The 64,150-nt window shown below is 39.1% G+C and overlaps 3 protein-coding genes across 7 annotated transcripts; 2 read left to right on the forward strand and 1 right to left on the reverse strand.

The window, feature by feature from the left end:
• The first annotated feature begins 8,096 nt into the window (after nucleotides 1-8,096).
• Nucleotides 8,097-21,205, forward strand: LOC118782036 (neuropilin and tolloid-like protein 2). 2 transcript variants are annotated; one of them, XM_036535252.1, is made up of 9 exons: nucleotides 8,097-8,429; nucleotides 12,683-12,739; nucleotides 13,226-13,363; nucleotides 14,842-15,090; nucleotides 15,472-15,519; nucleotides 15,712-15,839; nucleotides 16,864-17,092; nucleotides 19,932-20,045; nucleotides 20,416-21,205. In XM_036535252.1, exons 1-9 carry the CDS (start codon nucleotides 8,420-8,422, stop codon nucleotides 21,033-21,035), a joined length of 1,593 nt encoding a protein of 530 aa, XP_036391145.1. In that variant the 5' UTR covers nucleotides 8,097-8,419; the 3' UTR covers nucleotides 21,036-21,205. The 2 variants fall into 2 exon arrangements, with proteins under 2 accessions (XP_036391145.1, XP_036391146.1); XM_036535253.1 differs by having other exon boundaries at nucleotides 20,437-21,205.
• Nucleotides 21,206-29,881: 8,676 nt separating this feature from the next.
• LOC118782258 (dnaJ homolog subfamily A member 2-like) lies at nucleotides 29,882-42,064 on the forward strand. 4 transcript variants are annotated; one of them, XM_036535565.1, is made up of 10 exons: nucleotides 29,882-30,005; nucleotides 30,446-30,546; nucleotides 31,971-32,030; nucleotides 33,706-33,932; nucleotides 34,342-34,422; nucleotides 35,244-35,377; nucleotides 35,532-35,728; nucleotides 39,029-39,173; nucleotides 39,292-39,419; nucleotides 40,041-42,064. In XM_036535565.1, exons 2-10 carry the CDS (start codon nucleotides 30,469-30,471, stop codon nucleotides 40,227-40,229), a joined length of 1,239 nt encoding a protein of 412 aa, XP_036391458.1. In that variant the 5' UTR covers nucleotides 29,882-30,005; nucleotides 30,446-30,468; the 3' UTR covers nucleotides 40,230-42,064. The 4 variants fall into 4 exon arrangements, with proteins under 4 accessions (XP_036391458.1, XP_036391457.1, XP_036391459.1 ...); XM_036535564.1 differs by having other exon boundaries at nucleotides 29,882-29,990; XM_036535566.1 differs by lacking the exon at nucleotides 29,882-30,005 and adding an exon at nucleotides 30,133-30,151.
• Nucleotides 42,065-45,935: 3,871 nt separating this feature from the next.
• On the reverse strand, nucleotides 45,936-55,161 carry LOC118781957 (alanine aminotransferase 2-like). The gene is made up of 11 exons (XM_036535125.1): nucleotides 54,535-55,161; nucleotides 51,949-52,038; nucleotides 49,894-50,002; nucleotides 49,354-49,487; nucleotides 48,883-49,126; nucleotides 48,634-48,713; nucleotides 48,156-48,292; nucleotides 47,793-47,967; nucleotides 47,138-47,293; nucleotides 46,627-46,739; nucleotides 45,936-46,345 (listed from the first exon to the last, which is right to left on the reverse strand). Exons 1-11 carry the CDS (start codon nucleotides 54,853-54,855, stop codon nucleotides 46,234-46,236), a joined length of 1,671 nt encoding a protein of 556 aa, XP_036391018.1. The 5' UTR covers nucleotides 54,856-55,161; the 3' UTR covers nucleotides 45,936-46,233.
• Nucleotides 55,162-64,150: the final 8,989 nt, after the last annotated feature.

Genomic DNA, 64,150 nt, shown 5'->3' on the forward strand with positions numbered 1-64,150 from the left:
AGTACAGTCTGTGAATGTTTACCCAGTGGTTGCCTTTAATACTAATATTCATCAATATGTCTAACCAGTTCATTCACTGTGATTTACAAATTAATACATAAGCTTTCTCTTCATGTTTTTTATTTATTTATTTATTTTACCTTTCTTAAGCCGTTGTCTTCTAAATTAATATTTAATATCTGTTTCTTCTTCCAGAGCTGATAAAATGTATCCCAATGCACTTCAATGAAGTAAATTTTAAAATCGTTTTTAAATAAATATTTCACCAGTTGAACTCTCTAGGAAGAAAGCGCTGCTTCTTTTTAGATTGTGTTTCCATTTTAGGGTTGTTGCTTGTTGTTGTCTCCCATGTGTTTTGCTTTTGTTCTATTTTTATTTTTTTCTATATCTGTAGAACAAGTTACTGAATGCCATCCAGAAACATTTTTGATGGAAAGAGAAAATAAGTGTGCTTGCTCAATTTTTGTGAAATGGTTTGCCCTTTGCAAATGGTTCAGTTTATACTCATCAATCAATTATACTCTGAGTCAGTATCAATTATATTTATCCACTAAAGCTTGAAAGCTGGGACAATGCACCATAATTGACTTCAAAAAACCTTTCTAAATATCATTGGAGTTACAAAATTTGTATATATGCAGGATCTGTCTTCAGAAATGCAGTAACTGTATTAAGCAGGACTAATGGTGAATGGTGTATTTAAGATTGTGAAGGACATCAGAAGTATAAGTGAATAATAAATGACATTTGATTGGTCAAAGGAAGTTCTGTGACAGATATTTTGTAATAATGTTACCATCTCTGGGGTCCCTCACACCATGCTTCACCCATCTCTGGGGTCCCTCACACCGGGGTCAACCTAACCTGGGGGTCCCTCATATGGCTCACACAATGGGCACACCTCCGATGGCCTCATGGCAAGCCATCCCACTGCTGACACCATTTGTAGTTAAGGGTGAGAGCCGTCACCCCACACAGCCTCAAACCCGGGTCTACAGGGTACCAAACTGCAGCGTTGACCGCGACACCAAAGAGCCAGGCTCTTTGGCATGGCAGTCAGAGCGCATACTCAGCCGTAGTGACTCTATCACAGTCTCATTCCCTTTTTCCAGCTGGAGTGCCAACCTCTACTTGACCCCCAGTAACATTTTACTGCTCACAGCTATTGCGCTATTTGGTGTGTGCCGTCATCCTTGTCATCTAAGAGGGCTTAGCTGTTCTAGAGTCCCTGGGTTTTTACTCAACCTAGTAAGTGTAATCTAGCTTCACCCTTTCGTGGTATCAGTTCAGATAACAAGATTCATGGTGTCATTTATTAACTGTAGTTTTAAAGAGTAACTCTGATGCCTTTTAAAGGTGCTTTTGCTTGAGTTATTCTGCACGTCCTTCTAATCACAAACAGTATGTGATAGACACAGTCCATAACAATTAGTCTGGGCCATTCCACTAAAACTGTGCCCACAACCTTTTAGCTTTTAAGGTTTAATGAATGAGACATCTTATGATATGAATCCTATGAATTAGGAATTATTAGATTGAAAACCAAAGGGTAAGAGAGACAAGATGACTCTCAGGTGATTGTCAACTCACTTACAGTAATACCAGACATTATTAATAAAAGATGTTCCTGTCTTTTATTGTCCTTTCATTAAGAGAGTTGTGCACTGAGTCTCATAAAGTGTTATATCTTCTCTGCCGTTTCTGTTAGTATTTCATGTTCCAGCTACCAATAAAGGGTAGAATTGAATAATTGAAATTGTATTTCAAAAATTGTGTTTAGTTTAATAGGCATTCCACCTATGACTTGCTTTGCTCTGCCTCATCGTTTGGCATTTTTGGAACCACTGACAAACAGGTGATATCTAAATTGTTCATGTACAATTTTTATTTTCATTTCAATTGCTTTATTTTGTTCTTCCATAACATTAAACATTCTGTGTCTTACATTTGTGGGAAAGCTTCCTGTGGCCTCGTGGGGTTTCTCCATTCTCCCCATGCTCACAAAGGCAATTCCTCCACTAAAAGAGAACGGCAGCACTGGCGTTGTCTCAAAGCCATCTGCCATTGGTACCTGATTATGCACACAGGAAGGCATAATTGCAGTCTGTTAGGGGAGATCATTTTGGGCAGAGAATTTATTGGAGTCGACACTGCATTAAAACAACATGTTGGCACCATATCTGAGGACTCCCAGTTCCTAATTATAGTTTTGAAAAAACATCACTCTCTGTCTTGTCTTGATTAGAATTTGATTGAATAATTATTCTCCTGATAGACACGTATGGGTAATGAATTAGCATTGTTCATCTTACCGGTTGCATAATTTGGCCAAATTTCCTCTAATTTTTTCTTTCACTCTCACACCCCAGTGCGTCGTCAATACACAAACTTGCTTTTGCTGCTTTTTCAAAGCATCTGCCCCTATTTCTCTCCCTAGTTTTCTACACCACAACACCCAGTAATTGAAGAGGCTGTAAAGAGATAGGAGGAAGTAAGGTTTCATGCAAGCAAAACAGCATTTGAGAAAAGGCCTCCAAATCTATACCATCACCCTAGAATTTATTTTCCCATTTGCTTTGACACATGCAGTTGACTTGGATGTATGGTTGGTTTGTAATGTGTTACATGGTGGTCTGCAGGTCTTTAGTTAGTATTCCCTATTCATATTTAGGCATTTTCATAAGCTACATATGGCAATATTGGTAGTAGTCTGTGTAAGTGCACTTGGCAAGGCAATATAAAAAAACAAAACAATATAAATTGTTTTTTTTTTTGTTGTTTTTGATTTTTTGGCAGTGACCAAGCAATGTTAGGTCAGAACTTAGATGAGTCATTACAATTCATTTGGTGGCAAAGATCAAGGCAGCTTTTGAATTGCTGTAGTGCTGAGTGGCTGAGTTGAGTGCTGCATCCCTGCCAGAATAAGCCTCATGTTACACTACCAGTCATGTCTTCAGAAACAGAATTTTCTAATAAGTTTGGAAGCTTCCTGCAGGCCCTCATGAGAACATGGGTTGTGTAGAGATCTCAAGTCATACAGTACAAAAAACAAAATTATACTACATTACATTACATCATTTACGGATGCTCTTACCCAGAACAACTTCCAAATAAGTGCATCACAAGAGTGGTTATTGAGAAGTATTACAAGAGGTCAGTAAGATACTGAGTTAAGTGCTAAACTAGTGTAGAGTGTTTTTTTATACAGATATGATAAATAGAGATACAGTAGATAGAGAGGAAGGTAGACCAGAGATACAGCTTGAAAACTGCACTACACTACAGCTGTACTCACATCTTTGAAGTCATGAACTGTGTAGGGGAATGAAGTTTGGTCACAGGCTAGGTCAAGGTAAAGGAATGACCAATGGTCGAAGGGTTTAATACAGCAAACAGTGGTATGGACAGTGGCTGGCCTACTGCATAGTAGGGAACAAGCTGCACAATGGCAGGAGCAGTGTAGATAGTGTTGTTGATCCTAATAGGGGTATAATTTTTGAAACTGAGTGGGCAGTTTCACCCGTAACTAGGTTCAGGCTAATTTGCTGTCACAGTGGGGTGTCGGTCAGGACACATGAGTCAGGTTCCGGGTTCAGGATTTTATTGAGAATTTTGGGTTGTGTGGATGTGTGTGTGTTGTTTGGGTGTGTGTGAGTGTGTTGTTTGAGAGTGTGTGGTTTCCTGCAAGGAATAAGCAGGAAGAATAAATCAGGACTGATGGTTATGCAATAAGAACATATACACATAACAGATAAACATGATCTTAACTAACATGCACACATAATATACATTGGATAAGAATGCATATCACCCTTCTCTCTCTACAGACAATTGAAATGCGACCAGTTGAACTCAGGCATACTACTTACTTTGGTACAGACGCACACAACAACAACACAATGCTTGGTCCCCAGGTGCTTGGTCTCCCCAGTTCTTCACTCTGCGTGTGCTACTGAGGCAGGGGAGGTCACCACTACTTTTATATTGTCCCGTATCCTTGACCCCATTGAGGCTCTGATTGGTGGCTGAAGGATACGGACAGGTCAGAGGGCAAATGGTGACCTGGAGGCCCTCCTTGGGGGTGGCCTGTGCCTCGGGTTACCTGCGGGGGTCCTGCTGATAAGGGGAGCAGCAGGACTGGTTTGGGCAGGTTTCAAACTAGGTTGTAATCAAGTGCCTGTGATAGGTGGGGGTGGTGCACAAACAAGACAAAGACACAGACAAGACAGAAACATGTGGCCCTTTTCTACAATTTTTATTTATTCATTTTTTAACCCTTTGAAATTCATTCATTGGTATGGAAGCCCTGCGATCCTGGAATGAAATTACATAGAAGTTGGAAGAGGTTTGGTGTCTGAAGTGTAGTCCAGAGGATTTTCACTGTGGCCTCAAACATGTTCCTCATGAAGATATTTGCTCACCAGACACAAATAAATCTCACATGGATCAAACCTTCCACACTGACAGTTTTTCACTACAGCTCCAAATATGCTCCATACTGGCAGCGCTTTGAGAGAAGAGTAAAACAGCACAGACCTGTCAGGTTCATCTTCTTCTGCCGTTTTTCTCCTATTAGCTTTTTATGTGCCATTGCCAGGTTAAAAATAAAAAACAGGGCTAAAAATAAATCCATGTAACCTCTATAGTCCCATTGAAAGCTTATTCTTAAGGATTATACAATGGGAAGCACTTCTCATAGTGAGAAACTCAGGCAACACACAGAGCTTTTCAGTCCTGAATGTTAGGGGATAATCACAATGTACACATTCAGCAGTTGATCAGCACAGGCCAGAATGTTTAATCATACATACCTGTCATTATGCCCCCCCCCCCCCCCTTCTCTCTGAGCAGAGACAATGAACATCTTATATATCACCACAGTCCGTCAGACCAGACATGCTGGTTAAACAGATGTGTGAGGATTTTGACATGCGATTGACTTTTTTTTCCCTCTTCCCTGGTAACACTTCTGAAAATACTGGCAAAGACCCTATCTGTCTGTCTGTCTGTCTGACATCACATGTTCTGTTATGTATGAAACAGCCATTTATCCAGCATCACATTCAAACTGTTTTATCAGCACAATTTCTTTCAGAGTACACCTCATGGTGGAGCTTTAATAAATAGAAAAATTTGGCTCCACTGGGCTGTGCATTTGAATCCAGGAGATAACATGATCATGATCATGATCCACAGTCTTATTTCTTACTCTACTACACATATCTTGGGATTTTAAGTGGAAATGGAAGCTGGAACTGAGTCAAATCTTTCATTACTCTCCTCCCTCTTAACAGGAACATACATAAAGCCCAAAACACTGCCATCAGTGGGACTTTATTACATGTGTAATAATATGCAAGTGAATCATGACCCCTGACCTCCTCTGGCCCAAGTTGATTATGACCATTACTGTTTTTTACTGCAGAAAGCAGATGACTGGGAGAAGAGACACGAAGGACACGGCTTCCATTTTGATGTCATGTGACAGGCTGTGAGATTGGAGGAAAGCCAGGAAATTCAAAGTGGAGATGTCTTCAAAGGGGCATCGTGGGAAATAATGTGTTACATTTCAGTCAACTGGAATGTTTTATTTATTTTGATTTGTTATTTTACTTAATGTGATGATGATGCATTTGTAAGTCCTCACAAAATATTGAATGCAAATGAGAGCTTATGGGTGACTTATTTATTTTTCTTTAATTAAGTTAGGATTAATAACAAGGTGGCTGTTCACTTTTTGCACTTGTGTGTCAAGGGCAGCAAACTGGATAATAAAACATGCTCAAAACTGTCAGAACTAACAGTGGAACGTCTTGAGTCCTCAATTTGTGTTCATGAGTATCCAGGCAGTGTATGAATGTGAACATGTTGACTTTCTGTAAACAGTAGTTTCTCTTGTTTAATGTGAGCAGGGAACATGATCTTTTACTGATACCTGCATACACATCACTTGCATGACTTCCTCAGATATTTGTCCTTCTCTTCTCCTCAGGTAGTCACCCATTCCGATGTTGACATTGGAGCCAGTCACTTTGAAGCTGGTATTGTCTATGTTAGTGATACCCTGATTCAATAACTGAAAGTATTGATACTAGAAAAGATGTTGCTGCTTATCTATCCCATTATTCCATACCAAGATTAACTTGAGAAAATCTGGTTTGCAGATGTGTTCTTTAACCTGTTAAAGTATTTTGTATCATTGCATCCTAAAATAAATGTTGAGAATTTCTGCTTTGTATGTATCTATTTCTAACATATTTTTTAGACTGGTAGCTAAATGTAAAGCTGGGTTTAATGCATTAATTTTGTTTTAAAGTTTCAAAGTGAATACTGTATATGTAGTAGTATTTAACAATGTAAAGTTTTTTTCTTCATCATTTTAATTTCTTTACTTTTTTCTTTGAAAGGATGAAAAAGGAAGTGGGTTGACATAATCGGTTTACCATGTATTGCAGGACACATTAATTGGTAGAAATCCATTAAACTGAATACTATAAATATCCAACATTTGAAAGTCATTCAACCAAATAAGTCAATTTGGTCACATTGTACATTACATGCAGCTATGTAAAGTATACATAAAGCCTCTGTAAGCATGGTATAACAATTGCATTAAACATTTATAATACTGTACATTGAGAATGTTACAGTCAGTGACATACCATCTCATGTCATAACATTTTGTGTTGAAATGAATGTCACATTCAACAAAGGGTGTCACATGACATATACTGTATGCAATAGCAGGGCAGTGTAGGCATCCTGCTTTTATGTGACATGGTGCAGAGGAAAGACATCCATAAGATGTGTTATGTATCATGCACAATGGATCATGAATGCTTAATGTAGCCATTATGCTATTCTTATGCAGGCTTTATGTAGGCTTTATTATAGTAGCATTAAATGTCCTGATGTTTTTGTCGTATATCCCATTTTCCTGTATATTTGTAGCTAAATGTAAATGTTGACTTGTGGCTACATGGTACGAGTGTGGGAGTTGTTTCAAAGGGCCAAAATTAAATGTCAGCTGCTGTGCCTCAATTTGATTGAGGGAATCAAATTCATTCTAATACATTAAAGTAAGTAGCCTACTTAATTTTTAGCTCTTGCTGACTTTTTCCATATCCCTACAGAAGAATACTGTGGGACAGTGGATACTGCGTCTTCCTCTAGCCAGCATAATTCACCCAAACTGTATCACTGATTTTGTGATTTATACGTTTTGTTTATTTGTTTGTTTCTTTGCTTGTTTTTCACTTATGAATGGCAGTTTGTTAGTTTTGCAATTAAATGAATGCATTTTGTTTGAGGGAACAGATGTTGGCGGGAGAGCATTGTGTGTAAACTATTTGCTCTGATTTTTGTTGGAATGGAAGTTGAATGAAAGGACAGCTCTCAAAACTTGTTCTGGTGATCGTATGTATTGAATATATCAAGACGCAGTATTGTTGGAAAGTGATGGCTTCAACTGTCGTCAATAGCAGATTATAAAATGTAATTTCAATCATAGTGTATGATAGACATCTCTAAAGAACTATATCTGTGGCTTCCTATTACTCTAAGAGGATCATTTCTGAGAATAATTGTCATTTGTACTTAATTTGCATATATACCTCATGGTTCAGAGTAATAATGTGATAACCGCAAGCAATTTTTATTTAAAATGTGTGTGTGTGTGTGTGTGTGTGTTATGGCAGCCAGGAACGTGTTAAAGGGGATAGACACCTGTATTTTGTATCTTTCTAGTTGCATTCCGAAACGTACAACTTCGATGCATAAAACTGATTAAAAAAAAAAAAAAATCAGATGACAGACCTTTTGTTGGGTATTCCAGTGTACTCATAATGACGATTCAGATGTTGCATGCGATTTACACTTATCTTGGGTGCGCAAAGAGGAGCAAATTCTCGCTTTTACATGTTTCGCTTTCGCTCTCATAACCAGCATCCAGTGCTTTAGAGAGTGAACTTGCCGAAGGAATTGTTCACTCAGTGAAAAGGGTGCATGCGTACAAGCTGCTCATTCAAGCAAACAGTGCCTGGAGCTTAAATGAGCCTCGTTTAGATCCGGCGGTTCAGTTCAGCCTGAGAGCCTCCTGTACACTCGTCAAATGTATGCTCCCATACCTTGCTGGATTATATGACTTCTGTCATGAATTCATACATTATATTTGGAATTATATCACATCTTTTTAATGGGATTAAAGTCAGGGTATAACATATTTTTGGAGGGGCTCTTGGTATCTGCAAGGGAAATTCCGAGTCGGTTTTATTCCATATAAACGATGGAATTAAAGCGATTGAAGAAAGTTGACATTTTTTAAGAGCGATTGTTTGCTTTGGATTCACAGCATGGAAAGATAAAAATAGTCCTACAGCTGAAGAAGGCGAACATAATTGGGAATATACAGGGAGAGGAAATGCACGGCGGTGAGTTTAATTCACAGAACTCATTTTGCCTTGCAGTCGAAAGGTGTTTGCATTTATGTGTGGCTGATATAAACTACTGTTTTGTACAACCATATGTGTTTTATGTTGCTTACATTGTGATATAATACCAACGAGCGGGGAAAAGTATAATATGTATTGTTAGTAGCCTACTTAAAGGGGTGTTTTTCTGTGCACAGTTATTCTCAACTGCGCCTCTTGCACCAAGTTCTTCACTCATTTTCACTACACCAAGCCCAGAATGAGATCGCCATCTGCAGGAGGAATTATGGAGTTAAGCTGTGGGGTGCAATTTAAAGATAAATAATTACACAGACATTGAACAAATAGGATCTTAAGGTAAACTCAACAGGTAAATCTTTGTTCACAAGGGTAGTCACAATTATTATCGTAAATGATTTTTCACTCCTGATATCATGGACATAAATTTTGTTGTATACTTATTTTAACAGACTGGGCATTTGATAATGGACGCAAGGTGATTTGAGAAGAAAAAAGTCTACGCTTAAACATGAAACTGTCATCAAAAGTAGTATACAGTTTAATGCAAATTAATTGAAAATATATCTTTGGTATGACTCAATGGCTCTGTTGTTCGAAAGGGACGTTTGCAGCCTACATAATTTCGATAATAACAAAGAAACGAAATAATGGAAACGGAACTATATAGTCAAATCAAATACAATATTAGCATCGCATTGGCCATTTAACCAATGCATTGAGTATATAAATGAGACTGTATGAGCCGTTTTGTGTCTTTTAGAGCGTTAGGTGTAGATGCTATTGGCTAGTTTAATCACTTTTCCATATTCATATAATCCCTGAATTTGGTTTACCATGATTCATTTTTCAAATATGAGTGCAAAGCCCTTACTCTTAAAATCACGCATTCAAAATCGCTGCTAAACACCTATATGGAATTTAACAGGAACAGCGACTGGTGCTGAAAGACTCCCGCCACTCGCCCTGCACCTGAGACACAAGCTGCAGTTGTGAGTTATGCTCTATTCTTGAGTTTTCAGTCCTCGAAGTACTTTTTCTCGGCATTCCATCTACGCGGGACGTTTTGAAGGTTACAAAACTTGAATGATTGTTATTATTATCATCATCATCATCATCATCATCTTCATTATTATTATTATTATTATTATTATTATTATTAATTTGAATGCATTTCCCTCTTTTCCTTGTTGACTGGTATTACCCACCAAAAGTATATGTCGAGGAGCATAAATGACTGTGGCCAATAAATACTGTAAATCGTATCAACTATACGGCAGATGGTTGTTGTATACCAAAAATTAACACTGTCTGAATGTTTTGGCTGAGTTGAGGCAATGCGTTTCAGGCTACGACGGTTAGCAACCTTAAAAAGTCCTGAAAGCTGCTGATACAATACTTTTAAACACATTTGCATGTATGTGGTAAGCGCAACACCATGACAATCCTAACCTTTTTCAAAGGGAGTACCGTCTGTATGAGGCTAGGAAGGAATTAGTGTTATAGGAAAAAGTCGCTGCAACATACATTCGAATGCACTAAATAGGCCTACTGCTCATTAGTGTCGGTTCACGAAAACATTTGCTTGCATCTTCACTCAAAAGCTTCCTTAAAGATGACGGTGTAAATGTTATTTTTACGATGTTGTTTTCACTATGTAAACGTTTGAACGTTAAACACAGTCTGAAACACTGAACTGTTGGATTGTGTCTTATCTTGTGTTGTCAGGGGTGTAATGACGCTTACTATGCGTGAGTAAAACCCCGACCTTTATGGTTACAAGTACAGTTCCAGTAAGCTTCACTGCTCCTTTATAATTCACGAAATACTAAAATAACCGTGTTACGTTCTCTCAATGCATATAATTGATTTCGGCATTATTTGCTATTCTAAAATACAATTCTTTAAACTGATTCTGTCTTTTGAGGAGAAATATTCATATTCAATGGAGAAATATTTCTATGATAGAAAAAAGAAAAAGTTTTTGAAGTGTTTTTTACAGTACGATTGACAATAAAGTAAATCTTTTAAACACAATGGTTCATTAAACTATATATCTGGACATTTATACAGCTGCAACTGGAGTTAGTAATGTTACGGCATTTAATTATCACACATATCAGTCGTTGAAAGAAAATATCGTTGTCATGCAAAACTATGGGATGATGGACTACTTGCTTGATATGTTGCATTTTAACAGGTACAAAACCAATTCTGAGCATAGGTCATTCGTATCATTATTTCAAAATTCAGGAATCAAATAGGCATTCAGACCAGATGAAGAAGATGGTTTTAGAAGAAAAGAAAAAAAGAACAATGCATGTGTGAACAAAAAGTCCTATAGTTGATAACTCATAATGAAGGATAATTATTATAATAATTACTGTTGGTTGTTTTACTGCTTGTGTTTTGGATAGTTTGCTTCTTCCAGCATGTAAACACATATGTTATTTACACATAACCATAGATCTAAATTTTTCTTTGCTCTCCCAGGAAGGTTGATTGATCTGTCACAAAATCTCCTCTGATGTACATCACTGTATTGCAATGCATCAGTTGGATCTACAATTGTTGTTTGTTCTACAATTGTTCAATTGTGTTTACTGTTTACTCTACAGTTACTGTTTGCTGATGCCAGTTTTATCAGAATTACTGAAGGGAGTCATCACTTAGCCTTGTGTTGTCTGTAAATGTTTGTCCCTTTCTAAGACAGGAAACAGTACCCTAACAATAATGAAGAAACGGGGGGGGGGGTGTTGGGGTCATGTGTATGGGCTTTCTGTCACTCTTAGTCCTTTCAGACTGAACACTTGATGTGTCTCTACATAACCTCTGTCTCTCAGGAAACTGGAAAACTAAACTCCTTCATTTGGAAGTTGTCCCTTTCCGGATATACATTCCTACTTAGATATTGCCCTTTGATTTCTCTTCGCAATATGCAGTCCTGCACTCATACTGTTTCGTACTGTTTGATAATGCAATGTCAGACTTGGCCTGGCTGTCAGGTGTGATATGAGCGATGTAGCCTATTTAATTCCAGTTGGGGTACATGAACAATGGTTTATCTAGTAAAGACAGTGTTGCAGCTTGAAATGTGCACAGAGGTGGCATGGTCTACCACTGATAGTGTGTTCACAATAAGGTGAACGCCTCTGCCTAGTGCTCGGATATCTCAGGCCTACACGCCTTATCCAATTTGTTCCAGTGTTATTATCATTGAGTGATCCATGTTTGAAAGCATTACGGTGCAGAACTGACTGACTGTTGTTAACCCCTTACTTCTCAAACACTCCTGGTTGATTGTGCTCAAAAACACTGATCCGGAATCAGCAAGCCCACACCCTAACCTTAATGGCTTTATGCAAAAAAAAAAAAAAAAAAAAACTTAAAATATTGCTGCAAGGCATTTGTTTATCGATCTAGGGAATTTCACCACACTGATGTGGTGAAGTCAGAGCTCTTCTGCAGAAATGAGCTGCTGAGGGGTAATGATGAATCACTGCAGGTTAAAGGGATTTCCACAGATTTCAATCGATCTGTTTGGAGTGGAGTGGTTTGCAATGATGGGAATCCCCCAGAGTGAGTAGTGTTTTACCAGAGCTGCAAGTCCCACAGGCAAATGATTAATCACCCTTTGGAGGATCCATATAGAGCCCTCAAATATGTATCAGCATCACTCTCTTTTCTGGACATCTAAATGGAACATGGAAAAATAATGACTGAATGTTATAGATTTAGGGAGTTTTAATAGATGTTTCTCTCAACATCACCAGCCTTATATTCTCTGACCGACACAGGTGATTTTTCATGTTTCTTTAACTACACTGTGGAGATCTGATTATGAACCTTACCTTTGTTTTTCACAAAAACACACAGAAATTGCACATTTTTATACTTAAAAGAGCATGCTCTGTAAATGATTGGTTTGGGCTGTCATTTTACTTTTTATGTCTTTTTTTTTCTCTTTTTGTGCCCTGGTTCAGGAGTCAGCAATGCAGATAAGGCTTGTCTCATCACAAAACCCCTATACTTACATGAGAGCACTGGGGTCAATAGTTGCAATCCTCTAATACACTCACATACAATGCATTTGCATTCACATTCAGTTTCAAAGACTCGTTTACATGTCTATCATATTGTATATTCCATGTATATCCTTTTTGTGATGCATATTATCTTTGAGATTTGATGTTGCCATTGTTGAATAAAAGCTTTCATGCTTTTTTTTATTCCAGCCTGGATTCTCCTCATTCTGATTGAAGAAGGCTTTGCATTGGCACAGAAAACTAAAGGTTTGTTGACTGCACTTAAATTGTGATGCCAAGTTGTTATATTGTAGTTTAATTGGATTTGTGGCAACAGTATTTTTATTCAAAGTGTCTATATTGTGTATTATTATATAGAAAAATGCAGTTTAAATTACTTTATTATGCAACTGTTCTTTTCCTGTAACATTGCATTCGGAATATGGTAATAATACAGACCCATTCTCATCAAACTGTGAGAACATCTAATAAGATCTTTTGCTTTATTTTTATTGATTGAACTAGGAAGCAATGAAATGTGTTGTAGTAAATTAAAAACATTATCATATTTTCTTGTACATTGATTGAAAAAGACAAATGAATTTGGAGAAAAATGTGTTTTGTGATTTTGTATTATGTCACTCATAAAGAAAAAGTAAATATTTGCAAGTCATAGAAATGGTTTTATGTACAGCAAGGTCAAAATGCATCAGATACATTATTTCTTGTCTGTCTTTTTTTGTGTCTACCCAGAGTCTCAGAATGTGGGTCAGACTAAAACCACCGGTCAGTGTGGCACCTGGGTCCGGGAAACCAATGGAGGGCTGTTTACCTCCCCAAACTACCCCAACACCTACCCCCCAAACAAGGAATGTGTTTACATCCTGGAAGGTAGCTACCGTTACTTTCTGTATAGGCAGTTTTTAATTACATTACCATCCATCATAATTACAGACTGCCAGTGCTGCAGAACAACACTCTTTTGATGTCCAAGTACATATCGATATTTGCTTTGTGCTTTGGTTCCATCTGGCTGAAGAGAAACCATGATGATTGAAATCAATGCTAGAGTTCCTTTGAAGTAATGTAATTTGCTGATCTATTTACCAGAAATACTGGGTAGTTTGTATGCACTGAACAAGGAATGTGTTCTAATGGAAATAATGGATTAAAATTGGACAAGATACATTATGGAAAAAGAACACTGGTTTACTCCGAATAGTATTTTCATGTGGTTAAGTCTGTGGATACAGCCATGGTAAGTAGGACTGACAATGGCAGCAAAGTCTCAGAAATGAATACTGTATCTAAAACTACACTAAAAGGAAAATATGTGGGCAATGACCTTATTCCTCTGTCTTTTGTGCACTATTCCTCATGACAATGCATTGGCAAATTCTCTATTGAACAAAACCATGTACTGTCATTGAATGGCACTGCTGTCCATCTTAGCTCCAGAGGGAGCTCCACAGCTAGCAGGAAGAATACAGATAAAATCATGTTTTCATTAATATCCCAACTTTTGTTTTTCATTATTATTTTTCATTTATTAATTTTTTCCAAATCAATAATCATTTGTATCTACATTAAAATATCACTCATACTATTATTACTATGCTCTTTGTTTGGTATGTGTGAACTGGTGTGAGCAGCACAGTGTGTTTAGGGTACAGTGTGTGGTTTCACAATGTGTAGAACAATATTTTCCGAAAATGGTCAAGCAGTCATTGCAAGTCATCATAACTAACTGTTGTGTCGACCAGTAGCTGGAATATGTAGAGTTTGTAAAATTTTAACTTTAATCCTGCTCTTTGTGACCAGAGCACTGAATGGCATCAGTTTCAGTGGACAGATTACTTTCTTCACATTGCATTTCCTCAGACTCTTTCATGGGTGTCATTTTCATGCCAAAATTTTACTGTTCATAATTCCTGCAACCAAGCCATCATTATAGTCTCTTCCAGGCCTGTATTATTTGACCTGCATTCAAAGGCACAGGAGGAGGCCTCAGTTCTTCAGTAAAAACAAGATGCATAATTTACGTAGACTATAATTTACATTGTGTATGAGTTCAGAGGTGGTTGATCTGTATTTTTTCAAATTCAAATTTAGTATGTGTTAATTTATCAGCTACAAGCAACTATCAGTTTTTTTATATGGTGCCATTATAGTGTTGCTTAGGTTGTGAAGATGGAGTCTGCTGACAGGCACAGAAAAGAGATTGTGTGACAGGTTCCCTGTAGCAGCTGTGAATGTTCTTCCTGCTGTGCAGGGCAGGGGGGTAATTCCCCAGAGTGATTAGAATGCTTTCATCTGAAAATAAACCCCTCCGACCTTCCTTTCACCTCCCACCTCCCCCATCCCTCAAGCACTCCCCCGTCAGAGAATTGAGCTGGCTTTCGACAAGACCTACTACATCGAGCCCTCCTTTGAGTGCCGCTTTGACCACATTGAGGTGCGAGACGGTCCCTTTGGTTTTTCACCCCTCATCGACCGCTTTTGTGGGCCCAAAAGCCCGGGTGTGGTCACCTCCACAGGGCGTTTCATGTGGATCAAGTTCACCAGCGACGAGGAGCTGGAGGGTCTTGGCTTCCGTGTCAAATACGCCTTCATTGCAGGTACAGCGCCTCACCTGGGACTACACCATCATCTTCAGCACTGAAACCTGATGAATATCACTATGGATTAATTTATCTATAGCTACAGACAAACATTAGACTCAGATCAATAAGGCAGCTGGTGGGGCACCTGCAATACTTCAGACGTCCTTTGAGTTAAAATACCAGAATGACCTTCGGAAACCTCAAGCTTTAACTTAACTTTACTAACTTTGTAGCTTTAACATATAACTATCTTCAGGAACATTCACTACAATATTGTGGGCATTTCTCTGAGTTCTCTTGGATCAGTGTTGATACTGCCAATATCTACATATTCAGCTAGTTTTAATATTTTAATTACTGCTACTCTAAGGAGTTGATCTGTTTTCTATTCTTTAGACCCAGATTTTCATCTCCATGTGGGAGGAATATTAAATCCAATTCCAGGTAGGCTTCTCAATATTTCCCTGGATATATGTCTGATCCTTTTACTGGGAGCTATTTAACTCTGTTTATCTCTGTCTTTGTCTCCATCATCTTCTCTTTGCCTCTCTCTCCCTACCTTATTGTTTTGTCTTTTACCCTATCTCTCTTCCTTTCCTCCATCTATGCACTCCCCATCTCTCCATCTTTCTTCAGACTGTCAGTTTGAGCTGGGAGGTGCAGATGGGATTATTCGCTCCAGTCAGGTGGAGGAGGAGGAGAAGATCAGGTCTGGTGATGCAGTGGACTGCATCTGGACAATACGTGCTCCACCCAAATCCAAGGTCAGGGTCAAGCTCACCTCTCTGACATGCAAGTGAGAACATGATCAGTCATGTCCACACCCCTTCATATGACAAAGCACATTTTTTTAAAAATATCAGTTAACTGCAAAAAAATATAATTACATAAATGGATGGATGCCAGTAATTAGCACACCAGGTATGAGGCCAGTGAAACAGAAATAGTTAAAAAGCACTGTCCACAGATCCAGGAGGAAAGCAAAGAGCAGTCCACTGACCAAGGTATTGAAACACAGTAATTAAACATGTTCCTGTCGAAAAAATGCATGGTATCAGTATACCAACAGGATTTTTCCCTCACAGCCAGCTTTCTGAGAAGTGTAGAAGGAGGTCCAAAATGTCTTTAAGACATTCACTGAACCTCTATGCCTACATGTTCAGATGGAAATGAGAAAAGAACCAGAATTAATGAACAAGCAGTGTAAACACTGTACAGTAAGATAAATTATATTGCAACCTGTAAATGAACAGATATTTAATGGAGCTGCAGCTTCAATCAAAGGTACATGATTGCATGGCTGGTTGGAGACTGAGGGAGGTTGTTGCTGTGGTACACTAATGCATTTTCATTCAGTGGCTCATATAGGTCAGGGATTCCAAAGTGTGGCTTAAATCCAACACAGGCCTCTTAAGAGCGGGGACAGTGGTTGAACAAATTTTGCTCCTCTATAGAACTGCACAAATTCTGCCTGGTAGGCAGTTCCCTAAATAGCTCCTTATATTTGCAGTTGTAGAGTTTGCATGCATGTTTCAGGTATAAAATTAAAGGAGAGACCTTAAAATTATCTCAAATGGATGAGACTTCAGATGCTGAAGAGAAGTTTAAACATGTTTTTAGTCAAACACCTGATTTCTATAGTGATTTAGGACCAGCTGAAGTTCACATTTACTGTGGTTTTGACAGTTGTTTTGTATTTCTTGCGAGTCAGAGTTTTATCTCTTAAGCAGATCAGGACCCCACATTCAAAAGGGACTGCTGTTCTGACACAGGTTGTCTCTTTTGCAGATCTATCTCCGTTTCCTGGAGTACCAGATGGAGAACTCCAACGAGTGCAAGAAGAACTTTGTGGCAGTGTATGACGGCAGCAGTGCTATTGAGAACCTGAAGGCCAAGTTCTGCAGCACTGTGGCCAATGACGTCATGCTCGATAATGAAGTGGGCGTGGTCCGGATGTGGGCAGACGAGACCAGCAGGCTTAGCCGCTTCCGGATGCTCTTTACCTCTTTTGTTGACCGTAAGACCCTTCTCCTCCTATCACAATGTTAAATTGGACTTCTTCTGACCAGACAAGCAATAACATCAAAAAAGTAGAAAGTGGTACATACTTGCAATGCCATTGAAGATACATGATCAAAACAGTTCAGCTCACAGCAGCCACAAGTAAAAAATGTCTTATGTACCAGGTTTGCATTTAGCTGGGACCAGATGTCATAATTCAAGAAAAATAAGTATTGCAAATGTCAGTCAGCTGGGTGAGTCACAGTTTTGATGGATGTTAATTTTATGTTTTGTTGCCAAGAAAACTAGGTGACTTCAGCTCAAACATGGTCACACACCTAAAGTCCTCCATCACACTGTGTTGTATATCTTTTGGAACTGGGACAGATACATTAGGGATGGTTGAATTCAATAAATAAAAGCCTGTTTATTTTTTTTTTCTTTCATGGCAGTTTGACATTAATGTGTTGTCTAGATATAGCTGACAGATTAATACAATACGGAAAGGCAAATTTTTCATCTCAGGCTTTTTTTATAACTTATTTTCTTTCATTCCTGTAACTCAGATCTCATTTCAGAATAAACTGGCAATTACAGCATCATTACTTAAAAGTGAAAAGCAATTACCTTCTTAGTCTAGGTCTCTGCCTGCTCCAAATAAGCTTATGAAGTTTGGTTTTAAGGTGTTAGCTGTAGTAAAGCCTTTTCCTGAAGAGTGGTGCATTGCTAATCAAAAATGAAGATTATTAATAAAAAAATTATATCACACTTAGGAAAACAAAATTGTTTTCATTTCTGTAATAATTTCATTTAGATAACACCAATATGTAATGAGTTTAACTTATATAGAAATATGTGAGAAATGCTAATGAAACATGTATTTAGCTTGCTAAGAAGATGCCGCAGGGGAAGAAGTTGTTCCCTCTGTGTGCTGACATTTGTAATGAAAAGCCCAAATAATGAGGAAAATTAAAAGCTGTATGTAATCACACACGGAGTGAATACTAATGCTTTCTATCTTAAGGCAAAAGTTGAGTACATTAGGTCTGATGGGCTTTTGAACTTAAACAGATACATGAATAAATTATTCCTGTACTAATATTAACAATAATTAATAATTAATAATTGACTAATTTTGCTATTAAGCTGTGGAATGAGATACCGGTCTCCCCCTAGTGGTTAAGTAGGAAACTACAGTTGTACAGAGAGAAAGCATTATGACAGATATTGGGCATTAGCCTCTTTTCACCTTTCTCTCATTGCGACCAAGACTCACAGACCCTCTTGGTGCACCTTCTGACATGGCTTGGTGGAAGCAGGCATGTGTATTGTGCTTTTATGAAATGGAGTATTCTGTTCACACATGTTTCTCATGAATGCACAGTCCAGCAGTGTAAATGTCTTTGCATTTTATTTTCCTGTGTTTCTCCTAGAAATATTGCATAATTATGAAGGGAAAATTGTAATCAGTGACTTCTGTTTTTATTACTTAAGAACTGTATTTACATTTCATGGACCAATGCACAGCACTGCTTAATTAGTTGCAGTTGCATAGATACAAGTGTCAGAGAGCATATATTGTACACATGTACACACTCTCCACACAGTGCAGCTGAACATTATGCAGGGGTCATGTTCCAAACATTACCATTTCTAAAATTACGATTACCAAACACTGTACCACAAATCAGCAGATGCTCTTTACATGTCATTTACTTGCTGCCAACTACCACAGTCAACTCAAATTTCAGTATGGGTCTAAAAATCATTAAAGACAAACTACTTCAATGCGTGCAAACTGATATAGAGGAGCTGTAGCTTAGTCATTTTATCCCCATTTTTGTGTTCATTCATCTCAAGCAAGCTCTACTTGGGCAACTGAAATTAATTTGGATACACAAAGCACCACAGCTGGCATGTAGTGGTGATGTAGGGATGGCAGTTGACCTTTGACACTGCTGGACTCCAAGAATACCTATGTGTATTGAATGAAAATTTAAAACCGCCATTTTAACACCCTGAGTTGATGCCATACAGTCAACCTGGACCTGAATGTGGCTGTGAGAAGGAGACATTATGCTAAAAATTGGCCCACAATAGATTACCCGTCCCCTCCACTCCCTTGGAGAAGTGGACAATAGTTCACACCCACTGACATACAGATGCAGAACATCCTCCACAAAGTGATTTGTAAGCCTTCTCCAGGGAGGCTTATGAAATGCTGGGGCTGCAAGCTGACAGGCCTGGAGGACTGGACTGAAGGCCTGGGATCTCTAATCTGTTTGGAGGGAGCGAGCAGTCGAGGGAGCTCCTCTCACTTAGCAGGAGACAGGCAGCACATTACAGCCCTTCATTCAGATGTCAGACCCATTTAGCTACTCAGTGGTGGGAGTTGTGTCGGACTGGCCACTAATGCAATCTTTGTGCAATGGACAGGGTTTACTGCACTAGTGTGCAGCAGAGGATGGATGAAGGCCAGGCAACTCAGGGCTGTGGCTGAGATCAGGGAGGTTGGAGTGTAAAGGGTGGGGGGTTGTGCATCTCTCCGGGACTATGGCGGCTGCTACTGAAGCTCATATTCTCACCAAATCTGCAATATTCATTGATCTATTCACCCTCCCATGGAATGGTACATGTTCCAAGAGCCAATGTAGTCACAGTCCTTTAGGTATAGCATTCTTGTCTAGTTCCTTTATTGGGGTTCCAGTAATAGTGCTGTGCGGCATAATGCCCAGCATGGTTCCTTTTCCAAGGCTGCTTCTCACAGGATGCAGAGAAAACACACACACATGAACACATACATGTACACACACATATATACAGTATTACTAAGTTTTGTTGTTGATCTCTTGCAGCTCCTTGTATTGGCAATACTTTCTTTTGCCACAGCAACATGTGCATCAATAATACTCTGGTCTGCAATGGGGTGCAAAACTGTGTCTATCCTTGGGATGAAAACAACTGCAAGGGTAAGTACCTTTGGAGTTTCCCAGCATATTTCTGTCATACCCCATGGCAATTGCTCTACCAGATGGGTGGCCTGGGTTGGGCAACTTCACTCCATGCAACATTTTTTCATAGCAGGAACATTATGTGTTAGCTGGAGAGGTTTGTAAGCATTCTAGCATAAGGTCTGTGTGATATTTGCTGTGATGGATTGTTGATTTACTAATTATCGGTGTTATGAAAAGGTCTGTGAAAATAAACATCACTTATATTTCCTCTGCTATGCAGAGTGTCTGTTGAAATTGTTTTCAAATATGTCTGAAACACTGTACTTATAATAGAGAGGTTGTGACGGACCATCAAAAAGGTCATTGTTTTCTTATTTGCAAACAGAGTATTTTCCTCTTCCTGCAGAGAAGAAATCCAAAAGCTTTTTCCACCAGATCACCAAAACACATGGTACGGTCATCGGCGTGTCCACTGGTGTGGTCCTGGTCCTCCTCATTATCTCCATCTTGGTCCAGATGAAACAGCCACGGAAGAAGGTGGTGGCCCGCAAGCCTGTGTTCAACAAGGCTGGATTCCAGGAGGTTTTCGATCCACCACACTATGAGCTCTTCTCCCTGCGTGACAAAGAGATCTCCTCAGATCTGGCCGAGCTTTCAGAGGAACTGGAGACTTACCACAAGCTCCGTCGCTCCTCCACGGCCTCACGCTGTGTCCACGAGCACCACTGCGGCTCGCAGGCCTCCAGCATGAAGCAGAGTCGCACCACCCTGGGCTCCATGGAGCTGCCCTACCGCAACGACTTCCCTCAGCCACCACCCATGAAGACCTTCAACAGCACCTACAAGAAGAGCTGCTATGGCTACAAGCAGGCGCATGATTGTGCTGAGCAGGTCATTGAGGACCGCGTCATGGAGGAGGTGCCCTGTGAGATCTATGTGCGTGGGGGTGCTCACAGCAATGGCAGCGACAGCATCCAGCAGCGCTCCATGTCAATGGACTTTTGAGAAGAGGGATGGGGGGAGAGGAATAAGAAATTTGATGTGCCCTTCTTCTTTATTCCATCGCTCCTTCCAGTTCCATGTCACATGGTGAGGAGTGCCATCTGTTGAAGCACCCAACTCTGTGAGCCTGAGAACTGGAAACTGCAATTCTGGAGAAGCAAAGGCAACAGCACCACCAGCCTGTGTCTCTTTTACATTAATTTTGATCACAAACTGGTCATGCACAGAGCAATTATGCTTATCATAATTTATTTATATTCATTAAGTTATAATTCTGAAAAATATCTCATTGCTACTTGGCTTTTACTTCAGGACTTGTAAATTGGATAATTTAATGAACTGAATGAGCCTCTATGATAATGACTATGTTAATAATGATTAATATTCTGATGTCGTCATTAAACATATGAGGAGTCCTCCAGGCAGGCCTCACCCTGGGAGAAAAGTCTACTGCATATCATGGACAGATGTCCTCTCTGTTTTTGACAGACATGGACAGATTTCCTCTTTGTTCTCTATTGTTTTAATTTTGATTAAAAAATTTACTCATTTATCTGTCTAATGTCATGAGTTCATTGTGAGACTTACCGCAGTGACCCAACCTTCGCAATGATATCAGCATCGGTTTCGTGTGTTTATGATCTAACAATCTGCAGTTAAAATTAAATGACTTAGGGAATTGTAAATGAGACCACTCACATGTCAATATGAATGTCACATATAAGAAATATGTCATGTCCATATATGAAATTTTATGCATAGATTCTGGAATGCATTTTATAATTTTCTGTAATTTAATAATATATGCTGCAAGGCAATAATAATTGCATATGTGGAAGTGAAAGTAAAATGCTTATCTTAATGTAAATTTTAAGTTGAATCTCTGTAGGGTAAGCCTACAATTAATGGGAGAGGGATACAAAACTCTGCTCCAATGAATTTATGACCAGTTCATTGATATCTTTACACAGTTTATACATATAAATGTGGCTTTAAAGAAATAAATATTACTTTATAATACTTTATACTACTTTATAGAAAATATACTGTGCATTCATGGTACTAACTGGAACACATCTGAGTTAGTCTCTAAAGGACTTTAATTCAGTTAAATACTGGTGCACTGTCATTGTGATGGCAGGAAACTGTAAACAGACATCACTCACCATCAGCCTGTTTTCTGTCCCTTTCTGCTAGCTGTCATGTTCTATTATTAGACATCATGAGGGCACTTCTAGGTTAGCGCATCTTAAAAAGAAAAGAGAGGACAGATACAGAAAGAGTCATAGTCCTCATGAGACCCCGGGAGCACAGTTCCGTCATTCTCCTGATACAATTTCATAAATCCTCAAACTAGAAAGATGAAGAAAAGAAACCTCTGGGGATTGGATTTTCCTGCCTTGGATTTTTTTTTTTACTTCTATGCCCAGAGGCTGAGTTTTCTCACTAACCCATTATGACTGATTTGACTTTACTGAAAGTACAGACATGATTTGGCATCCTTGCCAGGACTGTTTAATTAATGAATAATGGCTATTAATAATAAAATGACATGATTAATAGCTCGTATTCCTGAGTCTCAACGTTAGACACTCAACCAAGCAACATAAATGTCTTAAACCTTCTCCAGTTAGAGGCTGCTTAACAATTAGAAACAACATTGCTATGTATGACAACTAATTGAAATATTGAACTTTATAATTTAGATGTAATTACCAAAATAAAATGGTATGGTGAGGTCAGCACAAATACAGTGATAAAACAGTCTAATGTATTTCATCTATTTAATCTATTTACATGTGTTTGAACAGACTGCAGCAAATCCTATAAGGTAAGCTTCTCTTCAAGTTCAATTGCACTTCAGATTTTTGTAAGCAGAACAGTGACATTTCAGATAAATATTGAACTCTAAGAAAGCCAGTTTTCAGTCAAAAGTCGTATTTACATTCAGCAGAGGAACACAATCTAGCCCCACTCTGAAACAATACTTACATTTACATTTATGTATTTGGCAGACATTGGTAACCTGAGTGACTTACAAAAAGTGCAAATGATTTAGAAGAAAGGACACAAGCACAAACATTTTTGATGTTGAAGTGCACTGTTATCTAAACCTACAGTCTAATCTGAGACAATATATTTTTTTCCATTTTAACACTGGACTCACAATGAAAGACCACAATATATTTTTTTAGCATAATGGCAAAAAAGAGGACAATGATTTCAATGGCTCATTGAATCGAGGAATTGGATCTTGTAAGTTGCATCTCATGCACAAAAATGTTATTGAAATGTGAATGTGCACCTGCAGTGATTTTCAGCCATGCACACGTCACATCAGCTTCCACAGGGATGACATCCCTCAAGGGTATAGACAAAAACTCAAAACACAGCATGTTTTAAAGGATGAAAGTAACAGATACATCTAAACATCACAGTTGTCAGTATTGTGAACCCATGCAAACTCAAATTCCCTCAACCATATATCATCAAAGCATAATGTCATCACCTCTAGTTTGATTGGTGGTGTTTTTCCCATGTAGCACTCCTGTGTTTCCTTAGCCACCATCAGAATGCCCAAATTATCCCATACCTTTTAAGCACTGCTTCATCGTTAGAGGCCCATACCACACTCCTCTCTATGCAGAGTTCTTACTGCCTACACATCTCCTATAAAGATATATCCTGTCTTAACCTTTCAATGAAATTATTTATCTTTGGTCTGCGGTAGCTTCTGTTTAAATCACAAAAATTGAACCACATCACGGATAGAGTTTAAGGAGCCTTATTGTCTTCGGAAGGTAAGATGAAAAACCCAGTTAAAAAAAAAAAAAAATGAGGAGCTTTGCTTTGGAGCAGTGTTTTTTTTAAGTTTGTATGAGACCATATTGTTTAATGTAACTTAATTTCTTTTATTAACAATTTTTACACTCATTTTACAAGTAACCACTTTGCAACAATGTATTCAGTTGCGCAAATGTCCATATATTATCAAAAAAATACTATGCATGTGAATGTCAAATAAAGAGAAAGCCATAAAATAAGCACTCAATTATTTCTATGAAATTAAGCGGGGTTTGTGAACATGTTATCTCAGTTCACTGGTGCTGGTGGTTCAAAAATTGACAAAAGTGAAATGCTATGAGTGGTTCAATGAAGTGCATGATCGATAGCACCATGACACAACCCATTTGAGGGTTTATGAAGCCTCGCTCTCCATCACAACTGTTTGGTGCAATGCGCCTTGAGCAGAAATCCATAGGCAGAGAAGAAGTTTAAAGCCCTAAACTTGAAAGCTTTTTATCACAGTCTCACTTGCCAACTGTCTATCAGGCCTGTACATTTAACTTGGATGACTATGCAGGATCTACACCTACAATTGCAGAATGGAGCTGTACTTATTTCCCACTTGTAGGAGAAATGAATATGTGCTTACTGCTGGATGCTCCTATAAGTGTTTGATGAAAAAAATCATCATTTTTATTGTAGAGGTTTCCATCTAGTCATGACAAAAACAAATGCATCTTGCTGTTCGTCATAAACACTTTTTGGATCATCAAATAATCTGTGGACACTTTTTCTCTCCTATATTGTATCCTCATTCTCAGCACCTGTAATATTTGAATGGATGTTTCTTTGTATTATCACCACATTGTTACCCACTTGTCACTTATTTTCACAGCTAATCATGATTAGAATAAAATCACCACGAATTTGATTTGCTTTAATGCTTACTGTGTGCTGACTCCACGGGTGTTTAGCCCATTGCTTTTAATTGCTCAAGCTTTGTGCGTACATTATCTCAGTTTACAATATAGCTGTGACCACACAGGTCTGACACACGGGTGGTTCAGCAAGAATCATTTTGCACAGCAGGGCTATCAGGCGGTGAAATAGCGTAGATGAATGCATAATATTGAGGGGAAAGCATAACGAATGGGAAATTAATAGGTATGGACAAAATAAGGCAAACTCACACCATGATAAAATACAAAGCAGTCACTCTTTTGAAATAACCCAGAGGGGATCTGCTCAGAGTTCAATTACATAGTGGCACAGTGTGCCCATTCGACAAAACAATGAATCCAAATAACAGATTAACCAATAGTCTGCTGAGGCTCTGATACCTCTTCTAGTTAACTAGTCAAATTACTTTTATGTCATCTTATATAACCCATATAAACTTGAGAGGGGCCTTCAGAGCTTAAACGATAACAATATGTTGTCTTGATCATGATGCTTCCCTTTTAAAATCCTGATGTTCCCTTGTCTTAGCTGAAGGGGTCAAATACCATGCATGACTAATTGCAAAAGCAAGGAATAGACACTCTGGTCATATCACCTCTCATGCCATCACAATCTCAAATTATGGCCCCTAATTCTTTCACTAGCGTATAGTCACTGTCAGGATGAGGCACAACACATTACACATATACAGGTTTTTTGTTTTGTTCCTTTTATCTGGAACCTGCTGCTGACGTCAATAAGCAGCAAGAGGCAGGCTAAACAACCTTGGAAAAAATTTGCTTTCACCGGTAGCCAGTAGCTAGTGTTTGTTTAAGCATACGATGACCTAAGCACCAGGTTGTTTTTATGATGTTGTTCATTTTTTTTCTGGGAACTGGATAATCTGAATTTTGGAGTCACTGCCCCTCGTCAGCTCCCTGAAAGCCAATTTAGACTATTGCCTTAGTGCCAGTGTTTTCAAATAAAAATAAAACTAAACTGAACGAACCACCGCTGTAGCTTGTGGCTGTAGAGCCCTGAAGATAGCTGGCCCACAAGGGGATTCAGAGAGTCGGGTGAGTCAGTAAATTCACCTTGGCTATAATAGTTTTTTCACTCACATAACACACAATCAGTTTTGGATAGCTATCTCCTTTACATCCATTTTCAGCATTTGTGCTCAAGCCAAGGGTATGGTGGTCATAATCACCTTACACAAGGAAAAAATTATCTTTACTTAATTACCAAAAATATAATTGTATACTTTCTGCTCTCTTCACCAAGATGCAGTGATAACAAAAAACAGGCAATGTGTCTATCTAACCCAGCAGTGTTTAAATATAAAATATAAAAAATATATTTAAATACTACGTTCCTAAGATTAAACTATATGTTGGTTATGTTGTAATGGTTAATACAATGTCAACAAAATATTTAACCTATCATACAAAAAGGTATCATATAAAAAGATACAAAAAGGATTTTCTTTATCTTGCTTCAAAAGCAGTACATCTGTTTTAGCCACCTAAATAAGGGAGAGAAATAGGGTTGTGATAGGTTGTTATAGCATCCATTGAGAAGAATTGTGGGCTACATACAATGGATAGTAATTACAAAACCGGATGTGTTAACAGAAAATGTAATTTTGCCCATAAAGAATTTATGTAAGTATCTGTCAGACAAACGCCCCTCCAGAGCCACTACCATTGATGCCCCTAGCTGTAGGACTTTATCGTCATCTTCATCACTGTCAGAGGTGCCATCATGTTCTTCACCCGCATCAGGAACATCAGAGTGCCCTTCTCCAGGCAGATGCTGTCAAGCAATAAGCTTGTGTAATGCATATATATTGCTCAAGGGTGAAGAGGAGACTCTCTACTGGTTGAGTAACTGAAACCTCATTTTGAGCTCACTGAAATGCCTTTGCACCATGATTCACCCTTTCTTAAGGGGAGTGTTGCATCCCTTTCCTTCTTCACAGGTGGTATTTAAAAAAGAAGTTGAATTTCATGTCAAGTATGGCATATCATAAAAAGTAACATCAGACCCCTAAAATATCTTTTTTTGAGATCCTGTCAGAAAACAATAACCATGATCACAGCACAGCACACCTACCAGATTTTGATTAGTCTACTTAGAATTTTTGTTATAGTTACTATACAATTATACCCATTATTATTATTATTATTATTATTATTATTATTATTATTGTTGTTGTTGTTGTTATAACAGTTGTTGTCAATGTTGTTTACTTCACATTCTAACCCCCCCCCCCCCCTCCCCCACCACCCAAACAGTAACTGTCCCCATTGAATGTTATGCTGCATTGTCCAGTGCTGGCAGTGTGGATGTTCCTGTTCATCATGTTTTCTTGATGAATATGTTTTCACAGTAACATTTGTTTAGTGCCCTAGTAATGTAGTAATATAAATGTTAATTATGATGCTCCTCTTACCTCCTTTACCTTCAGTGATCCACTTCCTCTATGTATGAGATTTCTCAAAATTTGATGTGGCTTTGTTTCATTTGTGAACCAAAATGATATGTAACATTCTAATACAACAAATAGATGGGTCATTGCATTTTGTTTATATCTTAATATTTTAGACAAAGGAACACTTTAAGACCTAGGACATTAGCAGTGATCAATTGCCTTAATTTAACATTCACAAATTGCTCACCATATGTTAGAGAAAAAAAACGTTCACAAAATTGCTGGTTGCAATTACAGGGTTTACAACGCCTGCAAGAAAACCAGTAGTGGCAAGTTTTTATGCTTCATTTTTCAAATGTAGCTGTCCAAAATATATAATCAATTTATCAAAGCAAACAATATTTTGGTATGTTTAATCAGTCATCTTATGTATTGGATTTCAACAGAGTGAAGGCTTTATGAATGATGGCGTTATGGTAAGCTGCAGTTGCTGTCAGTCATCAATTCTGTTATAGAAGAAATGTGCATGCACTACTGAAACTTTGATGAAATACACAGTTGTTAATATGCACAGCAGCCTACTTGAGACCACAATTGCCTGAAAATCTCTTTTGAAATAAGCCACAATTTTTTATAGCCTTTCATAGTACTGCACAGAAAATATTGTTAATAAGAATGAGAATAGCACGATTATAACAAAATTACACAGATGTCAATGTGTCAAATTCCCACTTTCTCATAATGTAAGATGCTGATGAACATACTATATTGCAGCTAGGCACAAACTTCATGTTTAGCCACAATTTGCATTTGTTGACAACAAAACCCTGTTTCATCCATTAACTGCTTGTGCTGTTTAGGTTCTTAGACAAAAAAAGAGCAGTTGCATTCTGCCCAGAATCCCTTGGTTGCAAATCCATCATAAAAAATGCACACAGCAACATTATCTCATACCATTTATTTCTCTGTGTACACATGAATTGTAAAAAAATGGTTCTTATTACATATTATAGTGAATGTGCATATTTGCATGCTGCAAAAATATTTGATTTTTTTTACCTACACAAAGCCAGTCAGACCTTCCAGTTCATAGCTTCATTTCATTTTATGACTGAACCAAATATCTAATAACCCCATAAACCTATGAGTCAAAAAAGATTGACAGATTTGTCCCTTTTGTACTCACTAATTTGAAGTATTATTCAAATGAATAATGATAGCTGATTATTTTTCACTTTAAATTGTTGTTTTTTATTTTTACTGTATATTGAAACATTTGTTCATCTTGAAGAAGATGAAAAGAATGAAGAATGAGATTTTGAGTTCTTAAATTAATATCCCAAATGTTTTTGCAGAATTGCTATGTAGATGTTTGCCTCCATCTGGTGGTGGCCACAAGTAAACCACTCAGGATATCACAAGTATTTGCTTTTTTTACCAATAAAAAGACATCAGCAATATGTTTATTTTATGCATTTATTTTGGTAGACCATTCATGTCTAGTCAAACCACCATATCAGTCACACAATATATAAACACGTGTTTTTACTTTCCTTTATTTCCTTGCTTCTAATCCAATTGTAAATTGCATAGTATAAGAATTTAAATAAGTATTATAACATGATTCACCATAACTAAATAAGTAAGCAGCATTCAGTACTGTCGGGTTTAAACCCGGTTAATTAAGGGAGTAAATAACTAGCTCTGGTTGTTAGGTTATGTCCTATCTAACTCCTACATTCATTGAGATGGCAAATATGCCATACACCAAATTATGTGTTGGTGGCATATAGTCATTTACTATTCACTCAGTAACTATACAGCACCTGAAACTAGACCCCGCCTCTTTGTTTCTTGTAGCAATAGCCACAGTCACCTTGAGTTCTGAGTCCTTACAGACATTTGTTTGGGTGTTATCTAACCTCATCTGAAAACACATAATTCACTACGCAACTTCATATTGCCACACCACAAGTGGCCATTTTACTCTTTTATTCTTATGTTATTCTTGTGGTCCTCTCCCACCTGGACTACTGTTACTCTCTCGTTGCTTGCTATCCTGCCTGTACCACCAAACCCCTGCAACTAATCCAGAATACAGGTTATGCACGTGACGTCACAGGAGGCGGGGTCACAGCGAGTTACACCCACTGAGTGACAGCCTTCGCGTTCAGCTTTGATGCTGCGAAAACACACACACAAAAACACATCTAAAATGGGAAAGAGCTGTTGTGCGATTGACTGTACAAATAGATTCAACAAGAAGTCGGAGCTATCTTTTTACAGACTGCCGAAAGCTAAAGAAAAAAGGAGCAAACGGATCGCTGCAATTCGCAGAAACACCTGGAATCCAGGCACCGAAACGTGTATCTTACAGCTTTCCAAATAAAAGTTGTAATAAAAAAATATTTGTACAAACCTGTCCACATACAACCAGCTGCATGACTTGTCTACAATCTCCCTAAATGTAGTCCAGTCACACCCCTCCTCACCTCACTTCACTGGCTTCCTGTTATCTCTCACCTCAAATACACAACCTTGGTGCTGGCATACAGGACAGTGAATTGGACAGCCCCCTTATACATACAGTCATCAAACCGTATGTACTGCTCAGATCACTGTGCTCTGCAACTATGGAACTGACTGTCCCATCCCAATGAGGTCACTCCTCTCAGGCACAAAGCCTGTCTGTACCAGTCCTTCAGTGGTGGATTGAACTTCCCACGGGGGTCAGGACATCGGAATCACTGGCCATCTTCTGACACAGACTGAAGACCCACGCTTCCAACTGCATCTCGGTTCCTCCTCAATCTGTACCCTCTAACACCTGCTAGTTGCATTACTTGCAGTTTAATTTACGTGTAGTATTGCAGTGTGTTATAGATACTGTGATGTAGTGACTGTGATGTATGGTATTGTGTGTACGTGGCTTCCCTTAGTTTCTAGGCTGTCTAGTCAGGTTAGTACAAGTTAACTTGTAGTAATACTAGAATGGTGTTGTGGTCACACTCACTGGTCTGGGAGTGTTAGCCTGGTTTGGCGCTGTTGCTCATTAAACTTGAATGGCTTCATTTCTGTTCTCTTGTGATTGAAGTCGCCCTGGATAAGAGTGTCTGCTAAATGAATGTAAGGGGAAGGGTGTAACACTTCCCTCCCTCGTTTAGATTGGGACGCAGCCTTGCCCTGGGTGAAGTGCGCAGTACGTGTGACGTTTCCGGCTGATTCCTCTTTCTCTTCTTTGCTTCCCCTGTAGAAGGTCCCTCTCCGAGCTCCACCATGGCGAACGTCGCTGACACTAAACTGTACGACATCCTCGGGGTGTCCCCTAATGCCTCTGAGAACGAGCTGAAAAAGGTAAAGTCTTATGTTCCTTGAGGCCCGTGTTTTAATATCTAGAACGTTAACTTGTCGCAGGAGTAACCCTTGCGACACACGCTGCCTTGCCATTATTCTGGAATCAGGAAGCGAAGGATTACCTAGCAAACGTTAGCAAACTAGCTGGATAAGAGATGTGGGTAGCAGGGCCCCGGTGAAAAAAAATACAGAATCCGACCTTGCCAATGTGTTGGTCCTAACGACTCTTCTTCTGTAAATAAGTACCATTTGTGTTACGACTTTGGTTTTCGCTTTGTAATAATCAAATTGACAACAAGGCAGCGCTTCGAATTGATAGTTTTCTTAGCTAGTCAGCTAACGTTAGCTACACGTTGTTGTTATGGGAAACATGGATAACTATGGCCGGTTCGTTGCATGCTAGCATCTGCAAGTTACTTTTATGCAAGCGACCGTGCAGAAGACGTGCTAGAACATGTCAGTTTTCATTTACGTACACGCAAGTACCTTGCTAGTTGTGGATGTCTAACGTTATTTGTCAGGGAATGGAAATGTCAAAGGCCTAAACTAACATTAGCGAACGACAGGTTACTATTAGGGTTAGTTAGATGCGGCTAAATGAAGCCACTTAATAAACTGTGTTCTAGTTAACTTTGAGTATCTCTTGGCTGTCACCTTTATAACTTTATCTGATTTTAAAAGTCCATGGTTCGTCGTGACCTCGGAAAGACTTGCCTGGGACGTGAACATGTTTCAGTGTTTAAAATGCACTTTTTAAGACATGTCCAGGTGAAGAGAATAAAATGTAAAGCTTATGGAATGGTGAGACAGCCCTCATCCTAGCTAGCCGTAGCCAAACATAAATTATATACCTAGCTAGTTAGCTAGCTAATGAGCGACGTACATCTTGGTATTTCAGTTAGCCAGTACGGGCATTCACGTTAACCTAGTTCTGTAATCAGTAGAAGGCACCGTTGCTTGACTGTGTTTGCTTGCTCATTTAGTTACGTAACTTGAGGTTTTGTACATACCGTGAAATGAATATCACGTTTTGTGGTTAAATTTGGTGTGCGAGGTGAAGTTAAAATTTCTGTCTGATAACTCTTTCCTCGAAGATAATTTGTACGTTAAAGAATGTGGTGAACGATGTAGGTCATTGGTTGACATTGAACAAATGCTCCGCGATCATTACCGTTTGTGTTTGTTTTGGATAGTATGCAGCTCTGCAGCTTCAAGGTCTTATTTGTCCTAGGATGATGATGATGATGATATCCTTAATATTTTTTAGCGAGCTAGCTGGCCATGTTTTCATAAAGCGCATAATGTTTACACCAGGGCTTACATCTCCCAGATGTAAATGTTTTCAAACGTTTCAGCGCAGGTCTGGCATTTCAACGCAAACATTTAAGTTTATTTATTTATTTATTTTTCTGTTGTTGTTTCAGGCATACCGCAAACTAGCAAAAGAATACCACCCTGATAAGAATCCTAATGCTGGCGACAAGGTGAGATGCATGCTTTGCTTGGTAATTTCCTCCAAAGATCTTGTGCTGTGTACAAAAAAGTCAAGTTACTCACATGTACAAACCATGTAAGAACACACACAAAAAAAGCTTTCATGCCAAGTTACACACCATATTACCCACAGCTATAGAACATAGTCTCTATATATTGCCAGGTTCTTAGAGAGTATAGTGAAGACTGGATAGCATTTGTTTGGAATAGTGTGTCTGGTGTGAAGTAGTGTGAGCAAATTTGCCATAAGTGGGCTGTAATTTGTTATAAGTGGGATTTCAGCTTAGCTATTTTTGTAAGAAACCATTATTTGTACCTGTAAGTAATTTGATGTGTGTATGCTGAAAGCATTTGGTAGAGACAGCAAAACAGTGGCAGATGTATTTTTGCAAATGTATATGTGCTGACATTAATGTAACTTAATGTCTTTGTGTGGTGAAATTGTATTAATTACAGACATCCTTTAGTAGTGTACCTTATGTTTTTAAAGGATATACAAATTAACTTAGAAATACCAAATCCAGCAAATGTACACAGATATCTGTAAACAATGACTGAAATGAGTGATAGGCAGATGGGACTCACAATGATGACAGGGGTGAAAAAAATCATTATTTTAAGTGGTAGTCCTCTGGGCTGGCACAGAAGATTTTCAGTATTCCAGATTTGTAATATAGCAAAACATTTAAAGAAATTAGGACTGTTTATGATAGCCTGGAAGCTACTATGCAAATGGGACTCAAGTTCTAAATTTTGAATGCAGGTAGCGAGGAAATATAGACACGGAAATGTGTGTTATGTTGCTAACCTGGCTAGCTAGTGACATATAACATTATCCAGCCAATCTTCTAGCTACACAACTTATAGCTAAAGTCTACATTTATGTGATTAAGCAGGACTGTAGGTCTATGTAGCTATCACAACATACACTTTAAAAACATAACTTGTTTTTTTCAATGTGGCTTGTATTTGCATAATCATTCAATTGCTGTTTGCTAGGTATTCATTTGGTGTCCACTCAAGAGAGCAAAAGTTAGACTAGTAGCCTGACCGTGAATGTCCACAGCTTTGGTTGAAGTCAGATGGTAAAATGTTAGTATTCAAAAAGTCAAACAGCTGCATGAAAATCATTTTGATGTGTCAGCTCAGTTTGATCTAACAAACTTGTTAACTGAAATGTAGGGTGGGTAGCATAGATTAAACAGAAGAATGTTGCCTTTGTTTGGTTGTGCAAGCTAAGTGGCCGCCTTTAACAGTGTAGCCTGTGATTCCAGTGGACATCATGCAGACAGATATATGTCCTAAAATGTGCAGTATTGAATTTCTTTGTGTTAAAATCAAGTTACATTGTACAGAAGTAAATATTCAATGAGTCACATCTTAAGAGAAATTGCAGTTATTTCTGCTGAGCACCCTACAAAAGGGTTCATTTCATTATGGTGTGCCCCACTAATTTGTTGTTTGGCAAATGACATACCTGCTATCCTAATTTCTCATATCCACTTTGTAGAGTACCAGTTTCAGCACCATGAATTATTTTATTGTACAACAGTTTCAGGGGGTATCCAGTCTTATACAGTGTGAATGTATTATGAAGGCTTTGCATAAAGAAGAGAATTGAATTCTTTGGTTAAAAGTCTGTAACTTCTCTTCTCTTAATCTTAGTTCAAGGAAATCAGCTTTGCCTATGAAGTACTGACCAACCCAGAGAAGAAGGAACTGTATGACCGCTATGGGGAGCAGGGGCTTCGGGAAGGTGGTGGAGGTGGAGCGGGGATGGAAGACATCTTTTCACACATTTTCGGTGGAGGGCTTTTTGGATTCATGGGAGGACAGGGCAGGAGCCGAAATGGCGGGAGACGAAGAGGAGAGGACATGGTTCATCCTCTCAAGTGAGTGAAGTGCTGAGATTTGGCTGTCTCCTCTGCTCCTAATTTTGGTTGTTTTCTGCATTGATTTAGAGGGCTTGGCAGAAAGATCTGGGCATAAAGTATAGAAAAGTTCAGTGCAAGATCAACCTTGTGTATTAAGCTACAGGCCAGCATATATTTCAGTGAACGTTCCATATTTTCAGAAAGTTACTCTGTGTGTGAAATGTGGATGCTACCAGGTGTGCAGTTAACAGAGCAAAATGAAATTGACTTTCATTTTGCCTTTTAGCTGATAGATTGAGTTTCATGTGTTTTAATTATGGGGTCTCAAGAGAGCATAACATACTGGTTGCAGTAACATGTTCTACATTGATGCTTGATAACCTAATGTGATGTTCCACATTTGCTAAAGACATCTGCCTCCCAACAGGGTATCTCTTGAAGACTTGTACAATGGAAAAACAACAAAGTTACAACTGAGCAAGAATGTACTGTGTAGTACCTGTAATGGGTAAGAGAACACAAATACACTGTTTAGGAGTTTACAGCATGTGACATATTCTCCAACATGGGAACAGCAATGTAGCTTTATTCTTTCTGTTACCAGTTGACTTGTGCATGGTCTGGACATGTTGCTCCATTAGTCATTTACTGCTGAGGAATACTGTGTTGTGTCATGTTGTTCCTCTCAGTTCAAACAACTCACTTCAGTGTACTTGTCTTTCACATGATAATGCCATGCTAGCAAGGTTCCCATGCTCCTTGTAAATACTCAAATGTCCTTGGATTGTGAAGAACAAAATTAACGATTTAACATTCTTGAAATTAACAAAACTAGAAGAGATGCTTTCAACTTTCTCAAATTATTTAATCGAGACTCTTTGTCAATAATTTTGAAAAGTTTCATTGCATGTTTTATATCAATCATGCCTTTAAACACTGATAAAGTGTTTAGGGTTGATTGAGCTGGTTATGGAATGGCACGCAGCAGCAGGGAGTAACTGTGTGGCAGGATTTTTTTCTTGTGGGATGGCAAAAGCAGATTTTAAAATTTCACTTATCAGTTGTATTCTGTCTCAGATTTCCTTTATATTACTTAAAATCCTGTCACTAGCTAGGCCATGAAGTTAGCTTGGTAGCTGCCTAGGTTTATCAGTTAGCTAGATAGACCTGTGGAGGTTGCCAACTATACTTTAAGAAATTGATATGTAACTTTTCTACACAACAGCCACAACCAGTTGACTGTTTTGTTTATAGAGTGATTAATGGAACTGCCTCATGGCCAGTGTAATAAGTGAGTAGCATTAAGTACTCCATTCCTCTGTCCCGCAGTCAGGGTGGGAAGGCAGGAGCTGTTCAGAAATGTGCGGCCTGCAGGGGCCGTGGAATGCGCATCATGATCAGACAGCTGGGTCCAGGAATGGTGCAACAGATGCAGTCAGTTTGCACTGATTGTAATGGGGAAGGTAAGCTTGTTCATTGAAATCTTCACCCATTCTGCAAAGTACAGGAGGGGACTGAGACTGGGACTGAGAATTGATTAGACGTATTCTCTGTTATTGATCAGTTATTACTTCTGTGTGATGTATTAAATTGATTGCAGTTTTGTGTTATTTGTAGGTGAAGTAATTAATGAAAAAGACCGCTGCAAAAAGTGTGAAGGTAAAAAGGTGGTGAAAGAGGTGAAAATCCTGGAGGTTCATGTGGACAAAGGCATGAAGCATGGTCAGAAGATCACCTTCGGAGGGGAGGCAGACCAGGCACCTGGCGTTGAGCCTGGTGACATCGTTCTTGTACTGCAAGAGAAGGAGCACGAGGTATGGACAAGCATCTTTTAAGTCCATAGTCCAGCTTTTCTCCGTTTTTGTTGGAATGTTGGAACTGACTGAGTCAGATTTTGATGCAATACTCAGTTTTCATGTAGAAATTTGTATATATTAGGCCAAAATGTTTAAAATAAAAATCTGTCCTGCTTAAAAAGTTGGCTGTGGGGACTTTGACATCAGAAATTAACATGTTCAGATGTGTGTGTGAGCATGTGTTGATTCCTGAGATTGTTACCAAGGAAGTTATGGCAACCAAGATGTACAGTATTGAGGACTGTATTGTGCCACACTGCACTGAATTAAGCCAAAAGCACAGCAACAAATTCAACCTTATTTGTTTGAACCTAGATGATAAATATTATACTGACCTGTGAATCATGGTAATGTCAACATTGCCTGACTAAATGCAGCTGGAGCTGAAGCATACACTTTAGTTCCAGGTCTGAACAAGTCAGATTGATGCCATTCTGACCATAACAGTGTTTCTTGCAAATAACATGACAATCAGAAATCTTAGGGGGAAATGTGGAGATGCCACTGAGTATCAGGTTGGTTTGTTATTGCAGTTACGAGTTGTCCTTGGATGACGTGTGTTAATACGTGTTAAACTTGACCAGGTAGTAATGGATGTGATGGGAAATGTGTGTAGCATAGTGATAAGCAGCAGGGCTTGTCAAAAAAAAAAGATGGTTGGTTTGATTCCCTGCTGGGAACTGCTGCTGTACCATTGGGCCAGGTACTTAACCCAGAATTTCCAGTAAATATTAGGGCTGCCCCCTAATAGCCGACTAATCGATGAGAAGAGTCTTAGTCGACCAAGTTTTCAGTAGTCAGTTAGTCGCAGAAAAAAAAACCCTCAAACTCCATTCGGGAGCTGCGCCTTGTTGTTGAAACGTTATTAGACTGTCGGGCAGGAAATCATCCAAAGTTTGAGATCATTTCAAGCGTGTAAAGGACAACCCCAATAAGGTGACATGCAAACTCTGCATGCAAAGATTCGCCTATCATTCGTCGACCTCAAACATGACTTATCATCTGACACATGTAGGGGAGAGCCGGTACAAAACTAACACAGGACAAAAGTAACACGGTGATTTTCTCTGAGCCCATACAAGTCTGATATGCCCGACTGCGTCAGTATGTACAGCATGTAACACTTCCCGAAAAAATCGCGTGGATACATCATACTTTCACGGAGTCATACCATGACAAGTTGTGTCTATTGTTTCATGTGTCATAGTCATGATCATTTGACAGATTAATTAGTACTTTAACACATCCAAGTTTACCATGTCAGAGTTTCTCAGTTTAGAAGCAAGTCAGGTTTAACTGTCAGGAGCCATTGTCGGGACGATTGTAACAGTTGTTTCTTTCATCCCTCTACAATAACAACTATACTTATTATATTATTATACCGAAGTCATTCCACATTTGTAAAAAATAGCACCTTGGTATTGATAGAACACACTTGTGAGTTGTTGATCACAAGGAAAATTAGGTTCTGTCTGTTATGTTATCTTTTAAAATTATGTTTATCTGAAAAGTGTTACTTCCATCCCGGCTCTCCCCTAAGTAGCCTAATGTTATTATCCCTTTCATACGTGACTTATTTTTATTCAATGTAGCGTGCTGTTACCATGATTCGTTATGTTTTCATTAGCGTTATTAAGCTTCTCATAGTGTACAGTTAGCATTTGCTATATTTTTAACGTTAAATCACTGTTTCTTTAAAGCTAAAATTAGCTACAAATTTTTTCCAATCTAGGTTTCTAATCGGACTGGCTTTAGCATACGCGCTAAACAGCTAATCACACCGGTGTGACCGTACGTGTGAAAAGGGTTATTCCATTATGCTAAATAATTAATGGCCAGTTAATTGACAATGGACAATTAATATTGTCATATGCGCTATTAGGCTTATCCAAGTGTTTGTGTGGACTGGGGAAGCTAAATTACCTCGCTTACTGCATGTTTAACTTCATGTTCTGTTATTTATTTAGGCTATCATTTGTTTTATAAGTCATTGTGTTGGTGTTACAAGTTCATAAGTTGTTTTATGTTATACTGTGTTGAAATAAATTAACAAAATGTTCAGTCTCCTTGCTGGCTGTTCAGACACATTCAGAATCATTACTGCTTTTGCCGTTAGCATTGTCATTAACCGGCGGCTCACTTTGTGCGTTTGCTTGTAAAATTTATATTTTAAAGGCTCATTACTACGGTTTTGTATTTCTCTGTAACGTAGCACAGTGTTAACAATGTTACTTATAACATTCTTCCTCAGCCCTGGAACTCAAACCATTTTCTGATGCCCCCCAAAAAATATGTTTAAATAATTAAATAATTTATTAAATGTCATAAAGTGCGACGACTAGTCGACTAATGGCTTGAACTAACGACTACTAGGTGACTAGGAAAATCTTTGGTTGGGGGCAGCCCTTGTAAATATCCACCTGTATGAATGGATAACATGTAAAAAATATCTAGATAACAGCATCTGCTAAATGCCAGTAATGTAATTTAATGTCCACTCTATGGATAAATTTTATTCACTGATATCAAGTGGTGAGTTTTGGCAGACAACAGTGAAAAGTGTTCTACCTAGAGGAGAAAGGGAAGTCAACACATTTATGGCTGGGAGAGCGCTTTCTCACAAGCCAGCATAATTGTGTGCTGTCAAATTCCCTTTCAGTTACCCTCTGAACCCACTGCAATTAAAACCTTTTTTCCAAAATAAAGGTATATTAAGCAGGCAGTGTACCTAGATGTTCCATAACTTCCCAATAGCGTATTAAATGAAAATGTTACATTTTTCACTGCCACTGAACTAAGTGGCAGGAATGGCTGCATTGAGTGATATCCATTGTGCAGAATGAGACATTGTGTGTCCATATTCTTAGGCTGAGCTGTGGGAATAGGCTTTCCTTGTCACCTCCAGATTGTTCTTGTGAATATCTTCCTTAAAATAACTAAACACATGCTGGTGACACCTGGTATTCAGTTGGAGTGTAGGCTGATGTGAGGGGCATCAGTGAAATCTTGATGACGAGCAAAATGTCCCCACCCCCTTATTGGACTTATTTCCTGAAATTCAGACTATTTTATGTATTGCAACAGTACAGTATGACTTGAGTCATAGTTAAGACAGCCCTGGCCTTTTGAGTTAAACATGTTACAGTAATTAAATACCCTATGAAAATGATACATTTTGAATACTTAATAGGTATACCATTTGTTAGTTACTCTCTGGATTCTACAGGTAAATAAAGGTGTTATTTCTCTTTCCCACAGACATTCAGAAGAGAGGCCAATGACCTGCACATGACCCACAAAATTGGTCTTGTTGAAGCGCTCTGTGGGTTCCAGTTCACATTAAAACACTTAGATGGCAGACAAATTGTTGTGAAATATCCTCCTGGCAAAGTCATTGAGCCAGGTTTGTGCAGTGAGCCAAATTCCTCTATATGTTTTGTTTGGATTTATTAGTTGTACATGTCTTAATTAGCATTATGATGTTGAACTGAATTTGTTTTTTCAATGCTTTGTTTCTGCAGGTTCAATCAGGGTAGTGCGAGGTGAGGGGATGCCACAGTATCGTAACCCTTTCGAAAAGGGTGACTTGTATATTAAATTTGATGTGCAATTCCCAGATAGCAATTGGATTAGCCCAGAGAAACTCTCGGTAAGTGATAAAGCAAACCTAATCAATCATCCAATCAATCAATCAATCAAATGCAAATAGACTGTGAAAAGAGCACAGGAGTTGTAGTCTTATTAAAAACCTAGTATTATAATGTCCATGCACATCTTGTGTAGTGGTGGCAGTAGCGTCTTGGATGTGTAGACACCCAGAGCACTCCTTGAGAGAAAAAAAATCAAGACAGTAGAGGTTAGTAAACTGGAGAAGGTGCCAGCTGGATCTGTGTTACTCTCTGTAGGAAAAAATGAAAGTGAAAATGAAACCTCAAAACCCAGTGTCAAATAGGCAAAAAAAGGTTTCAAGGTGTAATAGTGATGATTTAAAAAGTCAGCTGTTTCAATGGGTAATTACACAAATTTGTGGTGAAGATATAAGTTTAAAGGCATCTGCATAAGCACAGGTCACTCAGTCAGGAGAACAATAATCTTCCAGTTTTGCATTCTGCTCAGGGTACTTAACACTGCATGCATCAACCACATAATTCTAACAAGAGAGAAGTTATTGGCTCAGAGAAGGCTGGGACATGTCCTGATATCTGTGAAGATGGTGAGAAAGCTTTTCCGGTGTATATGCTAACATGTGGTATTATTATTTTGACTCCAGGAGCTGGAGGACCTACTTCCTGCCCGAGCAGAGCCCCCAATTGTGTCTGGAGACGCAGAAGAGGTGGACCTCCAAGACTATGACATGAGCCAGGGCTCATCTGGAGGACACAGGCGTGAGGCATACAACGACAGCTCAGATGAGGAGAGTGGCCACCATGGCCCTGGGGTGCAGTGTGCCCACCAGTAGTAACACTTGAAGAAAAACGTTGCACAGGAGAAGGGTGTGGTTGTGGTTTGGATTTGCCAGGAGAAATGATCCCCCTCGAAATCCTATCCTTCCCATTGGTAATCCAGATCAAATAAAAAAGCCTCACTACTTTTACAGCTGTGTATTTTTTTTTTTTCTTAGTATTTACAGAGTTAAATTAACTAACCATAAATGCAGAAGTGTTGCCTCAGACTCAGACTCAGAGAGGTGAGAATAGGTGCTGTACCTTTATTTGTGCTTCATTTCTACCATCTCATTTTCTTTGTAGATTTTTACTCTTTTTTTAACTGCCTTTGTATTTAAAATGCAGAAAACTACAGCCATGTATAAATTGAAGGTGATTTAAGGCCCTTTAAGCTTTGTATCAGCTGCCACCACAGAAGTTGCTGTGAGCACATTAGAAGAAATAATTTCATAGGCTGTATCTGCCCTCAATCCAGGTGTCTGAAAGCATTGGTTCCTGCACTGAAGAAACATCAGACTGAAACAAGTGAAGGTTTGAAAGCTGTAGGTATTACTTCTGTGAAAAAAATTTTGAACTAAATAAAAATAAATAAATAAAACGTTAAATAAAACGTTCTTCAAAATCTGAGCAATACAGCATTATTTCTGTAGTCTGCTTTCCCAGTGGCCAGGGATACTGAGGCGGGACCTCTGTAGACTTATTTGACCTGTGATCTGAGCCGCACACATATTGGTCTACCTTGTCATACCACCCTGGATACTACTCCAAAGTGCAGATTACCACCTGTATATTTAACATGATCATCATGTATCGAATCCTTTCTGGTAAAATAGTCGGCACCTTTCAGTCTACCTGTATATAATAAAGGTGTTGCATAGATATTGTATTTCCCTGGTAAATCCAAATTATGCATTTTTTTCTATGATGGGGTACATTTAAGCTGTGAAATGAATTGTCACAGTGGTTTATCAAGTCTCATTTGAATCTTTATTAAAAATTGCAATGTTTAGATGAATAACCACAGTAGCTTTTGTTTGGTTACCAACAAGGGTGAACCACCATTTCAGAAAAAAAAAAATCATTCAGGTGTGCATATAGGCGAGACCATTAGTCACCAGTCTAATGTAATGTATTCCATTTCATAACAAAGTTTTGAACGTACTTGAGTTATCCATATCCTACCTGATTGAAAAAGCTGCAATGAATCACATAGCCTGGGTTTCACTTGTTGACACCATTGATAGATATTCAATTGCTTTCATTTTGACAATTTAAGACAAGAATTGTTAAGCCTGAGAAGTCTCATGTGACATTTCCTAGCCTCCATCACCACAATAAACAGATTGAATGAGTGTGTCATTATTAGTTCCATCCTGATGGGTTAGTACAGTGATGGAAACAAAAGCACTCAGCAGACTTCTGCCATTGTCCAAAATGAAGCCTGTGCTTGATAACATAATCTTGTAATTTATTACTATGTTGATGCTCATATTTACTTGTACAATAAACTGTCACATGTCCAGCCCTTTTGAAGAATTTTTTTATTACAATGGAGCGATCATTTAAAGGGAGTTACTGTTAGTTCACTGATTTGAACCTGTTCACTAGTTATTAAGTGCACTAACAGCTACATCTCTGCTGCCCATACATTCTAATGATATGAGAAATCACTTTAATGCAAGTGCAGTATTACTATTTTTGGACAGCACTTCATTGTGACCATTTGTTTCATGGTGTAGACTAGTGCATATACAGGGCACAGTAGTATTTAAAATAATAAAAAATCAATGCAGTGAAAGGAACTTAAAATGCAAGTGTCCGATTTTAAGAGGAATACCAGAACAGTTGACGGGGGTAAATTATGAGGAAAAAAAATGCTGAAATACATAGTGGAGTCTTCCACACAGATGTTGTCATACTAACAGTATTATGTATAAATCTGGTATATTGTAATTATTTATTTTGTGTTATTTGTTATGATTTTGTATGTAATGTTTCATTTACAACTGTGGGTAAAACCTTTATTTTTAAATATCTGGTGGCCAGGTAGAGTTGGTGGGATGATGCTAAAATGCTGCCATCTCCTGGCCACTTGCAGTCTTCACATGCTCTTGGGGAGGGAAATTACCTCCTTCTCTCATTAATTGATTGACAAGAAATCAGTCCCATCATAAAGGGAACTTTCTGCCTGTGCTTGAAGGAGGAAGAAGAGTGAGCAGTTGATCTGGGTGGAACCTATGATGTCATTTATTAAGGTAAAAGGATTGAAGTGTTACAGTCTTTGGCAAGAGAATTACTTAGCTGCCCCAGAGCTTGTTAAACTGTTAAATGGACAGGGAATGAATTTTGAGTGTTTGCCTGTAATGTACTGGTATTTTAAAGTTTTTTTTTTCTTCTTGAATCTTTTTGTTCCTTTACATTGTTTTGCTGTCTCTTGGGTGGTGGTGCTCCACACAACATGCTCATCTGTACCCTGGGATGTTGCATTGCAGTTTCACACAGTACACAACGAACTTTTGATTTCTTTTGTACAGCCAAAAAAGGATTACTTTGGACTCCTGCCAAAAAGCTGCTAATGGCAACATATCTTTGAAGATTCCTCAAGTTTACCTTAAGGGGAAAATGTTTTTCTCCCTGTAGTTACAATGTTCCAACAATGGGTGGCAGCACATTTCTTCTCACTGTGAAATTAAAACCTTTATTCTCATTGCTATGGCAAGTTCTCTCTGACTAGAATAAAAAAATGTAAGATAAATGGAAAAAAATGCGTCTAATAAAACAAGTTATTTATGCACCCTAAAGCCTTCTCTAAAGGTCAGTAGGAATTCCACACGGAAGAACGTTCCAATTGTCCAAGTTTAAGTGTTTATTGTATAGTCATGTGAGATTGTATCCATGTTTAATGTCCAAAATGAGGTTACAGAAGCAAATGTTTGTAATGAAGCTGACCATAGGTTATGGTTATTTCTGTAGGAAAAGCCAAAAGGGGTGCTACAGCAGCCCCATAACTTTACAGGGAGCATACCTGCCATTCCAATACAAAAATAAAAGTATTTACAAATAATACATAAATAATAAAACTACAACACAAACAGAACTTTACAAAAATCAATCCAATTGTTTTCTACGGTTGTATATATTTTGGCCAATCAAAGGGAACAACTGGATGGATTCTTTGGAATTTACACAAGTAAATCAGTTGTACAGGAAATGGGCCAATAGAAGAAAAAACAGTACCTGATTATATGTACCTGTCAGTTGGACAAGTTTGCTGTCTTTCTGGTTCCCCCTCTGAGTGTCTACCCGATGGCATGTCTGCTCTATGGTCAGGGTCACATTTGCTACCCTTGAATGTGGACATCAGCATGTAGTGCTTGCACACTGTTGTATAGGTAACTTGACCTTAAATGTGTTTACCTGCTTGTGTTTTGCTATGCAATGAAATAAGTTTTGGGAACCACAACAGTGTGCATATACACTGATGAGCCAAAACATTATGACCACCTGCCTAATATGCTGTTGGTCCTCCACGTGCCGCCAAAACAGCGCCGACCCGCCAAGGCATTGACTCTACAAGACCCCTGAAGGTGTCCTGTGGTACCTGGCACCAAAACATTAGCAGCAGATCCTTCAAGGCCTGTAAGTTGCAAGGTGGAGCCGCTGTGGATCAGACTTGTCGGTCCAGCACATCCCACAGATGCTCAATCGGATTGAGATCTGGAGAATTGGAGGCCAGGGCAACACCTTGTACACTTCATCATGTTCCTCAAACCATTCCCGAATAATGTGTGCAGCGTGGCAGGGCACATTATCCTGCTTAAAGAGGCCACTGCCATCAGGGAATACCATTGCCATGAAGGGGTGTACCACATCTGCAACGATGTTTAGATAGGTGGCACGTGTCAAATTGACATCCACATGAATGGCCGGACCCAGGGTTTCCCAGCAGAACATTGCCCACATTGCATCACACTCCCCCCACCGGCTTGTCGTCTACCCACAGTGCATCCTGGTGCAATCAGTTCCACAGGTAAACAGCACACACATACACGGCCATCCACGTGATCTCAAAGAAAACGTGACATCAGACTAGGCAGACTAGACATCAGACTAGGCAACCTTCCACTGCTCCAAGGTCCAGTTCCGACGCTCGTGTGCTCATTGTAGGCGCTTTTGATGGTGGACAGGGGTCATCATGGGCACTCTGACCAGTCTGCGGCTACGCAGCCCCATATGCAGCGGGGTGCGATGCACTGTGTGTTGTGACACATTCCTCCCTTAATCATCATTAAAATTTTCTGTGACTTGTGCCACAGTAGACCTTCTGTCGGTTCGGACCAGATGGGATAGCCTTCATTGCCCTCGCACATTGATGAGCCTTGGTCGCCCAACACCCTGTCGCCGGTTTGTGGTTTGTCCCTCCTTGGGCCGCTGTCGGTAGGTACTCACCATTGCTGACCGGGAGCACCCCACAAACCTTGCTGTTTCAGAGATGCTCTGACCCAGTCATCTGCCCATAACAATTTGGCCCTTGTCAAGGTCACTCAGGTCTTTACTCCTAAATCCAATCCAACACGTTGACTACGAGAACTGTTCGCTTACCATCTAATCTACCCATACCTTGACATGTGCCCTTGTTTTTAGATGATCAACGTTATTCAGTTCACCTGTGAGTGGTCATAATGTTTTGGCTCATCAGTATACTTCACCTTTCTCAGTTTCTAAGTCTTTTAACCACCATTTTGAAATGAATATACATCCCTATACATTCTTTTGACCAGCTGTCATCAGGATGTCTGCAGGTTCAGTGTTTATGAAACTCATAATTGATAATGACAATGAAACTATGAAATGTGTATTTCATATTTCTATTTCAACATCAGTTGTCCTGGGCATATTTATCTTGTCAACATATTCATTTACGCAATATTAAAGCAATGTCATATAACTTCATTGCATCCATCAGTTTGTATGACCACAGTTGAGGTCATGATTTTACGTAGTAAAACAGCAATGATAATTTTTACTAGAATACTTGGGAACTGAAACTGCACCCATCTGGCTCAGCTACACCCAGCAAGGCCACTGGACCACTTCTAGAATGCAACATACTTGAAGTGAAATATGGGAATGAGGACAGAGCTAGTTCCTATCGCATGGTTGCTGGAAGGTGTCTCCATAGCATCACCTATATTCTCAGACATAAACACAGACAAATCAGTTGTTTTCAACCTCAGGGTCCTATAAAGGGTACTGGCAGAGATTAAATGTTCAGTGAAACAAAAACATTTAACAGGACATTTAAAGTCATTGCAATAGAGAATTACATGATCAAAAAATACACAGGAAACGGACTAACTGCACTTGAACCACAACTGTCCTACACTATAAATCTGTCACTTATAAAAGTGGTCTCCAAAATGTTTAGTGTGTGATCCATGATTTTTAGTTACATATTGGGTTCTCTGGTTACAATTTCTGAATTTTGTGAGGCAAAATGCCAGTTTTCTGAAATGTATGCAAATAAAGGTTATATTGTTCTTTCTGTAACAGATTTTAGTAGCTTTTAAGATAAATTCTAGTTGCATATAACTCTGATACTGATACACTGCGATACATTTCATTACCTGATAAGATTCTGAGTTTCTTCATCATGAAAAACAAAGAAAAAGATTTTGAAACAGCAGTTTGTCAGCTGAGTGAAAAAATATGATGGAGTGCTATAAATAAAAGATATAATGAGTACCCTAATTTTAATAAGGTCCAATTGTGTATTTGCTTTACTGTATCATGACACATCTCTGCTTTGCATGCTTTCTTTTCCCTGTGTATTGGCACCCTAACAGCCAGGTCTATTTCTCAGAATCAGCATACAAGCATCTGTTCATTTTATGCTACTGGTTCATGCTAAAGATCATGTTACTTGTTGCTTTAAATCTCTTTAAACATTTTTTTTCTTTCATTAGCATGCTAAGCTTTCTTGGACTAGGACAATAGAAAGTGTCTCCCTGTGGGTGTTTATCTTGAAACCTCTTCCAGAACAGAGTATTCCTGCAGAAACTTGATATGGAAGGCCTGGAGTTTCTCCAGGAGTAACTTCAGCTTCTCAGTTGATGGAAGAATGGTCATCCTGCAGAAAGACAAACACATACAAGAGTAACTTACAAAAGCAGAAACTGGACTGACAGTGTGAATGTAACAGCTACCTGACAAATCCACAGCAGGATGTTCAGAGCTCTCTTCAAGCTGCTCCAAAGTTTACTTTTCCCACTATTCTACTGAACCAGAAAACTCTTTCGGCCTATGACCTGTCAAGCACATGATAATACATCTTCAGCAATGGTGGTACCTCAGTACTTTTATCCACCAGCATTGTGCTTTGCACCCAACAGAAGTGTTATGGTAGATGACCTGAAATGGTAGGTCCCCTCTCTCTGTCCAAATCCACTGCCAGGAACAATGCAGATTCCTGTCTCCTCCAGGAGCCGAAGGCAGTACAGCATGTCTGGAGGTATCCCCAGCACCTGTGAGAACAATGCCAGTCACCACAGAAACTCTTAGGCCACTAACACGGTCCTAAAACCTTGCTCTGAATCAACATTAACCATCATCATCAGCGAAATACATCAGTGATATATGTTAGATGGTAACAGTCAACTCGAGTTCTGAGGTTATGGAATAATGTAAGTAATAAAGTTAAATAAATTACATCCTGAACAGGGAAAGTCATGCAAGAGAGATAGCTGATACTGAGACAATCTCTCAAGTAGGTGTCCTTTTACAGCTGGGATGGAACTTCATCTCAGAGTTTTCCACCCACTGTAAAATCTTGATCCAGTTTTCCAAACTCATGGTGTGAATGAGTTTTTCCTGTTAAGAAGCACACAACATGTGAAGGCAGGTTGGTGAGACGCTGACAGACCTTGGCCTCCTCTATAGCTCCTGAAGGGATGAAGATGCGGGGGAAGGCATACATGGCACCCTGCACAGGGTTACACTTGATTCCTGGGACCATGTTGAGAATCTGCTCTGTCAGTTTTGCCTTCTCTGCCAACGTACCAAGCACAGCATTCTTCTCCTGAGAGGGAACAGCACACACACATCCTTCACCAGAGATAACCAGTCACATCACCAGTACAAATTACACAACAATCAGCACAGATCACAATTCACACAACTACCAGCACTGGTCTTTTCTTCTTTTGTTGTTTTAGACCATACATACAAAGGTGTCAGAGAACAAATATGCTTTGCAAGATATTTTGAGCAGTCTTTTCCTGAATATCAATGTTTAACAATATTAAATTTGAAAATTAAAGTGACGATGCCTTGGTTTAATTCTGATAATCCTACATCCACATTGCTCATGGCCCCTTGCTATACTGTATATGTGTTTAAGATGAGATCAGTCTCCAACATGCATGGATGGTTAGCACCAAGCCTACACTACACAGCCTTGTGAAGGAAGTGATGGAGTGTCGTCTGATTCTGCTGTTTTACCCTGCACGCTCTGTAAATAATTGTAAAGTAACTGGAACTGAGAGTGACCACTGAACCAATTCTAGTGAGAAGCACACCTTGATGAACTGTGGAAAAGAAGGTTCTCCTGGCTGTGGGGGGTTGACTATGACGTCCATGGCAGCTTGCCCCGCCACTGGGGGACATAGCCGAACTGACAGCAGCTTCACCAGCTGGGCCTTAACATCTGGGTCCAGGTTAACTACTTCCATGTAGCCACCTCTAAAGCCACACCTGGGACACACCATAGAGGCATTCTTTAAATTTTATTTTTGAAAAAGAATTTCAATAGCTGCTTAATGTCAACAGACCTGCACCAACCATTGATCCCTAAGTCAAAATCCCATACAGACAAGGCATTTAAGCAGATCATTTTCTCAGATCTGCTGATAGCCAATGAGACTGTGGGCTGGAATACTCACTCTCCTGTGTAGCCTTTGGAGGTGGAGTGGAAGGAGGCCAGCTCCACACTGTTGAAGTACTCTGCTCCCATCTCATATAGAACCTTCTTGAAGGAATGAAACTGACAATCTGGAGAGTAGACATTGTCCTGATACACCTGCGAAAGCAACAACAACATGGTACATCTCAGCGTTACTTTTAACACTGGGAAGTAACATTTTAACACTTCAAAAAACAGCAGCAATGCTCAGTGTGCAGTCAGGATTCACAGTAATGTATCTTCAGTGTCATCACAAAATGAATGTGTCAAAAAATGAAACCTTCCATAAAGACTACATTTTCAGGTTCCCTTGCAATGATAAGTTTCTCTTAACTAAAACTGCTTTATTTTACAGAACTATAATATTAACAGAGCAATGAGGTCTTTCTAAACACAAATTGCAATGATGGACCTCACAGTGTTAATATCCAAATCATTTCGATATGAACAACAAGTACCTCATCAGAGAGAACAAAGAGCTTCTCCTCATAGGCAAAGTGAAGGACATCCTCAATACACTTCTTGTCCTGAACCTGACCTGAAGATCCAGAGAGGGTAAAAATACATTGTGAACAAGTTCAGCTTTCAAATACAGAAACTCTAACCAGGTCCTCCAACTATAAAGAAAGCCAAGATGCTGATGGTATCATCAGCTACGTTTAAGAGTGGTAGACTGTAATCTGTAGCTTGATGTTTACAACACACACCTGTGGGGTTCCCAGGATTGATTATGCAAAGCACTCTGGGGTTACAGTACTGTTTGGCAGTGTGAAAGGCCCTGTGCAGCTCATTAACATCCAGTGCCCAAGAGTTGTCCTCATCTAGGTAATAGTTGACTTGCACTGCCTCCAGCTCGGAGATGGCTGCTGAGTACAATGGATACTGAGGAATGGGAATCATCACACCAGTCCGTTCTCGGCCATGTCCCGACACCAGCAATTTCAAAATGCTCTGCGATTCAAAACAGACAAAGAGAGCAGTGCACCATGTGTTTAAAAGAAAAATTTGAATGTGCAGGAAACATTGCATATCCTGACTAACTTTTTGATTCATGCATTAAAGAGAAGACAGCATAGCCCATCTAAGAGCACTTTTGATAAATTCTATGGGCCTTACTCAGTGTCATGGTCTGTACCCTTCATTATATCAACTGACTGCATGTGAGAACCAGGACCCACCATAATGCCGTCACTGGCTCCAGTGGTGAGGAAAATATTATCTGAGCTTGCAGGCACCCCCTGGTCTCTCTGCTCCATATACATTGCAATGTCCTCCCGGATGCAGTCCACACCTTGGCTAGCACTGTATGACCCTGAAATCATCATAGAGTTCTTCAGTAAACAAGCAGTTCTTGCATGAGTGAATATATTATATAAATAGCAATCAAATTACTAATTTCTACTTCATGATATTATTTCAGCCACAGTAGAGATGGGAGATCCAAGGAGTTTACATTCTCAATGTAAAAATGTTGATTCTCTGAGCTACGGTCATGGTTTTTATAGTCCCTATATAAACAGCTCTTTCAAAACTCCAGAATCTTGGGAGTTTCACCCAGGCAGTACTTTGTGGCAGTAGGAAACGTTTAAGACAAAAAGATGAAATGCAAACAACCAGGCACGTGTGCTTTTTATCTCATGACTAAACGTATCCTCATCACCTTTGATTTCATAAGAATACATTAATCCTGGAATGCGCACACACACACACACACACACCAAGGCTGTTTCCCCCGCAGCCCTTCAGGATGCGCCGAGCTCGCAGTTTGGCATCTTCTGGGAATATGGGACTGTCCAGAAGTTCTGGGCATGTGCAGAGGGCCACAACCTGAATATACAGAGAGTAGATGTCAAGCATTAAAGAAAATCTATACAACTGTAGGTCAGGACAGCTGCTACTCAGATCCTCTTCCAGTACACACTTTTCAAACTGGGCAGAGATGAACTATATAACCGGTTCAGTCAATTAGTGGGCTTGGATGGACAGACCAGGACAAAGGTTGTGAATCCTTGCATAAAACAATGTTCATTGTGAATTTACCATGTCATTCAAATGATATAAGAAACTGTCATATGTGGAGGATGTCAGCACTGTGTGGAGCGAAGGCTCTGTGCTTAAAGTTACATGATGGAGTTTTCTGTTAATAAATAAAATAATAAATTTGAGTAAATATGAACTAAAAACAAAACAAGACACATTTTCCTTTATTAATTAATCTTGATCTTAATCACACCCTAGAGGGCAGCTATTATTACAAATGCATGGTGACCCACATACATTTGTAACAAAATGTACATAGTTGGCTAGTTAGCAAATGAGTAAATGCTGGCTGACATTAGGCTATGAAGTTTCCTTTCTTCTGAAAATTGAAGGATGCTGATTTGTCACATCAGGTTGTCAACTTCAGCAGCAATGGCAGATGAAGTTATGTTAAATATAGCTATAAGCAGAAGCTTTTTTTTTTTAGCAATTTTACATTACACAGGCATTACCTTTGTCAATGGGTATTGTATTTTAATGGGATTCTTGGGATCTACAAACATAAAATTGTGCTGTGTCATCACAGATCAGTGATAATGATGGAGTTTGCCTAACAAAACAAAAACATTCTATCTATGTGAAGCTCTTGAAACTTGGAATTGCACAACTAAATACCTGATTGGTATCCAACATCCAACTTATCATTACATTTTAATAGTCATCCACAGAAAGGGAATTGGCATTTAAGACCCAGCACAAAAAAAAGAAAAAACTTGAGGGGTGGGCTGTAACAGTCCAGTGCTAGTCTATAACTTTTACTAGGGAGAGGATATGAGGCATACCAATCAGTATTCATAACTGAAAGATGACATGGCTTCTATGACTGCAGCCAATACCTGTGAATTTTTCTCCAGCCATCTGGTAGTGAGGTAGCCACATACACACTTTCCAGTTCTGAGCCAATACATAACAAATTACACAGACAAAGTCTTTGTTTCTTCAATGGACAAACAATGGCTCAGAGGCACCCAACATGGCCATTCACAATGAGGGAAAAAAGCCCCTCCCTGGGATATCAGTTTTCAGTCCCAAAATGTAACCCATTTATTTATTTATACACAATAATCACTGAGTTAAGAATATCAGAACAAGGAATAATTGGTTCAAAATGGATCCATTTAGCATTACCGTAGCGCTTTATTTTGCCTAGAGTCTAAATGACACAGGCTTGTCTGAAACAGAGTCAGTCTCATTATGTGCCTTGGACAAACACACAAAAAATCCAGTTGATATTTACGATCTGAATGACAGCCAAGCCAGGTCAGGAAATAATACGCTGGGATCACATGCTAAAATTAAGCAGCCTGTCTATCAGCCAAATAACTCCCATGCTGTAAATAATAACATTCGGTCTTAAGAAACACAAATGTTTAGATCCCTTGTTATGAAAACTGAGGTGTGATTATGTGAATAAAAGGTTCAAAAATCAGGTCTTCTGTTTCAGTTGTGAAAAAGAGCAAAGTCCTACATGCTACTATTGCTTATTAAAGTAGTAATTTACATATTATCCATTTATATCTGTATTTTCATTAAGGCAATTCTGGTTAAGTCCCTTGTTCAAGAGTAAAACACTAAGATCGCTACTAAGACTTGAGTTCCAGTTCCCCAACTTTGATCAGAGATAAAGTTGATTAAGGAGGTCGGCCTGCTTCAGAGAAATTTTAGGGATAAAGTGTATAAGTCCTTAAGTGAAACAGTACTGTGATGATAGACATGGCAGTTCCAGCTCTTACCTGGCGAAGGAAGGTGATGGGTGGCTGTCCCATGGCATGTGCATCTCCTATGTTGGCCTTTATGACCTCAGTGAAAGGCTTTTTCACACCCTAAAAAATAGAGCATTTCTTCTGATACACAAAAAAAGTGGAAATATACTCATTCTGGCCAGCCACAGGTAATTTAAATGCAATCTGCACCAACAATGGTTTAGCATTTATTTAAAAGATTAATAAATATTATTAAAAGATTAATAAATACCAATTAATAAAAGGTTAATAAAGAAAAATATTGTAAAATGGAACAGTTCAGTAGAGCCCACAGAGTCTGAATTACAAAAAATATTTTTTGGGTATACAAACAAAATAACTGCACTTCATAGTTCATATTCATAAAGTCAATGAGACGCATAGATGTTGCGCAAAAATGTTATGTGTTTGTGTTTACTGGATCTAAATGACTAAACTCTAAAACAATTATTGTTGTAAATCTAATTGATCCTGCAGTATGCATTTTGTATATCTCGCAGTTAGGGGTTGGTAACTCGATCTGGACAAGAGCGCCTGCCAAATAAATAAATAAATAAATATTACTAACACGGCACAATTGTTTTGTAAACACGTTTAATCTGATGTAGCTCACTAAGCTTTCGTTTTTATTTCTGACATTAGAACACTATACATTTTAAGCAGTGCGAAACACCCGGAAGCAGTCGGGGGTCCCCTACCCATACCTGCCAACATTTAGGTTTCAAAATACGGGATTTTTTTTCGGCGTTCCGGGGGGGGGGGGGGGGGGGGATTTGTGTAGATTGTGTTTCACAGACGATCTGGCAACTTGGGTAACGTCAGCCAAACATACAAAACTTATGGATCCATGACGATTCATAATAAATTTTGCCATGCAAATTACAGGACTTTCCCGGGAGAAACAACAAAACGGGAGGGTGCTGGGAGATGGCCTTGAAATACAGGAGAAAGCCGGGAAAACGGGAGTGTTGGCAGGTATGCCCCTACCTAGGGCTCCAGTGTTATGCTTAAGTCTTACACAGACTCAATAGGCAATATACAAGATTTCATGGATGCAAGCCAAGGCAATCAACTAGGCTATACATGCTTTAAACACATCACCAAGGCTTACATCGTTATATCGTTATATGACTTAACAATTTGAAAAAATGTGCTTAGTGCCTAACGGAAAAAATGTCATTGTTTTATTCACTGAAGACTTGTCACTGAATCATTGGATGAAGAATGTGCTTTATTTTTATGAAAACATGTGGACGTCTTTTGACCTCAACCGCTGAATCACTGCAATGAAAAGCTTTGTGTTTATTTTTCATACCAAGTGGGATGTAATGTCAGACTCAACCAGATTCCTCTTGTCGCACAGAGAAACAACTAGTATATAGCCTAGGGACTTATTTCACGACTTATTTCGTGACTTATTTCACCGACAGTGAGAAGTGTGAAAATGGGTGAAGAAATTAGTAAAGCTATTACTTTGCAGAAGTTTGATCTGTCTTCACAACGTGATTACTTCAGTATGTAGGCTATAAATATGTGACTACAAAGCTCCGGTTCCGCTCTTTCTTGTGCTAGGCTATGTGTTCCATATCTATGCAATGAGGAGTTCATAATTCAAACAAGAGTAATGGGTGTGGAGATGGACTCACAGCTGTATGCAGATTGTAACCATGATTAAATTTGGTGTAAATTCTTTTTTTTTTTTTCTGGCCAACACTTCGTGCCATAGACAAGCAACTAGCATCGTTAGTGATGAATACCTCGTGAGCAATTCAACCGAGAATGTGAATGTGATGTGAATTTGGACGGGCTTTAAAGGTTAAAAGATATTTTTAGTGACAATTGCAAGTGACAAATAATTTTTTAAAGATTTTTCCAGAGACCTCCCAAAATTTTGCTGTTGAGGCTTTCAAGGGGTCTCAAGTGTCAATCAAAGGGTCTCGGACCCCCGAGACCCCCCGTATTTCGCACCCTGATTTTAAGGTTCATCAAGTACACCCATTAACTGCCAAAGTAAGTTGTTGTGTGACGAAAAAAGGACAAGGACATTTCATTTTTGAAGTTTTTTACAAGTATCCCATTCGCTACCCACGTAGCGCATGAGCGCATGAAGGCAAGTTCATTTCAACATGTTATATTTATAACCTATCAACCCGTCTTGTCAATCAAGCGCACATACTCACCAGGTAGCAGGAGAAAGATCACGTTTCCAAACCGATTCATTATTACTTCATAAATGCTGTGATCAGCGGGTTCGAACGAACCAAAAACAAACAATTTGACGAAGACACAGGCCAAATCAAAATCAGCTGTCTCAATGTTCAGTTCATTGCCTAGTAGGATATGCAGCGCTGGAGGTGATGCAACAGCAGAATAGTTACTGAGACCACATTAACTGGTGCCTTCACATTGTTTCAAAAAGAACATGACAAGCTTTCGACTGAAACGTTTCACACTTCTTTTACATGTGGTTATTAATTACGAGTGCTCACTAGAAAACACGAGGTACAATCATTTTTTATGTAATATGTGTGGACATGAATGCTGCATTTGACAATTTGATCAAAATGATGACATTACCTGTTGTAACCGTTTTTCAATTTCGTCTGCTTTGATAACAATGGGCCCCCTGACAGCATATTCTACTGCTTTTACTAACGGGTTCAGTGTCTCCATCGTCAAGGTCCTTTCTCGCATCTTATCATTCTCTCTCTTCGCGACGGTGGCCTCTGCTGTACTAAACCTCTTTAATCCGTAATCTTCGATCGATCCTTGCGTTTTCTTCCTTATGGACTGTGCACAGAATGGTGTTCTCAAAACATGCTTAGAAGGTAAAAATAGACACTGATCAGAAGCACCTGAAATCACGGATCGATTTGCCAAAAAGGGAAGTCGGTACATTATTCCAGCAAACTGCCTATCGGGATCGCGCGTGGATAAAGAAAACGCAAATGGAAAGGCAAATATTCTGTTATTTATATTTACTGAGTCTACAGCCAGATAGATGAACTCAAGAACTCGTAAAACAGGTACCACGGCATAAGAGGGTGAAAGGAGAGCGGTATCTAATAAATGATTTTAAATCCAAGTATAAAATGCTCATCTTCCATTAAGTCTCATTATTAGTCGCAAAATTATTTCCCCGAACCGTTTTGCTGTATAATCTTGGAATGTTTAAGACCAATTCCGACACGTAGTGTGACCCTGTTTTCCTTTTTAACCGGGTGATTGAATTTATCGATGACAGTGAAATATAATAATGAATGCTGGATGTTGTAGTCTCTTGAGCCTCACTTTGGGAATGCTATGGAGAAGTTTAGTATATTAGAACTACAACACCCATATTGAAAAAGAATTTCAGTAGCGATGGGTGGAGGTATCTCGTCGCATCCTTACCTTGGATTGTGGGGGGGGGGGGGGGGCAGGAATGATAACGTGATCTGAGAGAACTAGATTACTGGCCTCTTGAAAATGATGTTTTCCAGTTCTTTAGCATGTGTGGAATACTCAACACTACAGGACAAGTGCACCATTAGTAACCACGCAAGCCAAGTTACACAAATGGAAAAAAGACATGAGGCCTGTGTCCTCTAGAGTAGCAGGACATGTACTAGAGCATTTCTTCAACACTGCCACGATATTTTGGATTATGCTAAGACAATTAGATTGTCCACACAATTATCCTCCTGTCAGAAGTAGCCAGTAACAAGAACACACAATTAAACAGTTCCATGTTCTTATGGAACTGTCATTAAGTTCACCATTATTATAAAAAACGTTGAGGTGTTATCAAATCAATTAATATCTTTAAGAACCAATGATAATCTGTAAATCACATCCCCTGGCAGAGGCAACAAAACCCAATCAACATGTCAGAATGCAGAATTATCAACAAGGGCTGGGTTAAAAACACCCTATGAGTATTTGACCACTGACCTCAGAACAGTGTGTATCGCTAGCATATATTTTTGATCTCACCTGATTTGATCCTGTTCAGAAAAAAGGTTATTGCTCACTGAAATACAGTTGGTACAGTGTAGCTGCCCCGCCGACTTTTTATAGTGAGTAGCGGTAGGCTAGATTAAGACAGGAGGAGGCAATGTGCAAACTCTGAGAATCATGTGCACATGTGGGTGAGATCAGCCATGACGGTGTAGCCGGTCGCTCACACAGGCGCATTTTTCAATTTCAAAGAATATAGGCCTACAAACCTCTCTTTTCTTTAAAAATTGACTGTGGTCCTCACTGAACAAAAACCGTGGAGGAAATTGAAAATTTCATTGACAGATACAATAGCAGTCAGTGTGAGATGCCAGATCAGAAGCACAACCAACAGACAGAGCATGAGAAACCCAAGAAACGCTACCTCGAATCCTCCACTGACACCGAGGACTAACCCCCCGATACCAGAAGTTAGTGTGCTTCATTAAATTGATGCAAGACACTGCATTTTAGGATCGCTGAGTGTTGAACTGGAAGAAATGCAAGCGAGTCTTGAATTCAACCACAAAGAAACTGAGGACTTTAAAAGAGATAGGCCTAATGAGTGCTTGAAAATCACTGTTGAAACCTTGACTAAGGAAATGGACAATATTGTGTATAAGACCATGAAAGAAACCATATTGGACATACAAACGCGCAGCACGCACGATTACTTAATTTTCTCTGGGATCCCCAAAAATAAATCTGAAAACCCGATAAACATGATTAAAGATTTAATGAGAACCAAACTAAAGCTCCCCTCTGATACTTTTGACATATAAGTTTTCACTGGCTCATCACCTTGGAGTTACAGCAGAGAGGGGGCCTCAGCCCATCATTGCAAAGTTTGAACATTACAACAAAAGGAGCTGGTGAAAAGCAGGGGCAGGACCTTCCCTGCCCCTGCTTTTCCCTGCTATTCCCTCGCGGAATAAATAAATCATAAAATTCTTTTTTTTCTTTAACTTAAACCTTTATCACTTACCCCCTTCTTAATCTATTTGTTTGACTCTCTGCACTATCTCTTGTCTTATCTTTCCTTTTTCCATGACTCCTACCATTTTCCCCCTTTTCTCACTCCATTTTCCCCTGCTCTTTCTTATGCTCTGTTACATCTTATCCTGACTTGTGTCTCTGTAATACTGTTTTGCACTGTATGTTTCTGTTGTCTATGCTTAAATGTTTTTTCTGTCTGATTCTGTGTCTGTATAAACTGAATGTATGTTTTTTTCATTATATGTTAACATCACACATATTTGGAGTTCATGCTCAAGTGCCTGCTTCACCTCTCATTATTTCTTACTCCTACAGTAAAGCTCATGGATGCACTGTGCACTGTAGTATGGTGTTTCCATTGGCATTTCTGCAATTAATAATGGATAGTGATGCTTATAAAATTATCATTGATGTTAATGGTGATAGTGATTGTGAGTATGATGGCAATGACAATAATAACAACATTTCACAAATATTAGTTCTAAACATGGTAATGTTTATTATTCAATCTATTTCTTTCTTTTTTTGGTATTAATTGATTTTACTACAAATGATATACAGTAAACCTATGTAATGTCTTCAACAAAGTTTATAAGTCGGAATGTCAGGGGTGTTAACTTGTTGCATGGTGAAGAGAGTCAAAACACTCACTCACTTTCAGAGCCTTAAAGGAGACATCTGTCTATTGCAAGAAACACACCTCATTAATTGAGACCATGAAAGATTAAAAAAATCAAATGGGTTAACCAGGTATTTGCAGCACCTTATACCTCTAAGAAAAGAGGTGTGGCAATATTAATCAACAAAAGCACACCTTATACAAACAATTCAGTTACAGCAGACCCTGGGATGTTACATAATAATCAGTGGTTCCATTCGAGATGTCAGGTTAACAATAGCAAACATATATGCACCCAATGAGGACAACCCCACATTTTCCATAGTTTTTTCTCTCAGCTTTTGAACTCTGATACAACTATCATCCTTGGAGGTGATTTCAATACAATTATGGATGTGAACCTCGACCGATCAAACACTACAAAATTCTCCAGACCAATGAAATCCGCAGGAACATTACAACAATACATAAATGACTTTGGTCTCAGTGATAACTGGCAACTACATAACCCCACTAGCAGAGAATATACTTATTACTCTCCACACCACAATTCACTGTCCCGGATTTATTACTTCTTAATAAGCAATTCTATTCTATCTAAGACAGAAAATGCAAAGATTCACCCAATTATTATTTCCAGCCACGCTCCAGTCAGCTTCAATCTCATAAACAAAATCACTATAAAACCACAGACTAGATGGTGCTTTAACACATCATTACTGACAGACTCAGAATTTAATACATACCTGATCCAAGAGTGGACATCCTTCATTGAACTGAATGACTCCCCAACAACCTCACCTACATTATTATGGGAAACAGCTAAGACAGTATTAAGAGGAAAAATCATCTCATATTCCTCCCACAGAAAAAAGAAAGAACAAGACTTGAAAAAAAAGCTTGAGCAGGGAGTTGGAAAGCTTACTCTGCTAGTAGCTGAAAATCCATCAGATGACCTTTGTAAAGAACTCATTGAAGCCAAATATGAACTTGATACCATCATAAATAAGAAAACCCAATTCCTTATACAGAGACTCAGGCATAACCACTTTGAACAAAATGACAAATCTGGACAGTATCTGGCAAATCAACTAAAAAGACAACAAGAAAAACAATCATACTAGTCATTAAAAACTCTGAAGGGAATACCATGTCAACTCCAAATGATATCTCAGCAACTTTCCAATCCTTTTACAATAACCTTTATCCAACTGTACATGTGATCCTTCTGAAATTCAAACCTTTTTTGACAATATCAAACTCCCCAGGCTAAATAAAAGTCAAGTAATAAATCTAGATCAAACACTTTCATCAGATAACTTTAAAAAAGCACTGTTTTCAATGCCAAATAATAAAGCACCTGGAGCCAATGGTTTCCCAGCAGAATTTTATAAACATTTCTGGCCAACAATATCACCATTATTCATTAAAATGACAATACAATTATCTTGTCATTAGATGCTGAAAAAGCATTTGACTGGGTTAATTGGACATTTTTATTCTCCACATTAGAAAGATTTGGTTTCGGGGAAGTCATTTATTCAATGGATCAAAATTTTGTACAACTCTCCCACAACATCAGTAATCACAAATGATATAATTTCACGTTTTACACTTCACAGGGGTACAAGACAAGGATGTTCGCTCTCACCCCTACTAATTGTCCTGTTTGTTGAACCCCTAGCAGCTGCCATCTGCCAAGGCACCAAAATCACTCGTATCACCACTCTGAACACAACCCATAAGGTCAGACCTATTACTATATACACAAAATCCTCTAACATCACCTCCAGCTATTTTCAATCTGATTGTGACATTTTCCACCATCTCAGAATATTCAATCAACTGGTCAAAATCTATTATTCTCCCAGTTAACCAGGACCAGTGGAATGCTGTGACCACCAATCTCTCACTTAACATCCCTACAGTTAACATTCTGTATCTCAGCATTGATAGTTCCCCTAACCTTTCAGAGTTGTTGGAACTGAACTTCATGCCAATTCTTAAAACCACTGGAAATCATTTAAACAGATGGAATAACTTACCACTGTCACTTGCTGGCTGCGTAGCTGCAGTGAAAATGTCAATCCTACCAATGTATCGGGTGGGATCTTGCATTGTGTTCAATTCAATGTTACGTGGGTCAGCGAGCCAGCGTGTTTTAAACCGAGGTTCTCGCTGCTCGCTGCCAACCCCTTACGGCCGGCGTCCTTGCCAGTTGAGCTAAAGGCAATTTGCCCCTAGCCTGTTGGCAACAACACTACTTAACCAGGTCTCGGGGAGTGATGTAGCCGCTGCTACCCCTCGGCTACTTGTACTCGCTACCTAAGGCTTTATGCTACACTAAGAATCAACTGTTTTTTTTAAATGACTCCTGTCTTTCCAACATTCAATTGGTTTTCTACTCTAAACTCATTAATCACAAAATTTTACTGGAAAAATAAACAACCAAGAATTAAACTCTCAATACTTCAGGAAAGCAAGCTGCTTGGTGGCTTAAATGCCTCAAACTTTTTACATTACTTCTTAGCTCATCAGTTACAGTACATAGTGAAATGGATATATTCAGACAGGCAACAAGAGCCTTGGCTTGAAATTGAACAGTCAGTATGTGAAGAATTTTCCTTTAAAGACCTACCATTCAAGACCATCACCATTTCAACAGCTCTGGAAGCTTGGTGGAAAATCAATAAGATCACCAACCACCCACTTAATCCCTGTAAACTCACACCAATTTGGAACAACCCAGATTTCTTAATCAATAAAACCACCTTCATATTTAACTCATGGAAAAGGAATCACCCACATACATCACCAATTTGAAAATGATAAATTCTTAACCATCCATGAACTAACACAGAAATATGACATCACCAAACAAAACTTTTTACAGTATCTCCAATTTAAGAATGCACTTAATAAAATAAAATAGAACTATCCAACAATAATTTGCATCCATTGCCATTAATAGAAAACATAGCATCCATTTCAACATCTAAGAAATATTTTCTAAACTATATAAACTCATATCATCACCAAAAGAAAAAAACACTATCCATCCCAATTACAGACTGGGAAAAAGATACAACAATCAAGACTGATCTTTGAATTTCTGGAAACAAATATGTAGCAACATCTACTCCATGTGTAACAACTCCCGACTACAGCTAATCCAGTATAAGATTATGCAGAGAACACACATGATGATGATGATGATGATGATTAGTTGTTATTACTATTATTATTATTAATAATAATAATAATAATAATGATTGAAGATTATTATTGCTACTGATCTGCAATACAGTGGTTCTGAGGTAGTCTGAACTAATATGAAAATCAATGTGATGTTTTGCATTTTATGTTAAGTATGTTTGTCTATCAATAAAAAAGTAAACTGAAAAAATAAATAAATAAATGAATAAAAAAACTATTAAAAAATAAAAAACAACAACCGCCACCAGTACTGTTGACCAGCAGGGTGCTGGTGGAAACTATGCTACTGTTGGTTGCAGGAGAAGGAGAGGGGGAAGGCATGTCCAGAGGCAGTGGGAGAGGAGGAAGGGTAGGAGTGTGGAGGTGAGAGTCAGAACTTTAAATGTTGGCACTATGACTGGTAAAGGAAGAGAGCTGGCTGATATGATAGAGAGAAGGAAGGTAGATATACTGTGGGTGCAAGAGACCAGGTGGAAGGGGAGTAAGGCCAAGAGCATCAGACGTGGGATCTGTTCTGTTCTACCATGGTGTGGATGGGAGGAGAAATGGGGTAGGAGGAAGAGTATGTCAAGAGTGTTTTGGAGGTGAGGAGAGTGTCAGACAGAGTGATGAGTATGAAGCAGGAAATCAAAGGTGTCATGATGAATGTTGTCAGCACATATGCCCCGCAAGTTGGGTGTGAGATGGAAGAGAAAGAAGAATTCTGGAGTGCATGGTGGTGGAGAGTGTACCAAAGGAGGAGAGAGTGGTGATTGGAGCAGACTTCAATGGGCATGTTGGTGAAGGGAACAGAGGTGATGAGGAGGTGATGGGTAGGTATGGTGTCAAGGAGAGGAAAGTGGAAGGTCAGATGGTGGTGGATTTTGTGAAAAGGATGGAAATGGCTGTGGTGAATAGGTATTTCAAGAAGAAAGGAACACAGGGTGACATATAAGAGCGGAGGTAGGTGCACACAGGTGGAATATATCCTATACAGGAGGTGCAATCTGAAAGAGATTGGAGACTGCAAGGAGGTGACAGGGGAGAACGTAGCTAAGCAGCATCGGATGGTGGTGTGTAGGATGTCATTTGGATATCAAGAAGAGGAAGAGAGTGAAGACAGAGCCAAGGATGAAATGGTGGAAGTTGAAGAAGAGAGACCGTTGGGTGGTGTTCAGGGAGGAGTTAAGACAGGCTCTGGGTAGTAGTGAAGAGTTGCCGGTTGACTGGGCAACTACTGCAGAAGTGGTGAGGGAGACACCTAGGAAGGTACTTGGTGTGTCATCTGGACAGAGGAAGGAAGACAAGGAGACTTGGTGGTGGAATGAGGAAGTACAGGAAAGTATACAGAGGAAGAGGTTAGCGAAGAAGAAGTGGGTTAGTCAGGGAGATGAAGAAAGTAGACAGGAGTACAAGGAGATGCAGTGTAAGGCAAAGAGAAGGCTAAAGAAAAGGCATATGGCGAGTTGTATGAGAGGTTGGACACTAAGGAAGGAGAAAAGGATTTGTACCAATTGACTAGATAGAGGGACCCAGCTGGGAAGGATGTGCAGCAGGTTAGGGTGATGAAGGATAAAGATGGAAACGTACTGACAAGTGAGGAGAGTGTGTTGAGAAGATGGAAGGAGTACTTTGAGGGGTTGATGAATGAAGAAAATGAGAGAGAGAGAGAAGGTTGGATGGTGTGGGGATAGTAAATCGGAAAGTGTGGTGGATTAGCAAGGATGAAGTGAGAACAGCTATGAAGAAGATGAAGAATGGAAAAGAGGTTGGTCCAGATGACATACCTGTGGAGGCATGGAGATGTTTAGGAGAGATGGCAGTGGAGTTTTTAACTATATTGTTTAACACAATCTTGGAAAGTTAGAGGATGCCTGAGGAGTGGAGAAGAAGTGTACTGGTACTGATTTTCAAAAATAAGGGTGATGTGCAGAGCAGTAGTAACTACAGAGGTATAAAGTTGATCAGCCACAGCATGAAGTTATGGGAAAGAGTAGTGGAAGCTAGGTTAAGAAGAGAGGTGAGGATTAGTGAGCAGCAGTATGGTTCCATGCCAGTAAAGAGCACTACATATGCAATGTTTGCTTTGCGTTGATGGAGAAGTATAGAGAAGGTCAGAAGGAGTTGCATTGTGTCTTTGTGGATTAGAGAAAGCATATGACAGGGTGCCAAGAGAGGAGGTGTGGTATGAGGAAATTGGGAGTGGTGGAGAAGTATGTAAGAATGGTGCAGAATATGTATGAGGGCAGTGTGTGACAGTGGTGAGGTGTGCGGTATGGGTTCAAGGTGGAGGTGGGATTACATCAAGGATCGGCTCTGAGCCCTTTCTTGTTTACAATGGTGATGGACAGGTTGACAGACGAGATCAGGCAGAAGTCTCCGTGGACTATGATGTTCGCAGATGACATTGTGATCTGTAGTGAGAGTAGGGAGCAGGTTGAGGAGAGCCTGGAGAGGTGGAGGTATGCACTGGAGAGAAGAGGAATGAAAGTCAGTAGGAACAAGACGGAATAAATGTGAGTAAATGAGAGGGAGGACAGCGGAATGGTGAGGATGCAAGGTAGAGGTGGCGAAGGTGGATGAGTTTAAATACCTGGGGTCAACTGTTCAAAGTAACAGGGAATGTGGAAGAGAGGTGAAGAACAGAGTGCAGACAGGGTGGACCGAGTGTCAGTGATTTTCGACCAGCAAGAGTGAAAGGGAAGGTTTACAAGACAGTAGTGAGACCAGCTATGTTATATGGTTTGGAGACGGTGGCACTGGTGAAAAGACAAGAGGCAGAGCTGGAGGCAGCAGAGCTGAAGATTCTAATATTTGTGCTGGGAGTGATGAGGATGAACAGGATTAGAAATGAGTATATTAGAGGGACAGCCCAGGTTGGACGGTGTGAAGACAAAGCAAATGAGGCAAGATTGAGTTGGTCTGGACATGTACGGAGGAGAGATGCTGGGTATATTGGGAGAAGGATGTTGAAGATGGAGCTGCCAGGCAGGAGGAAAAGAGGAAGGCCAAAGAGGAGGTTTATGGATGTGGTGAGAGAGGACATGCAGGTGGTTGGCGTGACAGAGAAAGATGCAGAGGACAGGAAGAGATGGAAATGGATGATCCGCTATGGCAACCCCTAAACGGGAGCAGCCAAAAGAAGAAGAAGAGCAGTGGGCTAGATTGTCAGCAGATAGTTTGTTTGAACTGAAAAGGCTGTGCAAGTTTAGTGTAGACATCACAACGAATTTGAACATTATGGTGGTGCTGTTCATATAGTTACTTAATGACATTATATTTATTTATTTATGCTCATCATATACAATACAAAACAGATGAGTCTGATTAATTAGGATGATTGAACAAAAAAAAATTATTGAAAATTGTATTACAATACTGATATTCTCTTTCCATTAATTGGTT

This window comes from Megalops cyprinoides, chromosome 8 (assembly GCF_013368585.1).
Source record: "Megalops cyprinoides isolate fMegCyp1 chromosome 8, fMegCyp1.pri, whole genome shotgun sequence".
Lineage (NCBI taxonomy): Eukaryota > Metazoa > Chordata > Actinopteri > Elopiformes > Megalopidae > Megalops > Megalops cyprinoides.

Bases quoted from the DNA above. Each gene is read 5' to 3' on its own strand.
- LOC118782258 (XM_036535565.1), top strand. From the start codon at position 30,469: ATGGCGAACGTCGCTGACACTAAACTGTACGACATCCTCGGGGTGTCC. The intron at 33,933-34,341 runs GTGAGTGAAGTG...GCCTCCCAACAG, and splicing joins GACATGGTTCATCCTCTCAA to GGTATCTCTTGAAGACTTGT. The intron at 35,378-35,531 runs GTAAGCTTGTTC...TGTTATTTGTAG, and splicing joins CACTGATTGTAATGGGGAAG to GTGAAGTAATTAATGAAAAA.
- LOC118781957 (XM_036535125.1), bottom strand. From the start codon at position 54,855: ATGTACCGACTTCCCTTTTTGGCAAATCGATCCGTGATTTCAGGTGCT. The intron at 49,127-49,353 runs GTGGGTCCTGGT...TTTGAATCGCAG, and splicing joins GAGCCAGTGACGGCATTATG to AGCATTTTGAAATTGCTGGT. The intron at 47,968-48,155 runs GTGAGTATTCCA...GGTGTGTCCCAG, and splicing joins TCCAAAGGCTACACAGGAGA to GTGTGGCTTTAGAGGTGGCT.
- LOC118782036 (XM_036535252.1), top strand. The intron at 13,364-14,841 runs GTAGCTACCGTT...CCATCCCTCAAG, and splicing joins ATGTGTTTACATCCTGGAAG to CACTCCCCCGTCAGAGAATT. The intron at 15,091-15,471 runs GTACAGCGCCTC...TCTATTCTTTAG, and splicing joins CAAATACGCCTTCATTGCAG to ACCCAGATTTTCATCTCCAT.